A 52500-nucleotide genomic window follows, 5' to 3' on the forward strand; every position below is an offset into this window, starting at 1 on the left:
GGTCCTGTTCAGCTGGAGCCTAATGTTCCCCTGGTCATTATCTCTGGGTCCTGTTCAGTGGGAGCCTAATGTTCCCTGGTCATCATCTCCTGTTCAGTGGGAGCCTAAATGTTCCCTGGTCATTATCTCTGGGTCCTGTTCAGTGGGAGCCCTAATGTTCCCTGGTCATCATCTCTGGGTCCTGTTCAGTGGGAGCCTAATGTTCCCTGGTCATCATCTCCTGTTCAGTGGGAGGCTAATGTTCCCTGGTCATTATCTCTGGGTCCTGTTCAGTGGGAGCCTAATGTTCCCTGGTCATTATCTCTGGGTCCTGTTCGGTGAGAGCCTAATGTTCCCTGGTCATCATCTCCTGTTCAGTGGGAGGCTAATGTTCCCTGGTCATTATCTCTGGGTCGTGTTCAGTGGGAGCCTAATGTTCCCTGGTCATTATCTCTGGGTCCTGTTCAGTGGAAGCCTAATGTTCCCTGGTCATGTCTCTAGGTCCTGTTCAGCGGGAGCCTAATGTTCCCTGGTCATCATCTCTGGGTCCTGTTCAGCGGGAGCCTAATGTTCCCTGGTTATCATCTCTGGGTCCTGTTCAGCGGGAGCCTAATGTTCCCCTGGTTATCATCTCTGGGTCCTGTTCAGTGGGAGCCTAATGTTTTCTGGTCATCATCTCTGGGTCCTGTTCAGTGGGAGCCTAATGTTCCCTGGTCATCATCTCTGGGTCCTGTTCAGTGGGAGCCTAATGTTCGCTGGTCATCATCTCTGGGTCCTGTTCAGCGGGAGCCTAATGTTCCCTGGTCATCATCTCCTGTTCAGTGGAGGCCTAATGTTCCCTGGTCATCATCTCTGGGTCCTGTTCAGTGGGAGCCTAATGTTCCCTGGTCATCATCTCTGGGTCCTGTTCAGTGGGAGCCTAATGTTCCTGGTCATCATCTCTGGGTCCTGTTCAGTGGGAGCCTAATGTTCCCTGGTCATGATTTGCTGTTCAGTGGGAGCCTAATGTTCCCTGGTCATCATCTCCTGTTCAGTGGGAGCCTAATGTTCCCTGGTCATTGTCTCCTGTTCAGTGGGAGCCTAATGTTCCCTGGTCATCATCTCTGGGTCCTGTTCAGTGGGAGCCTACTGTTCCCTGGTCATTATCTCCTGTTCAGTGGGAGCCTAATGTTCCCTGGTCATCATCTCTGGGTCCTGTTCAGCTGGAGCCTAATGTTCCCTGGTCATCATCTCCTGTTCAGTGGGAGCCTAATGTTCCCTGGTCATCATCTCTGGGTCCTGTTCAGTGGGAGCCTACTGTTCCCTGGTCATTATCTCTCCTGTTCAGTGGGAGCCTAATGTTCCCTGGTCATCATCTCTGGTCCTGTTCAGTGGGAGCCACTGTTCTCTGGTCATTATCTCCCGTTCAGTGGGAGCCTAATGTTCCCTGGTCATCATCTCTGGGTCCTGTTCAGTGGGAGCCTAATGTTCCCTGGTCATTATCTCTGGGTCCTGTTCAGTGGGAGCCTAATGTTCCCTGGTCATCATCTCTGGGTCCTGTTCAGTGGGAGCCTAATGTTCCCTGGTCATCATCTCCTGTTCAGTGGGAGCCTAATGTTCCCTGGTCATAATCTCCTGTTCAGTGGAGCCTAATGTTCCCTGGTCATCATCTCCCTGTTCAGTGGGAGGCTAATGTTCCCTGGTCATCATCTCCTGTTCAGTGGGAGCCTAATGTTCCCTGGTCATTATCTCCTCTGTTCAGTGGGAGCCTAATGTTCCCTGGTCATTATCTCTCTGTTCAGTGGGAGCCTAATGTTCCCTGGTCATCATCTCTGGGTCCTGTTCAGTGGGAGCCTAATGTTCCCTGGTCATCATCTCTGGGCCCTGTTCAGTGGGAGCCTAATGTTCCCTGGTCACATCTCTGGGTCCTGTTCAGTGGGAGGCTAATGTTCCCTGGTCATCATCTCTGGGTCCTGTTCAGTGGGAGGCTAATGTTCCCTGGTCATTATCTCCCTGTTCAGTGGGAGCCTAATGTTCCCTGGTCATCATCTCTGGGTCCTGTTCAGTGGGAGCCTAATGTTCCCTGGTCATCATCTCTGGGTCCTGTTCAGTGGGAGCCTAATGTTCCCTGGTCATCATCTCTGGGCCCTGTTCAGTGGGAGCCTAATGTTCCCGGTCATCATCTCTGGGTCCTGTTCAGTGGGAGGCTAATGTTCCCTGGTCATCATCTCTGGGTCCTGTTCAGCTGGAGCCTAATGTTCCCTGGTCATTATCTCTGGGTCCTGTTCAGTGGGAGCCTAATGTTCCCTGGTCATCATCTCTGGGTCCTGTTCAGTGGGAGCCTAATGTTCCCTGGTCATAATCTCTGGGTCCTGTTCAGTGGGAGCCTAATGTTCCCTGGTCATCATCTCTGGGTCCTGTTCAGTGGGAGCCTAATGTTCCCTGGTTATCATCTCTGGGTCCTGTTTAGTGGGAGCCTAATGTTCCCTGGTCATCATCTCCTGTTCACTGGGAGCCTAATGTTCCCTGGTCATCATCTCTGGGTCCTGTTCAGTGGGAGCCTAATGTTCCCTGGTCATCATCTCTGGGTCCTGTTCAGTGGGAGCCTAATGTTCCCTGGTTATCATCTCTGGGTCCTGTTCAGTGGGAGCCTAATGTTCCCTGGTCATCATCTCTGGGTCCTGTTCAGTGGGAGCCTAATGTTCCCTGGTTATCATCTCTGGGTCCTGTTTAGTGGGAGCCTAATGTTCCCTGGTCATCATCTCCTGTTCACTGGGAGCCTAATGTTCCCTGGTCATCATCTCTGGGTCCTGTTCACTGGGAGCCTAATGTTCCCTGGTCATCATCTCTGGGTCCTTTTCAGCAGGAGCCTAATGTTCCCTGGTCATTATCTCTGGGTCCTGTTCAGTGGGAGCCTAATGTTCCCTGGTCATCATCTCTGGGTCTTGTTCACTGGGAGCCTAATGTTCCCTGGTCATTATCTCTGGGTCCTGTTCAGTGGGAGCCTAATGTTCCCTGGTCATCATCTCTGGGTCTTGTTCACTGGGAGCCTAATGTTCCCTGGTCATTATCTCTGGGTCCTGTTCAGTGGGAGCCTAAATGTTCCCTGGTCATCATCTCTGGGTCCTTTTCAGTGGGAGCCTCAAATGTTCCCTGGTCATAATCTTTGGGTCCTTTCAGTGGGAGCCTAATGTTCCCTGGTCATCATCTCTGGGTCCTGTTCAGTGGGAGCCTAATGTTCCCTGGTCATCATCTCTGGGTCCTGTTCAGTGGGAGCCTAATGTTCCCTGGTCATCATCTCTGGGTCCTTTTCAGTGGGAGCCTAAATGTTCCCTGGTCTTAATCTTTGGGTCCTTTTCAGTGGGAGCCTAATGTTCCCTGGTCATCATCTCTGGGTCCTGTTCAGTGGGAGCCTAATGTTCCCTGGTCATCATCTCTGGGTCCTTTTCAGTGGGAGCCTAAATGTTCCCTGGTCATAATCTTTGGGTCCTTTTCAGTGGGAGCCTAATGTTCCCTGGTCATAATGACTGAAACAGGGAAGGTACTTCCTGGATTTGTCTCAGTAATCATTTTATGTTTTAAAAAAGTTTTCCATTGTATAACCTAATGAACAGAACCCTGGTAAGAATCCTTCCTGAGCTGTTGATACTTACCCACAATACCTTTGACGGGATTGACAGAGCTCAGCATGGCTTTAAAGACATCCACCATAGCCTTGTCTCTCAGGATGGTCTTCTGGAACACCGACAGGAAGTTCTAATGGAACCAAAACAAAAACCCTTGTCGTGTTACGGAACCTTGAAGGGGAAGCAACTAACAAACTGCACCACGTGAATGATTCTAAATTACAAATCAAATGTATTTATAAAGCTGATATCTCAAAGTGCTGTACAGAAACCCAGCCTAAAACCCCCAAACAGCAAGCAATGCAGGTGTAGAAGCACGGTGGCTAGGAAAAACTCCCTAGAAAGGCCAGAACCTAGGAAGAAACCTAGAGAGGAACCAGGCAGGCTATGAGGGGTGGAGATTATAAACCTAGAGAGGAACCAGGCTATGAGGGGTGGAGATTATAAACCTAGAGAGGAACCAGGCTATGAGGGGTGGAGATTATAAACCTAGAGAGGAACCAGGCTATGAGGGGTGGAGATTATAAACCTAGAGAGGACCCAGGCTATGAGGGGTGGAGATTATAAACCTAGAGAGGAACCAGGCTATGAGGGGTGGAGATTATAAACCTAGAGAGGAAGCAGGCTATGAGGGGTGGAGATTATAAACCTAGAGAGGAACCAGGCTATGAGGGGTGGAGATTATAAACCTAGAGAGGAACAAGGCTATGAGGGGTGGAGATTATAAACCTAGAGAGGACCCAGGCTATGAGGGGTGGAGATTATAAACCTAGAGAGGAAGCAGGCTATGAGGGGTGGAGATTATAAACCTAGAGAGGAAGCAGGCTATGAGGGGTGGAGATTATAAACCTAGAGAGGAACCAGGCTATGAGGGGTGGAGATTAGAAACCTAGAGAGGAACCAGGCTATGAAGGGTGGAGATTATAAACCTAGAGAGGAAGCAGGCTATGAGGGGTGGAGATTATAAACCTAGAGAGGAAGCAGGCTATGAGGGGTGGAGATTATAAACCTAGAGAGGAACCAGGCTATGAGGGGTGGAGATTATAAACCTAGAGAGGAACCAGGCTATGAGGGGTGGAGATTATAAACCTAGAGAGGAACCAGGCTATGAGGGGTGGAGATTATAAACCTAGAGAGGAACCAGGCTATGAGGGGTGGAGATTATAAACCTAGAGAGGAACCAGGCTATGAGGGGTGGAGATTATAAACCTAGAGAGGAACCAGGCTATGAGGGGTGGAGATTATAAACCTAGAGAGGAACCAGGCTATGAGGGGTGGAGATTATAAACCTAGAGAGGAACCAGGCTATGAGGGGTGGAGATTATAAACCTAGAGAGGAACCAGGCTATGAGGGGTGGAGATTATAAACCTAGAGAGGAACCAGGCTATGAGGGGTGGAGATTATAAACCTAGAGAGGAACCAGGCTATGAGGGGTGGAGATTATAAACCTAGAGAGGAACCAGGCTATGAGGGGTGGAGATTATAAACCTAGAGAGGAACCAGGCTATGAGGGGTGGAGATTATAAACCTAGAGAGGAACCAGGCTATGAGGGGTGGAGATTATAAACCTAGAGAGGAACCAGGCTATGAGGGGTGGAGATTATAAACCTAGAGGAGGAACCAGGCTATGAGGGGTGGAGATTATAAACCTAGAGGAGGAACCAGGCTATGAGGGGTGGAGATTATAAACCTAGAGAGGAACCAGGCTATGAGGGGTGGAGATTATAAACCTAGAGAGGAACCAGGCTATGAGGGGTGGAGATTATAAACCTAGAGAGGAACCAGGCTGAGGGTGAGATTATAACCAGAGGACCAGGCTAGAGGGTGGAGATTATAAACCTAGAGAGGAACAAGGCTATGAGGGGTGGAGATTATAAACCTAGAGAGGAACCAGGCTATGACGGGTGGAGATTATAAACCTAGAGGAGGAACCAGGCTATGAGGGGTGGAGATTATAAACCTAGAGGAGGAACCAGGCTCTGAGGGGTGGAGATTATAAACCTAGAGGAGGAACCAGGCTCTGAGGGGTGGAGATTATAAACCTAGAGGAGGAACCAGGCTATGAGGGGTGGAGATTATAAACCTAGAGAGGAACCAGGCTATGAGGGGTGGAGATTATAAACCTAGAGAGGAACCAGGCTATGAGGGGTGGAGATTATAAACCTAGAGGAGGAACCAGGCTATGAGGGGTGGAGATTATAAACCTAGAGAGGAACCAGGCTATGAGGGGTGGAGATTATAAACCTAGAGAGGAACCAGGCTATGAGGGGTGGAGATTATAAACCTAGAGAGGAACCAGGCTATGAGGGGTGGAGATTATAAACCTAGAGAGGAACCAGGCTATGACGGGTGGAGATTATAAACCTAGAGGAGGAACCAGGCTATGACGGGTGGAGATTATAAACCTAGAGAGGAACCAGGCTATGAGGGGTGGATATTATAAACCTAGAGAGGAACCAGGCTATGAGGGTGGAGATTATAAACCTAGAGGAGGAACCAGGCTATGAGGGTGGAGATTATAAACCTAGAGAGGAACCAGGCTATGAGGGGTGGAGATTATAAACCTAGAGAGGAACCAGGCTATGAGGGTGGAGATTATAAACCTAGAGAGGAACCAGGCTATGAGGGTGGAGATTATAAACCTAGAGAGGAACCAGGCTATGAGGGGTGGAGATTATAAACCTAGAGGAGGAACCAGGCTATGAGGGGTGGAGATTATAAACCTAGAGAGGAACCAGGCTATGAGGGGTGGAGATTATAAACCTAGAGAGGAAGCAGGCTATGAGGGGTGGAGATTATAAACCGAGAGGAGGAACCAGGCTATGAGGGGTGGAGATTATAAACCTAGAGGAGGAACCAGGCTATGAGGGGTGGAGATTATAAACCTAGAGAGGAACCAGGCTATGAGGGGTGGAGATTATAAACCTAGAGGAGGAACCAGGCTATGAGGGGTGGAGATTATAAACCTAGAGAGGAACCAGGCTATGAGGGGTGGAGATTATAAACCTAGAGAGGAACCAGGCTCTGAGGGGTGGAGATTATAAACCTAGAGAGGAACCAGGCTATGAGGGGTGGAGATTATAAACCTAGAGGAGGAACCAGGCTATGAGGGGTGGAGATTATAAACCTAGAGAGGACCCAGGCTATGAGGGGTGGAGATTATAAACCTAGAGAGGAACCAGGCTATGAGGGGTGGAGATTATAAACCTAGAGAGGAACCAGGCTATGAGGGGTGGAGATCATAAACCTAGAGAGGACCCAGGCTATGAGGGGTGGAGATTATAAACCTAGAGAGGAACCAGGCTATGAGGGGTGGAGATTATAAACCTAGAGAGGAACCAGGCTATGAGGGGTGGAGATTATAAACCTAGAGGAGGAACCAGGCTATGAAGGGTGGAGATTATAAACATAGAGAGGAACCAGTGCACTGTGTGTTTGTTGAATGATAAGGACCGGCGTTGTCTCGAACAGAAAAGTGAAGCTACGAACGACAGTATCTGTATTAAAATATAACAGCCCACTGATATTGACCTCAATATCATGATTGTTTTAAGTCAAAATGGGACAACCTGGTTAAATGAAAAGGTTAACCTGGTTAGATTAAACAGGTTAACCTGGTTAATTGAAAAAGTTAACCTGGTTAAACTACAAAGGTTAAATTAAAAGGTTAACCTGGTTAAATTAAAAGGTTAACCTGGTTAAATTAAAAGGTTAACCTGGTTAAATTAAAAGGTTAACCTGGTTAAATTAAAAGGTTAAATTAAAAGGTTAACCTGGTTAAATGAAAAAGGTTAACCTGGTTAAATGAAAAAGGTTAACCTGGTTAAATGAAAAAGGTTAAATAGTTGTTAGGACTGCGGAAGTACATTCCATAGCATCCTAACAGAGTAGTGTTGATAGGCTGGCAGGCTGGGTTTCACAACATAATATCACGTGACCTGCAGTTCCTTGACCATCATGAAGCAGAGCAGCCTGTCCAGCCCGTTGAGGCCGAAGGTCCCCAGGGTGTCCTGTATCTCAGAGAACAGACGGTTGTTGGTCACCTCCTGGTGGGTCTTCAGGTCGTACCAGGTGTTCAACTGGTCCATGTAACACGTCGCCCTGGGAAACACAGGTAACAGGTGAAGGCTTTGCATGAAGACATATTAAAAGCACTGAGAAGAGAGTATACCCCCCAAAAAACAGACTTCCTCTACCATGTTTACGCCATTAAAGAACACCAACGCTACCTTCCATAATTAAATCTTCAAATAGCCACCCTTTGTCTTGATGACTGTTGGGAAAAGCATTCCAGGTGAAGCTGGTTGAGAGAATGCCAAGAGTGTTTGAAGCTGTCATCAAGGCAAAAGGTGGCTATTACATTTTTTTTTGTCAGGTTAGTATATGATTCCATGTGTTATTTCATAGTGTTGATGTCTTCACTATTATTCTACAATGTAGAAAATAGTTTTTTTTTTAAATAAATAAATACCCTTGAATGAGTAGGTAGTGTAGATACAAGCTAACAGACTGATGCCACCAAGGTGACATGGAGAGAGATACCTACTTGGGGTCTGTGATGCGGAGGATCTCTCTACAGAGTCGTCCGATGAAGGTGGCTGACTCATCGACCGCGGGGAACTTGGGTATGGGGATATGGGTCGACTGGTAGACACTCTGCCAATCCTGAATCTAAGAAACACAAAGAGGTGAACATTAGCCGTTTAAATAGTACGTATATTATTGAAACCAGAGCTCTCCCAACCCTGTCTCTGGAGAGCTACTCTCCTGTAGGTTTTCAATCCAACCCCCAGATATAACTAACCTGATTCAACCAGCTAATATATGCTGTATATAGCCTCTCTGCTGTATATAGCCTCTCTACTGTATATAGCCCCACTACTGTATATAGCCTCTCTGCTGTATATAGCCTCTCTGCTGTATATAGCCTCTCTGCTGTATATAGCCTCTCTGCTGTATATAGCCTCTCTGCTGTATATAGCCTCTCTGCTGTATATAGCCTCTCTGCTGTATATAGCCTCTCTGCTGTATATAGCCTCTCTGCTGTATATAGCCTCTCTGCTGTATATAGCCTCTCTGCTGTATATAGCCTCTCTACTGTATATAGCCTCTCTACTGTATATAGCCTCTACTGTATAGAGCCCCTCTACCGCGTATAGAGCCCCTCTACCGCGTATAGAGCCCCTCTACCGCGTATAGAGCCCCTCTACCGCGTATAGAGCCCCTCTATCACGCGTATAGAGCCTCTCTACCGCGCCCTCTACTATAGAGCCTCCTCTACCGCGTATAGAGCCCCCTCTACCGCGTATAGAGCCCCTCTACCGCGTATAGAGCCCCTCTACCGCGTATAGAGCCTCCTCTACCGCGTATAGAGCCCCTCTACCGCGTATAGAGCCCCTCTACCGCGTATAGAGCCCCTCTACCGCGTATAGAGCCCCTCTACCGCGTATAGAGCCCCCTCTACCGCGTATAGAGCCCCCTCTACCGCGTATAGAGCCCCTCTACCGCGTATAGAGCCCCTCTACCGCGTATAGAGCCCCCTCTACCGCGTATAGAGCCCCTCTACGCGTATAGAGCCCCTCTACTGTATAGAGCCCCTCTACTGTATAGAGCCCCTCTACCAGTATAGAGCCCCTCTACCGCGTATAGAGCCCCTCTACCGCGTATAGAGCCCTCTCTACCGCGTATAGAGCCCTCTCTACCGCGTATAGAGCTCCTCTACCGCGTATAGAGCCCCTCTACCGCGTATAGAGCCCCCTCTACCGCGTATAGAGCCCCCTCTACCGCGTATAGAGCCCCTCTACCGCGTATAGAGCCCCTCTACCGCGTATAGAGCCCTCTCTACCGCGTATAGAGCCCCCTCTACGCGTATAGAGCCCCTCTACTGCGTATAGAGCCCCTCTACTGTATAGAGCCCCTCTACCGTATAGAGCCCCTCTACCGTATAGAGCCCCTCTACTGTATAGAGCCCTCTACTGTATATAGCCTCTTACTCATTTTCCACCATCATTTGCAAATAAATTCATAAAAAATCCTACAATGTGATTTTCTGGATTTTTCTTCTCATTGTGTCTGTCATAGTTGAAGTCATGTGACTATATATATAGAAAGGGACACAAGGAATCAACCAGACCCAGTGAGAAAGAGGTCATGTGACTATATAGAAAAAGGGGACACAAGGAATCAACCAGACCCAGTGAGAAAGAGGTCATGTGACTATATATATATAGAAAAAGGAGATACAAGGAATCAACCAGACCCAGTGAGAAAGAGGTCATGTGACTATATATAGAAAGGGGATACAAGGAATCAACCAGACCCACTGAGAAAGAGGTCATGTGACTATATATATAGAAAGGGGATACAAGGAATCAACCAGACCCACTGAGAAAGAGGTCATGTGACCATATAAAAAGGAAACCTTGGATGCGTAGGAATACAACCTGCCCACTGAGAAAGAGGTCATGTGACCAGATCTTCAGGCCGTATAAAGGGGATACAAGGAATCAACCAGACCCACTGAGAAATCCATGGGGCCGCCATCTCCTTGTGACTATCACTGGTCTGTACCAGGTGATGAGAAATGAATCATATTCTGTAACACCACTTCAGCTTCAAAGAGGTCTGTGACTAGGTGATGAGAAATGACATTAATATTCTGTAACACTCCTTCAGCTCGAGAAAGAGGTCATGTGTACCAGGTGATGAGAAATGACATACAAGGAATCAAGAAGAAGTAGTGAGAAAGAGCGTCATGTGACTATATATATAGAAAGGAGATACGAGGAATCAACCAGACCTTGTGTAGAAAGAGGTCATGTGACCAACTCCTTCCTGAAAGGAGATACTTGGGATCCACCTGAAGACCCAGTAAGAAAGAGGTAAGACATGTGACATTTTATCAAATATAAACATATATTTTTATTTTAGGAATCTTTATTTAACCAGACCCACTAAGAAAAGGTCATGTGACTATATATAAAGAAAGGCCTATACGAGGAATCAACAGACCCAGTGAGAAAGACTGATCTTTTTACCTGGTGAGCTCATATTTGATCTAGCAATATACTGGCCCAAGGAATCAACCAGACCCACTGAGAAAGAGGTCATGTGACTATATATAAAAAGGGGTCAAAACCTTCTTCCCCAGTGAGAAAGAGTTCACTCCTGACTATAGAAAAGAGATTTGCAATCAACAGACCCAGTGAAAAGAGATTCTGCCAGAACATCAGGCCGTGGAGGGAAATGAACCAGATCCTGGTAATGTGACCAATAGAAAGGGGTACGAGGAATATGATCCACTGGAGGTTGTCATCTGACATTCTCATATGATGAAAGGACATAAAATCAACTGGTCTGTACCAGTGTGAAGAGTCATTGACATCAGAGTTATCAAGGAATCACCCCCAGTTGTTCAACTAAATGTGACTATGAACCAGGAGATGAGAAATGACCCACTGAGAAAGAGAGATTGTGGGTTTTCATAAGAACTCAAGGAATCAACCAGACCCACTGAGAAGGGAAGTCATGTGACTAAAACCTAGAAACGCCCTCCTTCGAGATATCATTCAACTCACTGGTCTGTACCAGGTAATGAGGAAATGGACATTAATGGTTCTGTTACACTCCTGCTCCAGAACGTTGCCAACTCTCCTGCCAGTCTTCAGGCCAGGTGATGAGAACTTTAATCTTATTACTGAAGACCGGTAGTGAATCCATCCATGGTGAGCCGCCATAGCTTCAGCAGCTCAAACTGTACCAGGTTATGAGAAAGACATTAGTATTCTGTAACACTCCTTCAGCTTCATCTCACTGGTCTGTACCAGGTGATGAGAAATGACATTAATATTCTGTAACACTCCTTCAGCTACATGCAACTCACTGGTCTTTACCAGGTGATGGAAATGGTAATATTCTGAAGAATAAGTACTTTGTGTAGAGAGCACAGGCTACTATCTCACCTTAGCCTTGGGGTTATAGATAAGTCCTTTTTGTGTAGAGCGAGGCTACTCTTCTCACCAACTCCTTCCTGATACCATCTTCCCAGGAGCTGCTTGGGATCCACCTGAAGACACAACATTTAAAAAGGTAAGAAATGCATTTAAACACACATTTTCTCAAATATAAACCATATTTTTATTTTATTTTAATCATTACAATTTAACTAGGCTGAAGTCAGTTAAGAAAAAATATTGACTGCTATTTTACAATATTACTAGGTCTATAAGAGTTTAACAGTGGGATAACAGCTCTTAAATTTATTTTGTGGTGCCCCGAATGACAGTTAATTACATGTCAGCTCAGTCCAGGTTATATTAATTACGGAGAAAATTATTTTATAGAATAGCATGTCATATCACAACGCATCTAACCACTAGGCCACACTGCCGTCAATATATCTAAAAACAACAGTTGCAAAAAACAGTTTTAGCTTTAAAAACGACCTTGATGATTCCAACCAGCGTCGCCTTCATCATCAGAATCCCTTCAGTAAAGATGGAGATGGCGTGGGTGAGTTTGGTAACCTGTGAGAAAATCAGGAACAAAATAAAAAGTCCTGGACACCAGCTGTAGAAAACCTACTACTCTCTCACAGAACGCGCTCACAGGACGGTTTCTCACAGGACGCTGCCTTCACAGGACGCTGCCTTCACAGGACGCTGTTTCTCACAGAACGCGTTTTCACAGGACGCTGCCTCTCACAGAACGCTGCTCTCACAGAACGCTGCCTCACAGGACCTCACAGTGACGCTCAGACGCTGCTCACAGGACGCTCACAGGACGCTCTCACAGAACGCGCTCTCACAGAACACTGCCTTCTCACAGAACACTGCCTCTCGCAGAACACTGCTGCAGAACACTGCCTTCACAGAACACTGTTCCTTGAGCCAGAGAGGAACGGTTGGGGGAGACAGTGAGCATCTGCTCCCTCTGCTCAGTTAGGGGCCAGGAACCAGGGAAACTTCTGGCTCCTAAGTTATAGTCACTACTATCGGTCCTAGTTATAGTCACTACTATAGTCCTAGTTATAGTCACTACTATAGGTCCTAGTTATAGTCACTACTATAGGTCCTAGTTATAGTCACTACCATAGGTCCTAGTTATAGTCACTACTATAGGTCCTAGTTATAGTCACTACTATAGGTCCTAGTTATAGTCACTACTATAGGTCCAGAACTATAGGTCCTAGTTATAGTCACTACTATAGGTCCTAGTTATAGTCACTACTATAGGTCCTAGTTATAGTCACTACTATAGGTCCTAGTTATAGTCACTACGTCCTAGTTATAGTCACTACTATAGGTCCTAGTTATAGTCACTACTATAGGTCCGCTATAGTCACTACTATAGGTCCACAGTTACTACTATAGGTCCTAGTTATAGTCACTACTATAGGTCCTGAGTCCTAGAGTCACTACTATAGGTCCTAGTTATACGGTCCTAGTTATAGTCACTACTATAGGTCATAGTTATATTACTACTATAGGTCCTAGTTATAGTCACTTCTATAGGTCCTAGTTATAGTCACTACTATAGGTCCTAGTTATACTATAGGTCCTAGTTATAGTTAGGTCCTAGTTATACTATAGGTCCTATGCTATAGTCACTACTATAGGGTTATAAACTATAGGTCCTGGTTATACTATAGGTCCTAGTTATAGTCACTACTATAGGTCCTAGTTATAGTCACTACCATAAGTCCTAGTTATAGTCACTACTAGTCCTAGTTATACTATAGGTCCTAGTTATAGTCACTACTACTATAGTCACTACTATAGTCCTAGTTATACTATAGGTCCTAGTTATAGTCACTACTATAGGTCCTAGTTATAGTCACTACTATAGGTCCTAGTTATAAGTCACTACTATAGGTCCTAGTTATAGTCACTACTATAGGTCCTAGTTAGTCACTACTATAGGTCCTAGTTATAGTCACTACTATAGGTCCTAGTTATTATACTATAGGTCCTAGTTATAGTCACTACTATAGGTCCTAGTTATAGTCACTAATTATAGGTCCTAGTTATAGTCACTACTATAGGTCCTAGTTATAGTCACTACTATAGGTCCTAGTCACTACTATAGTCACTACTATAGGTCCTAGTTATACTATAGGTCCTAGTTATAGTCACTACTATAGGTCCTAGTTATTCACTACTATAGGTCCTAGTTATAGTCACTACTATAGGTCCTAGTTATAGTCACTACTATAGGTCCTAGTTATAGTCACTACTATAGGTCCTAATATCACTACTATAGGTCCTAGTTATAGTCACTACAATAGGTCCTAGTTATAGTCACTACTATAGTTATACTATAGGTCCTAGTTATATATCACTACTATAGGTCCTAGTTATACTATAGGTCCTAGTTATAGTCACTACTATAGGTCCTAGTTATAGTCACTACTATAGGTCCTAGTTATAGTCACTACTATAGGTCCTAGTTATAGTCACTACTATAGGTCCTAGTTATTCACTACTATAGGTCCTAGTTATAGTCACTACTATAGGTCCTAGTTATATACTATAGGTCCTAGTTATAGTCACTACTATAGGTCCTAGTTATTATACTATAGGTCCTAGTTATAGTCACTACTATAGGTCCTAGTTATACTATAGGTCCTAGTTATAGTCACTACTATAGGTCCTAGTTATACTATAGGTCCTAGTTATAGTCACTACTATAGGTCCTAGTTATACTATAGGTCCTAGTTATAGTCACTACTATAGGTCCTAGTTATAGTCACTACTATAGGGTCCTAGTTATAGTCACTACTATAGGTCCTAGTTATAGTATAGGTCCTAGTTATAGTCACTACTATAGGTCCTAGTTATACTACTATAGGTCCTAGTTATAGTCACTACTATAGGTCCTAGTTATACTATAGTTATAGTCCTAGTTATAGTCACTACTATAGGTCCTAGTTATACTATAGGTCCTAGTTATAGTCACTACTATAGGTCCTATACTTATATAGTCACTACTATAGGTCCTAGTTATAGTCACTACTATAGTTATAGTCCTAGTTATAGTCACTACTATAGGTCCTAGTTTATACTATAGGTCCTAGGTCCTAGTTATAGTCACTACTATAGGTCCTAGTTATAGTACTACTATAGGTCCTAGTTATAGTCACTACTATAGGTCCTAGTTATACTATAGGTCCTAGTTACTTATAGTCTAGTTATAGTCACTACTATAGGTCCTAGTTATACTATAGGTCCTAGTTATAGTACTATAGGTCCTAGTTATAGTCACTACTATAGGTCCTAGTTATAGTCACTACTATAGGTCCTAGTTATAGTCACTACTATAGGTCCTAGTTATAGTCACTACTATAGGTCCTAGTTATAGTCACTACTATAGGTCCTAGTTATAGTCACTACTATAGGTCCTAGTTATAGTCACTACTATAGGTCCTAGTTATAGTCACTACTATAGGTCCTAGTTATAGTCACTACTATAGGTCCTAGTTATAGTCACTACTATAGGTCCTAGTTATACTATAGGTCCTAGTTATACTATAGGTCCTAGTTATAGTCACTACTATCGGTCCTAGTTATAGTCACTACTATAGGTCCTAGTTATACTATAGGTCCTAGTTATAGTCACTACTATAGGTCCTAGTTATACTATAGGTCCTAGTTATAGTCACTACATCTGCCATTTAGCAGATACTTTTATACAAAGACCCTAACAGTCATGTGTGCATACATTTTTCTATTGGGAGGCCCCAGCGGGAATCAAACCCGCAACCTTGTCGCCATGGCGCCATGCTCTTCCGACACACAGAGACCATAAGCCGTCTCTAAAACGACCTCTGACCTCGTAGCGAGCCCCCAGCTGGGCGTAGTCCTTCAGCTTGTCCTTGTCCAGTCTGGTGGGAACCTCCACGATGGCATGGATCTGCAGCTGGATGATCTTAGCCAAGGAGGTGAACATGCTCTCGGGGATGATCTGTAACACCTAGTGGAGAGTAGAGGAGACAACATGCTCTCAGGGATGATCTGTAACACCTAGTGAAGAGTAGAGGAGACAACATGCTCGGGATGATCTGTAACACCTAGTGGAGAGTAGGAGACAACGTGCTCTCAGGGATGATCTGTAACACCTAGTGGAGAGTAGAGGAGACAACGTGCTCTCAGGGATGATCTGTAACACCTAGTGGAGAGTAGAGAGACAAATGCTCTCAGGGATGCTGGTGGAGAGTAGAGGAGACAACATGCCTCAGGGATGATCTGTAACACCTAGTGGAGAGTAGAGGAGACAACGTGCTCTCGGGGATGATCTGTAACACCTAGTGGAGAGTAGAGGAGACAACGTGCTCTCGGGGATGATCTGTAACACCTAGTGGAGAGTAGAGGAGACAACGTGCTCTCGGGGATGATCTGTAACACCTAGTGGAGAGTAGAGGAGACAACGTGCTCTCGGGGATGATCTGTAACACCTAGTGGAGAGTAGAGGAGACAACGTGCTCTCAGGGATGATCTGTAACACCTAGTTAGAGGAGACAAGCTCTCAGGGATGATCTGTAACACCTAGTGGAGAGTAGAGGAGACAACATGCTCTCTGGGATGATCTGTAACACCTAGTGGAGAGTAGAGGAAACAACATGCTCTCTGGGATGATCTGTAACACCTAGTGGAGAGTAGAGGAGACAACGTAGAGGAGACAAACTCTCAGGGATGATCTGTAACACCTAGTGGAGAGTAGAGAGACAACGTGCTCTCAGGGATGATCTGTAACACCTAGTGGAGAGTAGAGGAGACAACGTGCTCTCAGGGATGATCTGTAACACCTAGTGGAGAGTAGAGGAGACAACGTGCTCTCAGGGATGATCTGTAACACCTAGTGGAGAGTAGAGGAGACAACGTGCTCTCAGGGATGATCTGTAACACCTAGTGGAGAGTAGAGGAGACAACGTGATCTCAGGGATGATCTGTAACACCTAGTGGAGAGTAGAGGAGACAACGTGCTCTCAGGGATGATCTGTAACACCTAGTGGAGAGTAGAGGAGACAACATGCTCTCAGGGATGATCTGTAACACCTAGTGGAGAGTAGAGGAGACAACATGATCTCAGGGATGATCTGTAGTGGAGAGTAGGAAACAACGGGGACTGGGGGTAGAGAGTAGAGACTAGGGGATCTGGGGGTGGAGAGTAGAGACTAGGGATCTGCTGGGGTAGAGACTAGGGATGATCTGTAACACCTAGTGGGGTAGAGAGGCTCAGGGATGGGGGGGTAGAGGAGAGACTAGGGATCTGACTAGTGGGGTAGAGAGCAAGAGACTAGGATGATCTGCTGGGAGAGAGAGGAGACTAGGGATGATCTGCTGGGGTAGAGAGCTCTCAGGGGAGACTAGGTGCTGGGGCAGAGAGAGTAGAGACTAGGGGACTAGTGGGGTAGAGAGTAGAGACTAGGGGCAGAGAGTAGAGACTAGATCTGGCTAGTGGGGCAGAGAGAGTAGAGACTAGGGGCTGGGGGTAGAGAGTAGAGACTAGGGGGCAGAGGAGACAACTAGGATCTGCTGGGGTAGAGAGAGCTCTCAGGGAGAGACTAGTGGAGGTAGAGAGCAGAGACTAGGGATGATGATCTGTAGAGGGAGAGTAGAGACTAGCAGGGACTGGGGGTAGAGTAGAGACTAGAGGTGGCTGGGGGTAGAGAGTAGAGACTAGGGGACTGGGGGTAGAGAGTAGAGACTAGGGGGCTGGGGGTAGAGAGTAGAGACTAGAGGGCAGAGAGACTAGAGACTAGAGGGGGCTGGGGGGTAGAGAGTAGAGACTAGGGGCTGGGGGTAGAGAGTAGAGACTAGGGTGCAGAGAGTAGAGACTAGGGGCTGGGGTATAGAGTAGAGAGTAGAGACTAGGGGCTGGGGGTATAGAGTAGAGAGTAGAGACTAGGGGGCTGGGGGTATAGAGTAGAGAGTAGAGACTAGGGGCTGGGGGTAGAGAGTAGAGACTGGGGCAGAGAGTAGAGACTAGGGGGCTGGGGGGTATAGAGTAGAGACTAGGGGGCTGGGGTTATAGAGTAGGGGCAGAGAGTAGAGACTAGAGGCTGGGGGTAGAGAGTAGAGACTAGGGGCTGGGGGTAGAGACTAGGGGCTGGGGGTATAGGGGCTGGGGGGTAGAGAGTAGAGACTAGGGGACTGGGGGTATAGAGCTAGAGAGAAAGTAGAGACTAGGGGCTGGGGGTAGAGAGTAGAGACTAGGGGCTGGGGGTAGAGGTAGAGACTAGGGAGAGTAGAGACTAGGGGGCTGGGGGTATAGAGTAGGGGGCAGAGAGTAGAGACTAGGGGCTGGGGGTAGAGAGTAGAGACTAGGGGCTGGGAGTAGAGAGTAGAGACTAGGTGGCTGGGAGGTAGAGAGTAGAGACTAGGGGGCTGGGGTAGAGAGTAGAGACTAGGGGGGGAGTAGAGAGTAGAGACTAGGGGGCTGGGGGTAGAGAGTAGAGACTAGGGGGCTGGGGGCAGAGAGTAGAGACTAGGGGCTGGGGTAGAGAGTAGAGACTAGGGGGCTGGGGGTAGAGAGTAGAGACTAGGGGCTGGGGGTAGAGAGTAGAGACTAGGGGCTGGGGGTAGAGAGTAGAGACTAGGGGGCTGGGGGTAGAGAGTAGAGAGACTAGGGGGCTGGGGGTAGAGAGTAGAGACTAGGGGCTGGGGGTAGAGAGTAGAGACTAGGGGGCTGGGGGTAGAGTAGAGACTAGGGGAGGGGCTAGAGGGTAGAGAGGGGGCTGGGGGCAGAGACTAGGGGAATGGGGGTAGAGAGTAGAGACTAGGGGCTGGGGGTAGAGAGTAGAGACTAGGGGCTGGGGGTAGAGAGTAGAGACTAGGGGGTAGAGAGTAGAGACTAGGGGGCCAGGGGTAGAGAGTAGAGACTAGGGGCTGGGGGTAGAGAGTAGAGACTAGGGGCTGGGGTAGAAAGTAGAGACTAGGGGGCTGGGGGTAGAGAGTAGAGACTAGGGGCTGGGGGGTAGAGAGTAGAGACTAGGGGCTGGGGGTAGAGAGTAGAGACTATGGGAGCTGGGGGTAGAAAGTAGAGACTAGGGGCTGGGGGTAGAGGTAGAGACTAGGGGAATGGGGGTAGAGTAGACTAGGGGGCTGGGGTAGAAGTAGAGACTAGGGGACTGGGGGTAGAAAGTAGAGACTATGGGGCTGGGGGTAGAGAGTAGAGACTAGGGGCTAGGTAGAGACTAGGGGGCTGGGGTAGAGAGTAGAGACTATGGGGCTGGGGGTAGAGATTAGAGACTAGGGGGCTGGGGGTAGAGAGTAGAGACTAGGGGGCTGGGGGTAGAGAGTAGAGACTATGGGGCTGGGGGTAGAGAGTAGAGACTAGGGGCTGGGGGTAGAGAGTAGAGACTAGGACTGGGGTAGAGGTAGAGACTATGGGGCTGGGGTAGAGAGACTAGGGGGCTGTAGAGAGTAGAGACTAGGGGGCTGGGGTAGAGACAAGGGGGGCTGGGAGCGTAGAGACTCCGGGATCATACCTTTCTGACGTAGGTCACAGTTCCTGGGGAGTAGAACTGAGAGACACTGAGCAGATCTGGACTGTTGGCCTGGTTGATACGCAGCAGAGGCAGGTCCAACGCAGACGCCAACTGGAAACACGGATCAATAACAACACGCGTTACAGACCGCATGTTTTCAAAAACAGGAAATACCCTTTTTCCCTTGTTTTACGGGATGAACCTGTGTGCTGAATATTACTGTTTGTGTACGAGTAGTGAATGGTTGACTGGAAGGTTGCTGGGAGCAGAGAGTGAACTAGGGGCTGGGGATAGAGAGTAGGGACTAGGGGGCTGGGGGGTAGAGAGAGTAGTCACCATGGATGGGTTCACTCTGATACTCTCCTGGGGGTATGATAGGACCAGGAAGCTGGGGAAAACAACCAGAGAAAACATTCCAAATGGAACATTTATATATTTCGTAGGGGGGCTTTGACCAGGTAGCGTCTCCCTGGGTTAGTCTCCCTGGGGTAGAGAGTAGAGACTAGGGGCTGGGTTCTATCTGGGGACCAGGTTAGAGTCTCCCTGGGTTCAGATTTCATGGTGATCAGGGCCATTCATAACACATACATAGGTCACCATTTATAACCTACCTGATGAGACCTGAGCAGATCTGACTGGCCTGGTTGATACGCAGCAGAGGCAGGTGCAACTGGAAACATGGTGATCAGGACCATTCATAACCCATTTATAACCCCTACCTGTCTATGATCTTGCCATGCATAGGACAGGTCTCCTACTGTCTGCATGGTGATCAGGACCATACATAACCCATTTATAACCCCTACCTGTCTATGATCTGCCATGGATGGGACAGGTCTCCTACATGATCTGCATGGTGATCAGAAAAACATTCAAATAACCCATTTATAACCCATTTATAACCCATCTATAACCCTACCTGTCTATGATCTGCCATGCCATTCATAACACACATACATAGGACAGGTCTCCTACTGTCTGCATGGTGATCAGGACCATTCATAACCCATTTATACCCCTACCTGTCTATGATCTGCCATGCGTAGGACAGGTCTGCCTACTATCTGCATGGTGATCAGGACCACTGTCTACATAACCCATTTTATAACCCCTACCTGTCCATATGATCTGCCATGCATAGGACCATTCAGGTCTCCTATATCTGCATGGTGATGCATGGACCATACATAACCCATTTATAACCCCTACCTGTCATATGATCTGCCTATCTGCATGGTGATCAGGACAGGTCTCCTACTGTCTGCATGGTGATCAGGACACCATTCATAACCCATTTATAACCACTACCTGTCTATGATCTGCCATGCGTAGGACAGGTCTCCTACTATCTGCATGGTGATCAGGACCATTCATAACCCATTTATAACCCACAAATAACCCATTTATAACCCCTACCTGTCTATGATCTGCCATGCGCAGGACAGGTCTCCTACCGTCTGCATGGTGATCAGGACCATTCATAACCCATTTATAACCCCTACCTGTCTATGATCTGCCATGCATAGGACAGGTCTCCTACTGTCTGCATGGTGATCAGGACCATTCATAACCCATTTACCCATTTATAACCGTCTGCCCCTACCTGTCTATGATCTGCCATGCATAGGACAGGTCTCCTACTGTCTGCATGATGATCAGGACCATTCATAACCCATTTATAACCCTACCTGTCTATGATCTGCCATGCATAGGACAGGTCTCCAACTATCTGCATGGTGATCAGGACCATTCATAACCCATTTATAACCCATTTATAACCCCTACCTGTCTATGATCTGCCATGCGTAGGACAGGTCTCCTACTATCTGCATGGTGATCAGGACCATAACCCATTTATAACCCCTACCTGTCTATGATCTGCCATGCGTAGGACAGGTCTCCTACTATCTGCATGGTGATCAGGACCATTCAGGACCATTCATAACCACTACCTGTCTATGATCTGCCATGCGTAGGACAGGTCTCCCTACTATCTGCATGGTGATCAGGACCATTCAGGACCATTCATAACCACTACCTGTCTATGATCTGCCATGCGTAGGACAGGTCTCCTACTATCTGCATGGTGATCAGGACCCATTCATAACCCCATTCATAACCCCTACCTGTCTATGATCTGCCATCGTAGGACAGGTCTCCAACTATCTGCATGGTGATCAGGACCATTTATAACCCATTTATAACCACTACCTGTCTATGATCTGCCATGCGTAGGACAGGTCTCCTACTGTCTGCATGGTGATCAGGACCATTCATAACCCATTCATAACCCCTACCTGTCTATGATCTGCCATGCGTAGGACAGGTCTCCTACTATCTGCATGGTGATTCATAACCCATTTATAACCATACATAACCCCATTTATAACCCATTTATAACCCCTACCTGTCTATGATCTGCCATGCGTAGGACAGGTCTCCTACTATCTGCATGGTGATCAGGACCATTCATAACCCATTCATAACCCATTCATAACCCCTACCTGTCTATGATCTGCCATGCGTAGGACAGAAGTCTCCTACTATCTCAGGGCATGGTGATCAGAACCTCCTAAGGAGAGGACAGGAAATCCATAGGTTGATGTTGATGGTCCTGGATCATCTAGGTGAAGGAACTTCCTGGTGTCAGCCAGGAACTGACAGGAACACCTAAGGAGAGGACAGGAAGTCATAGGTTGGAGGTCCAACTGGTGGAACTCTTGAACCTGAGCACAGGTAAAAAAAGAGGACAAGAAGTCAGTGTTTATTGGTATAGGAGAGGAAGTCAGGGTTTTATTGGTAAGGAGAGGACAGGAAGTCAGGTTCATAGGTTATTGGTAAGGAGAGGACAGGAAGTCAGGCTATATAGGTAAGCTTAGAGGACAGGAAATCATGGTTCATAGGTAAGGAGAGGGAAGTCAGGGTTTATAGGTATAGGGGAGAGGACAGGAAGTCAGGGTATCCAGGAAATGGTCATAGGGGAGAACAGGAACAGGCTTAAGTCAGGGTTCATAGGTAAGTCAGGTTTAGGAGAGGACAGGAAATCATGGTTCATAGGTAAGGAGAGGACAGGAAATCAGGGTTTATAGGTAAGAGGAGGACAGGAAAAGGGTTTATAAAGAGGACAGGAAATCAGGGTTTATAGGTAAGGGAGAGGAAGGTCAGGGTTTATAGGTAAGGAGAGGACAGAAATCAGGGTATATTGGTAAAGGAGAGGACAGGAAGTCAGTGTTTATAGGTAAGGAGAGGACAGGAAGTCAGTGTTTACAGGTAAAAGTCAGGTTCATAGTAAGGACAGGAAGTCAGGGTTTATAGGTAAGGAGAGGACAGGAAGTCAGGGTTTATAGGTAAGAGAGGACAGGGAAAGGTTCATAGGTAAGGAGAGGACAGGAAGTCAGGGTTTATAGGTAAGGAGAGGACAGGAAGTCAGGGTTTATATAGTCTCCTGTTTCCACACTTCCAAGTCTCTTATCCACTCGGCTGGTAGAATGAACATGAGAAAAGTTTAGCTTTTCACTGAAAAGTTACAACATATTTTTGGACAAAGCTGCATCATTGTATATCAAATCTAAGGGATACAAATGTCTAAGAGTGTTACCATGTAATCACTATGTAACATAATGACCATGTAACGGTCACTAAGAGTGTTACCATGTAACGGTCACTAAGAGTGTTACCATGTAACGGTCACTAAGAGTGTTACCATGTAACGGTCACTAAGAGTGTTACCATGTAATGGTCACCCAAAGAGTGTTACCATGTAACGGTCACTAAGAGTGTTACCATGTAACGGTCACTAAGAGTGTTACCATGTAATATAATGATCTGAGGTGATGTAATGGTCACTAAGAGTGTTGCCATGTAACGGTCACTAAGAGTGTTACCATGTAATCACTGTGAAGTATTGACCATGTAACGGTCACTGAGAGTGTTACCATGTAACGGTCACTGAGAGTGTTACCATGTAACGGTCACTAAGAGTGTTACCATGTAACGGTCACTAAGAGTGTTACCATGTAACGGTCACTAAGAGTGTTACCATGTAACGGTCACTAAGAGTGTTACCATGTAACGGTCACTAAGAGTGTTACCATGTAACGGTCACTAAGAGTGTTACCATGTAACGGTCACTAAGAGTGTTACCATGTAACGGTCACTGAGAGTGTTACCATGTAAAGGTCACTGAGAGTGTTGCCATGTAACGGTCACTAAGAGTGTTACCATGTAATACTAAGAGTGTTACCATGTAACGGTCACTAAGAGTGTTACCATGTAACGGTCACTAAGAGTGTTACCATAACGGTCACTGAGAGTGTTACCATGTAACGGTCACTAAGAGTGTTACCATGTAACGGTCACTAAGAGTGTTACCATGTAACGGTCACTAAGAGTGTTACCATGTAATATAATGATCATGTAATGGTCACTAAGAGTGTTACCATGTAACGGTCACTAAGAGTGTTACCATGTAACGGTCACTAAGAGTTACCATGTTACCATGTAACGGTCACTAAGAGTGTTACCATGTAACGGTCACCAAGAGTGTTACCATGTAACGGTCACTAAGAGTGTTACCATGTAATATAAATATAATGATCATGTAATGGTCACTAAGAGTGTTACCATGTAATATAATGATCATGTAACGGTCACTAATAGTGTTACCGTGTAACGGTCACTAAGAGTGTAACCCAGAGATAACATAACTGTAGTCTTGTTCCCGTTCTAGTCGTTGTTGTTTGCGGTGAATTTCCCAGCCTCACCTCTACGAGGGCCTGTATCAGCTGAACGGTCTTCCTGCCTGGCCGCGGTGGAGTCCTCGTAGTTCAGAGACTCGATCTAACGAGATCTCCCTGAACCATGCCTGCAGGTTCTCTGTCCAACACAACAACAACGCGTCAACAACACACATCAACATCTAGCGCGTTTAGAATGGAAGTATGGCATAGGGAGATCAGCTTTCACTATTGCAACAGGAATAAGTATGGTACAGTGAGCCATCAACAGGAATAAGTACGGAACAGTGAACCTGCAACAGGAATAAGTATGGTAGTGAGCCTGCATCAGGAATAAGTACGGTACAGTGAGCCATCAACAGGAATAAGTACGGTACAGTGAGCCTGCAACAGGAATAAGTACGGTACAGTGAGCCTGCAACAGGAATAAGTATGGTACAGTGAGCCTGCAACAGGAATAAGTATGGTACAGTGAGCCTGCAACAGGAATAAGTATGGTACAGTGAGCCTGCAACAGGAATAAGTATGGTACAGTGAGCCTGCAACAGGAATAAGTATGGTACAGTGAGCCTGCAACAGGAATAAGTATGGTACAGTGAGCCTGCAACAGGAATAAGTATGGTACAGTGAGCCATCAACAGGAATAAGTACTGTACAGTGAGTCATCAACAGGAATAAGTATGGTACAGTGAGCCATCAACAGAAAATGGCCATCAACAGGAATAAGTATGGTACAGTGAGCCATCAACAGAAATAAGTATGGTACAGTGAGCCTGCAACAGGAATAAGTATGGTACAGTGAGCCTGCAACAGGAATAAGTATGGTACAGTGAACCTGCAACAGGAATAAGTATGGTACAGTGAGCCTGCAACAGGAATAAGTACGGTACAGTGAGCCTGCAACAGGAATAAGTATGGTAGTGAGCCTGCATCAGGAATAAGTATGGTACAGTGAGCCATCAACAGGAATAAGTACGGTACAGTGAGCCTGCAACAGGAATAAGTACGGTACAGTGAGCCTGCAACAGGAATAAGTACGGTACAGTGAGCCTGCAACAGGAATAAGTATGGTACAGTGAGCCTGCAACAGGAATAAGCATGGTACAGTGAGCCTGCAACAGGAATAAGCATGGTACAGTGAGCCTGCAACAGGAATAAGCATGGTACAGTGAGCCTGCAACAGGAATAAGCATGGTACAGTGAGCCTGCAACAGGAATAAGTATGGTACAGTGAGCCTGCAACAGGAATAAGTATGGTACAGTGAGCCTGCAACAGGAATAAGTACGGTACAGTGAGCCTGAAACAGGAATAAGTATGGTACAGTGAGCCTGCATCAGGAATAAGTATGGTACAGTGAGCCTGCAACAGGAATAAGTACGGTACAGTGAGCCTGAAACAGGAATAAGTATGGTACAGTGAGCCTGCAACAGGAATAAGTATGGTACAGTGAGCCTGAATCAGGAATAAGTATGGTACAGTGAGCCATCAACAGGAATAAGTATGGTACAGTGAGCCTGCAACAGGAATAAGTATGGTACAGTGAGCCTGCAACAGGAATAAGTATGGTACAGTGAGCCATCAACAGGAATAAGTATGGGACAGTGAGCCTGCAACAGGAATAAGTATGGTACAGTGAGCCTGCAACAGGAATAGCTATGGTACAGTGAGCCACAAGCTTTTAAGAACATGTACACTGACTACACAAAACATTAGGAACACCTTCCTAATATTGAGTTGCACCCCTTTTCCCCCTCAGAACATCAGTATGGTCAGTGAGCCTGGGCCAAGGACTCCACAAGGTGCCGAAGGTGCCGTTTCAAATGGGATGTTGGACCATGTTGACTCCAATGCTTCCCTCCGATTGACCATGTACAGTGACCCAATGCTTCCCACCGATTGGGTGGTGGACCATGTTGACTCCAATGCTTCCCACCCGATTGGGTGGTGGACCATGTTGACTCCAATGCTTCCCACCGATTGGGTGGTGGACCATGTTGACTCCAATGCTTCCCTCCGATTGGGTTGTGGACCATGTTGACTCCAATGCTTCCCACCGATTGGGTGGTGGACCATGTTGACTCCAATGCTTCCCACCGATTGGGTGGTGGACCATGTTGACTCCAATGCTTCCCTCCGATTGGGTGGTGGACCATGTTGACTCCAATGCTTCCCACCGATTGGGTGGTGGACCATGTTGACTCCAATGCTTCCCACCGATTGGGTGGTGGACCATGTTGACTCCAATGCTTCCCACCGATTGGGTGGTGGACCATGTTGACTCCAATGCTTCCCACCGATTGGGTGGTGGACCATGTTGACTCCAATGCTTCTCACCGATTGGGTGGTGGACCATGTTGACTCCAATGCTTCCCTCCGATTGGGTGGTGGACCATGTTGACTCCAATGCTTCCCACCGATTGGGTGGTGGACCATGTTGACTCCAATGCTTCCCACCGATTGGGTGGTGGACCATGTTGACTCCAATGCTTCCACCGATTGGGTGGTGGACCATGTTGACTCCAATGCTTCACCGATTGGGTGGTGGACCATGTTGACTCCAATGCTTCCCACCGATAGGACCATGTCGACTCCAATGCTTCTCACCGATTGGGTGGTGGACCATGTTGACTCCAATGCTTCTCACCGATAGGACCATGTTGACTCCAATGCTTCTCACCGATAGGACCATGTTGACTCCAATGCTTCTCACCGATTGGGTGGTGGACCATGTTGACTCCAATGCTTCCCACCGATGGTGGACCATGTCGACTCCAATGCTTCTCACCGATTGGGTGGTGGACCATGTTGACTCCAATGCTTCTCACCGATTGGGTGGTGGACCATGTTGACTCAATGCTTCTCACCGATAGGACCATGTTGACTCCAATGCTTCTCACCGATTGGGTGGTGGACCATGTTGACTCCAATGCTTCTCACCGATAGGACCATGTTGACTCCAATGCTTCTCACCGATTGGGTGGTGGACCATGTTGACTCCAATGCTTCCCACCGATAGGACCATGTTGACTCCAATGCTTCCCACCGATGGACCATGTTGACTCCAATGCTTCCCACCGATAGGACCATGTTGACTCAATGCTTCTCACCGATTGGATAGGACCATGTTGACTCCAATGCTTCTCACCGATTGGGTGGTGGACCATGTTGACTCCAATGCTTCCCACCGATGGACCATGTCGACTCCAATGCTTCTCACCGATTGGGTGGTGGACCAGTCTTGATACACACGGGAAACTGTTGAGTGTGGAAAAACCCAGCAGCGTTGCAGTTCTTGACACAAACCGGGCGCCCGTCACCTACTACCATACCCCGTTCAAAAGGCATTTAAATCCTTCTTTGTCACCCCCCTTCATTTACCCTCTGCATGGCATTTAACAAGTGACATCAATAAGGGATCATATCTTTCAATTGTCTCAAGTCATGGAAAACAGGTGTTCCTAATGCTTTGTCCAATCAGTGTACAGTTTACACATTCAAGAGTGATTTAACCAGAAGTCATCAATAAGGGATCATATTTTCACCTGGATTCACCTGGTGTGTTTTAATGGAAAGAGCAGGTGTTAATTAATGCTTTGTCCAATCAGTGTACAGTTTAATGTCGTAACTACCACATATCAACTGTTTCAGTGTTTTGATGTCCAACCAGAAGTCACAATTAAGAGTACGGAGTCCATTGTGAACTACCAGCTGTGGTAATTATGGTGTGTTTTAATGTCGAACTAGCAGCTGTGGTAATTATGGTGTGTTTAATCGAACTACCAGCTGTGGTAATTATGGTGTGTTTTAATGTCGAACTACCAGCTGTGGTAATTATGGTGTGGTGTGTTTTAATGTCGAACTACCAGCTGTGGTAATTACGTGTGTTTTAATGTCGAACTAGCAGCTGTGGTAATTATGTGTGTTTCGATGCCGTAGCTAGTTCCGCTATCATCCATCTCACCATTCTTCTCCACTCTGGTTAGAGGCTTGACCCCAGAGAAGACCTCAGCCAGCTCGGTCATCCTCTCAGATCCCTCAGCTCGATAACTCTCCCATTTCAGCTGCTTCTCTGACAGCATCTTCTTGAACATCTGAGAGGGAAAATAAACAGGGGGGACAGATGGTGAATTCACCATTTATATTCAGAGACCCAACATGTGTTTTTATTTTATTGTGTAATTACAACTTGACATGTATGATACGGTTCAGACTCACCTCTTTGAGGGTGAACTCAAACTGGGCGGTGTCTAGGAGAACCTGGAACAGGATCTTGGGGTTGTACTTGGAGTCGTTGATCACCTGGTCTTTGATCTGGCGCAGACGCTTGTTGTTGGGATCATAGGCTGCAAGAAGAAAAGACAACACAGTTTAGGAATATAGTACCGCCTGGTGTGATATAGGAGCGCCTGGCGGGATATAGGAGCGCCTGGCGTGATATAGGAGTGCCTGGCGTGATATAGGAGCGCCTGGCGGGATATAGGAGCGCCTGGCGGGATATAGGAGCGCCTGGCGGGATATAGGAGCGCCTGGCGGGATATAGGAGCGCCTGGCGGGATATAGGAGCGCCTGGCGGGATATAGGAGCGCCTGGCGTGATATAGGAGCGCCTGGCGGATATAGGAGCGCCTGGCGGGATATAGGAGCGCCTGGCGGATATAGGAGCGCCTGGCGTGATATAGGAGCGCCTGGCGGGATATAGGAGCGCCTGGCGTGATATAGGAGCGCCTGGCGGGATATAGGAGCGCCTGGCGGGATATAGGAGCGCCTGGCGGGATATAGGAGCGCCTGGCGTGATATAGGAGCGCCTGGCGTGATATAGGAGCGCCTGGCGTGATATAGAGCGCCTGGCAAAGGATATAGGAGCGCCTGGCGTGGATATAGGAGTGATATAGGAGCGCCTGGCGGATATAGGAGCGCCTGGCGTGATATAGGAGCGCCTGGCGTGATATAGGAGCGCCTGGCGGGGATATAGGGCCTGGCGTTATAGGAGCACCTGGCGGGATATGAGCACCTGGCGTGATATAGAGCACCTGGCGGGATATAGAGCACCTGGCGGGATATAGGAGCGCCTGGCGGGATATAGGAGCACCTGGCGTGACATGGAGCGCCTGGCGTGACACCGCCTGGATGACTATCATGAACCATTACACCGGAGGTTCATGAGCCCGGCATGATTACACCCGAGGTTCAGCCCGGCACGATTACACCAGAGGTTCAGCCCGGCACGATTACACCAGAGGTTCAGCCCTGGCGTGATTACACCAGAGGTTCAGCCCGGCACGATTACACCAGAGGTTCAGCCCGGCACGATTACACCAGAGGTTCAGCCCGGCACGCTTACACCCGTTACATAATGGATGATTCAGAGGTTCAGACCCAGAGGTTCACCCCATGGATGCTTTACACCAGAGGTTCAGCCCGCACGATTACACCAGAGGTTCAGCCCGGCACGATTACACCAGAGGTTCAGCCCGACACGCACCAGAGGTTCAGCCCGACACGATTACACCAGAGGTTCAGCCCGACACGATTACACCCGAGGTTCAGCCCGACACGATTACACCCGAGGTTCAGCCTGACACAATTCTACTGGAGGTTCTGTCTGATACGATGCGACTGGAGGTTCAGCCCTGCATAGTTTTGATACTAGTTCTCATTCCCACTTTAAACAAACTAAATTAAAAGGCTTCATGAACCCTTCATAAGGAATATGGATGCTTCCTGAACCCTTTATGGATGCTTCCTGAACCCTTTATGGATGCTTCATGAACCCTTTATGGATGCTTCATGAACCCTTTATGGATGCTTCATGAACCCTTTATGGATGCTTCATGAACCCTTTATGGATGCTTCATGAACCCTTTATGGATGCTTCCTGAACCCTTTATGGATGCTTCCTGAACCCTTTATGGATGCTTCCTGAACCCTTTATGGATGCTTCCTGAACCCTTTATGGATGCTTCCTGAACCCTTATATGGATGCTTCCAGAACCCTTTATAGATGCTTCCTGAACCCTTTATAGATGCTTCCTGAACCCTTTATAGATGCTTCCTGAACCCTTTATAGATGCTTCCTGAACCCTTCATTGCTTCCTGAACCCTTTATAGATGCTTCCTGAACCCTTTATGGATGCTTCCTGAACCCTTCATGGATGCTTCCTGAACCCTTTATGGACGCTTCCTGAACCCTTTATGGACGCTTCCTGAACCCTTTATGGACGCTTCCTGAACCCTTTATGGACGCTTCCTGAACCCTTTATGGACGCTTCCTGAACCCTTCATGGACGCTTCCATGAACCCTTTATGGACGCTTTGAACCCTTCATAAGGCCTTTATGGATGCTTCCATGAACCCTTTATGGACGCTTCCTGAACCCTTTATGGACGCTTCCTGAACCCTTTATGGACGCTTCCTGAACCCTTTATGGACGCTTCCTGAACCCTTTATGGACGCTTCCTGAACCCTTTATGGAGGCCTTTATGGACGCTTCCTGAACCCTTTATGGACGCTTCCTGAACCCTTTATGGACGTTTCCTGAACCCTTCATGGATGCTTCCTGAACCCTTTATGGACGCTTCATGAACCCTTTATGGATGCTTCCTGAACCCTTTATGGACGCTTCCTGAACCCTTTATGGATGCTTCCTGAACCCTTTATGGATGCTTCCTGAACCCTTTATGGATGCTTCATGAACCCTTTATGGACGCTTCATGAACCTTCATGGATGCTTCCTGAACCCTTCATGGATGCTTCATGAACCCTTCATGGATGCTTCCTGAACCCTTCATGGACGCTTCCTGAACCCTTTATGGATGCTTCCTGAACCCTTTATAGATGCTTCCTGAACCCTTTATAGATGCTTCCTGAACCCTTCATAAGGCCTTTATTAATGCTTCCATAAATCAGTAGTAAGCCCATTTGATGCATGGACCTAGACGTCAACAGGAAGGCCCTACCTGAGTCTGCAGTGTGTAGCATCAGCCAGCGTATGGAAACGTTACAGTCCCGGAGACAGTTGAGCAGCTTGGGGACGTTATCCAGGACGATCTCCTCCCTCAGGAACCCTTCCTTCAGCAGCTGCTGGATCTGTGGCCTCAGGCCCTCCATGCTGACTGAATAACGACTGGCCTAGAGGAGGGTTGGAGTATGGATGGTTATAGGGTGTTATAACAGGTGTTATAACATGGCAGTGGGGGGGTCATAAGCAGGCCCTCCATGCTGACTGAATAACGACTGGCCTAGAGGAGGGTTGACGTACGGTTGGTTATAGGGTGTTATAACAGGTGTTATAACATGGCAGTGGGGGGTCATAAGCAGGCCCTCGAACCTTCCACATTTTCCACAACAACTTGTGAAGGATATGATGGGAGAGTCACGTCTCTAGCAAGGCCTGATGGGAAACCCGAGTGAAAACCATTTCACGTTAGTAGACGTTTTGTCAGTATAGCCCGTTCGCCTCCGTACCTGCTCTCTGATATTGGCTGAGTCCAGGGTGTAGTTGAGGGCGATCTTCGCAGCTTTATACGGTTCCCAGGCCTCCACCAGATTCACAGTGATTCCCATGTAGACACTGATGACCTGCAGAGGGAGAAATTGTCAATACTTGAAACGAGCGTAATGGCTGGAGGCCGAGGGAAATATACCGCATCAAGACAAACAAGTACTAAATGTTTTTCCCAGTATTCAGGGAAGTAGAGATTAGATACAGTCTCTCACCCAGTTATCAGGGAAGTAGAGTTTAGATACAGTCTCTCACCCAGTTATCAGGGAAGTAGAGTTTAGATACAGTCTCTCACCCAGTTAATCAGGGAAGTAGAGTTTAGATACAGTCTCTCACCCAGTTATCAGGGAAGTAGAGTCAGTCTCTCACCCAGTTATCAGGGAAGTAGAGTCAGTCTCTCACCCAGTTATCAGGGAAGTAGAGTCAGTCTCTCACCCAGTTATCAGGGAAGTAGAGATTAGATACAGTCTCTCACCCAGTTATCAGGGACCCAGTAACAGAGAAGTTTAGATACAGTCTCTCACCCAGTAATCAGGGAAGTAGAGTTTAGATACAGTCTCTCACCCAGTTATCCAGTCTCACCCAGTTATCAGGGAAGTAGAGTTTAGATACAGTCTCTCACCCAGTTATCAGGGAAGTAGAGTCAGTCTCTCACCCAGTTAACAGGGAAGTAGAGTTTAGATACAGTCTCTCACCCAGTTATCGGGGAAGTAGAGTCAGTCTCTCACCCAGTTAACAGAGAAGTAGAGTTTAGATACAGTCTCTCACCCAGTAATCAGGGAAGTAGAGTTTAGATCACAGTCTCTCACCCAGTTATCAGGGAAGTAGAGTTTAGATACAGTCTCTCACCCAGTTATCAGGGAAGTAGAGTTTAGATACAGTCTCTCACCCAGTTATCAGGGAAGTAGAGTTTAGATACAGTCTCTCACCCAGTTATCAGGGAAGTAGAGTTTAGATGAGTCTCTCACCCAGTTATCAGGGAAGTAGAGTTTAGATGAGTCTCTCACCCAGTTATCAGGGGAAGTACTTGTCCACTATCTCCCTCATCTTGGCCTGTTGAGTCTGGAAGTATGGAGGGAATGAAGTAGAGACAGACATACAGCATGGCAGCCTGGTTAGCCAACGCTGTGCTGCGATGCTCAGGCAGAGGGTACGCAGACACCTGGGGGAGACACAGGACAGCTTTAGGAGACACAGGACAGCTTTAGGAGACACAGGACAGCTTTAGGAGACACAGGACAGCTTTAGAGACACAGGACAGCTTTTTCAGACAGCAGGACAGCTTTAGGAGACACAGGACAGCTTTAGAGACACAGGACAGCTTTAGAGACACAGGACACAGGACAGCTTTAGAGACAGCTTTAGGACAGCTTTAGGAGACACAGGACAGCTTTAGAGACACAGGACAGCTTTAGGAGACACAGGACACAGGACAGCTTTAGGAGACACAGGACAGCTTTAGAGACACAGGACAGCTTTAGAGACACAGGACAGCTTTAGAGACACAGGACAGCTTTAGGAGACACAGGACAGCTTTAGGAGACACAGGACAGCTTTAGAGACACAGGACAGCTTTAGGAGACACAGGACAGCTTTAGAGACACAGGACAGCTTTAGAGACACAGGACAGCTTTAGAGACACAGGACAGCTTTAGAGACACAGGACAGCTTTAGAGACACAGGACAGCTTTAGAGACACAGGACAGCTTTAGAGACACAGGACAGCTTTAGAGACACAGGACAGCTTTAGAGACACAGGACAGCTTTAGGAGACACAGGACAGCTTTAGAGACACAGGACAGCTTTAGAGACACAGGACAGCTTTAGAGACACAGGACAGCTTTAGAGACACAGGACAGCTTTAGAGACACAGGACAGCTTTAGAGACACAGGACAGCTTTAGGAGACACAGGACAGCTTTAGAGACACAGGACAGCTTTAGAGACACAGGACAGCTTTAGGAGACACAGGACAGCTTTAGGAGACACAGGACAGCTTTAGAGACACAGACAGCTTTAGGAGACACAGGACAGCTTTAGGAGACACAGGACAGCTTTAGGAGACACGCAGGACAGCTTTAGGAGACACAGGACAGCTTTAGAGACACAGGACAGCTTTAGAGACACAGGACAGCTTTAGAGACACAGGACAGCTTTAGAGACACAGGACAGCTTTAGAGACACAGGACAGCTTTAGAGACACAGGACAGCTTTAGAGACAGGACAGCTTTAGGGGACACAGGACAGCTTTAGGAGACACAGGACAGGACAGCTTTAGAGACACAGGACAGCTTTAGAGACACAGGACAGCTTTAGAGACACAGGACAGCTTTAGGAGGACACAGGACAGCTTTAGAGACACAGGACAGCTTTAGAGACACAGGACAGCTTTAGAGACACAGGACAGCTTTAGAGACACAGGACAGCTTTAGAGACACAGGACAGCTTTAGAGACACAGGACAGCTTTAGGGACACAGGACAGCTTTAGAGACACAGGACAGCTTTAGGAGACACAGGACAGCTTTAGAGACACAGGACAGCTTTAGGAGGACACAGGACAGCTTTAGGTAAGACACAGGACAGCTTTAGGAGACACAGGACAGCTTTAGAGACACAGGACAGCTTTAGAGACACAGGACAGCTTTAGAGACACAGGACAGCTTTAGAGACACAGGACAGCTTTAGAGACACAGGACAGCTTTAGAGACACAGGACAGCTTAAAGACACAGGACAGCTTTAGGCACAGGACAGCTTTAGAGACACAGGACAGCTTTAGCTTTAGAGACACAGGACAGCTTTAGAGACACAGGACAGCTTTATATAATAATAATAATAGCTTTAGAGACACAGGACAGCTTTAGAGACACAGGACAGCTTTAGAGACACAGGACAGCTTTAGGAGACACAGGACAATTTTTAGTTCTTAACTAGGAGACACAGGACAGCTTTAGGAGACACAGGACAGCTTTAGAGACATAAAAGGAAACATGGATCTGAGAATCAGAAGATTTTCAAATCGTAACATACAAATAGTTTGAATAAAACATTAAAGACAATGTAATATAATAGCATTAGTGAGTGTGTAAGAAATGTCATTCAGTTCAATAATACTAACCACTAGGCTACCCTGGTTATAATAATAATAACAATGGTAAGAATAATAATATATTAATAATAACAATAACGATAGGTAGCCTAGTGGTTATAGTGTTATAACAAGTAACCAGGTTGCAAGTTCAAATCCCAATAAGCTGACAAGGTACAAATCTGTCGTTCCAATAATAATAACAATAAGGCAGTTAATAATGACTGTTCCTAGGCCGTCATTGAAAATAAGAATTTGTTCTTAACTGACTTGCCTGGTTAAATAAAGGTAAAATAAAGGTAAAATAAAGGTAAAATAAATCAAAATAATAACCAATGGGGTGTTTAATACTAACTAGGAGGACAGTGGGTTAGTATGAAACTCCATATGACAGTGGAGTTAGTATAACACTCCATATGACAGTGGGTTAATAATAACAACACCAATAATAATCCATATGACAGTAATAATAGTTAGTATGACACTCCATATGACAGTGGGGTTAGTATGACACTCCCATATGACAGTGGTTAGTATGACACTCCATATGACAGTGGGTTAGTATGACAGCCTGATCCATATGACAGTGGGTTAGAATGACACTCCATATGACAGTAGTAATTATGATACTCCATATGACAGTGGGTTAGTATGACACTCCATATGACAGTGGGTTAGTATGACACTCCATATGACAGTGGGTTAGTATGACACTCCATATGACAGTGGGTTAGTATGACACTCCATATGACAGTGGGTTAGTATGATACTCCATATGACAGTGGGTTAGTATGACACTCCATATGACAGTGGGTTAGTATGACAGATACTCCATATGACAGTGGGTTAGTATGATACTCCATATGACAGTGGGTTAGTATGACACTCCATATGACAGTGGGTTAGTATGACACTCCATATGACAGTGGGTTAGTATGACACTCCATATGACACATTGTAGGTTAGTATGAGATACTCCATATGACAGTATAGTTAGTATGTACACTCCATATGACAGTGGGTTATATGACACTCCATATGACAGTGGGTTAGTATGACACTCCATATGACAGTGGGTTAGTAGACACTCCATATGACATATGGGTTAGTATTATCACTCCATATGATACTAGTGGGTTAGTATGACACTCCATATGACAGTAGTAGTTATTATGACACTCCATATGATAGTAGTTAGTATAGTATTTTCCCCCATAGTATTACAGATGGGTTATTACTGACACCATTAAAGGGTCCATATGAAAGTGGGTTAGTATGATTGACTCCATATGAAGTGGGTATAAAATAAGAACTCCATATGACAGTGGGTATAGTATACACTCACCTTTTAAAAGGTAAGAAAACAAATGGTTTAATAATAATAACAACAATAATAATAATAACAACATGGTAATAATAACAATATACTAATTATAATAATAACAGCAATAATAATAATACACTAATAATAATAACAATAATAATAACAATAATAATAATCATAATAATAATAATAATAACAATAATAATAATAATAATAACAACAATAATAATAACAATAATAACAACAATAATAATAATAGTAATAACAATAACAATAATAATAATAACAATAACAATAATAATAACAATAACAATAATAACAAATAATAACAATAATAATAATGCAACAATAGATAATAATAATAATAACAATAATAATAAAACAACAATAACAATAATAACAATAATAACACCAATAACCTATAATAGACACTACAGCAATAATAACATACAATAATAGACACTACCAATAACCTATCAGATTCACCTGGTTATAGATGTCAGGACACTGATAGGTAGACATACAGCACATGGATACACTCATACCTTATAGATACTACCTGGTTATAGACTGGTTACCAGGAGACAAACAGCACATGGTAGGACCCCATCACCATGCTCATGAAGGTAGAACACATAGGTACTCTGGAAGTAGCATCAAACAGCACATGATAGACTGGCCGCAGCATGATCAGGACATACAGTAGACCTCACACTGTACTCCAAGGAGACAAACAGTATTACAGATGTCACATACCTTCAGAGTCTTAGAGTATGGACACACAAACAGGACATAGGACCTCACACTCAGATGGTTGTTTTTCTTTCCAATGAGACAAACATACATGGTAGGACTCTACATACCTCAGATCAGGACTCACATACAAACTATTACACTGGTATAGAGTAGACAAACAGCACATGGTAGGACTCTTTACATTCAGTACATACAGGACCTACATATTAGGAGACAAACAGATACTGTAGTACTCTAGATACATATAGTATTATAGATAGTACTACAGTATTATCACACTGGTATATAAGGATTACAATACAGTATTATAGAGTAGTATCTACAGTATTATAGAGTATTACAGTATTATATATATATCACTAGTATTATAGATATTATCAAACAGTATTATAGATATTATTACATAGTACAGGATTATAGATAGTACCTACAGTACACTATTATAGGAGTATTGTAGTATTACAGATAGTATTACTGACACCATTACAGGGTCTCACACTGGTTACCAAGGAGACAAACAGCCTGACATACAACTACACTGGTACCAAGAGACAAACAGCACATGATTCTCATAGTAATAGGATTGTATAAAGGACCTCACACTGGTTACCATTAAGGAGTATTAAATAGCTATCATAGTATTATAGATACTATCAGTATTATAGATACTATCACAGTATTATAGATACTATCATGGTATTATAGATACTATCAGGTATTATAGATACTGGTTACCAAGGATTGTATAAAGGATGTACCAATAGATACAAACAGTATTATAGGACTATATTACAGACGTACAGGTACCTCACACTGGTTTCCAAGGAGACAAACAACACAGATACCTATCATAGTAGAGACAAACCAGCATGTAGGACTCTAACTACCTTCCCCTCCATCTTACCAAGGTCAATAACCAACAGCATGACTCCATATAGATACAGCGCCTCACACTGGTTACCAAGGAGACAAACAGCACATGGTAGGACTCTAACATACTTTCAGGACATCGGTTACCAGGAGACAAACAGCACATGGTAGGACCCTAACATACCTTCAGGACATACAGGACCCCACTGGTCACCAAGGACAAAACAGCACATGGTAGAGATCTAACATACCTTCAGGACAACAGGATAGTGGTTACCAAGGATGTAAAAGCATGGTTTCTTAGAGCGTTATTATAAACTGGTTACCAAGGAGACGAGAACAGGAACATACCTTGACATTCCCCTGATCCAATGTATAAAATTATCTTAGATACAAAGTTCCAGGGAACCCTGGTTACAGCGTTGGACACTCTCCCCTGGTTAGCGTTAACCTAACCCCTGTTTGACAGCGATTAGATAATACTAGTAACAGAAAGCTGTTAAATAAAGATCGAAGACCCGAACTGACAGAGGTAAAAATCTGTCTTTGCCCCTGAACAAGGCAGTTAACCGTCATTGAAAACACTAATTTATTCTTAACTGACTTGAGGAGACAAAATAAAAATTTAAATAAATGTGATTTTTTTACCAGGAGCTGTTTTCCATCCTCATTCAGCAGCACCGTCTCCAGGGTCTGTTGAATGTAAACTCCTTCATACAGATCATCCAGATACCTGGAGAGAAGAACAGCTGATTAGATAAAGCATGGTGAGGAGACAGAGACAGAACAGCTGATTAGATAAAGCATGGTGAGGAGACAGAGACAGCTGATTAGATAAAGCATGGTGAGGAGACAGAGACAGCTGATTAGATAAAGCATGGTGAGGAGACAGAACAGCTGATTAGATAAAGCATGGTGAGGAGACAGAGACAGCTGATTAGATAAAGCATGGTGAGGAGACAGAACAGCTGATTAGATAAAGCATGGTGAGGAGACAGAGACAGCTGATTAGATAAAGCATGGTGAGGAGACAGAACAGCTGATTAGATAAAGACAGACAGACAGAACAGCTGATTAGATAAAGACAGAACAGCTGATTAGATAAAGCATGGTGAGGAGACAGAACAGCTGATTAGATAAAGCATGGTGAGGAGACAGAAGAACAGCTGATTAGATAAAGCATGGTGAGGAGACAGACAGAACAGCTGATTAGATAAAGCATGGTGAGGAGACAGAAGAACAGCTGATTAGATAAAGCATGGTGAGGAGACAGAACAGCTGATTAGATAAAGCATGGTGAGGAGACAGAGACAGCTGATTAGATAAAGCATGGTGAGACAGAGACAGAACAGAACAGCTGATTAGATAAAGCATGGTGAGGAGACAGAGACAGCTGATTAGATAAAGCATGGTGAGGAGACAGAACAGCTGATTAGATAAAGCATGGTGAGGAGACAGAGACAGCTGATTAGATAAAGCATGGTGAGGAGACAGAGACAGCTGATTAGATAAAGCATGGTGAGGAGACAGAGACAGCTGATTAGATAAAGCATGGTGAGGAGACAGAGACAGCTGATTAGATAAAGCATGGTGAGGAGACAGAACAGCTGATTAGATAAAGCATGGTGAGGAGACAGAACAGCTGATTAGATAAAGCATGGTGAGGAGACAGAGACAGCTGATTAGATAAAGCATGGTGAGGAGACAGAACAGCTGATTAGATAAAGCATGGTGAGGAGACAGAACAGCTGATTAGATAAAGCATGGTGAGGAGACAGAGACAGCTGATTAGATAAAGCATGGTGAGGAGACAGAACAGCTGATTAGATAAAGCATGGTGAGGAGACAGACAGAACAGCTGATTAGATAAAGCATGGTGAGGAGACAGAGACAGCTGATTAGATTAGATAAGAGACAGCTGATTAGAGTGAGGAGACAGAGACAGCAGCTAATTAGATAAAGCATTGAGAGAAAGCATGATTAGTGACAGCATAAAGCATGGTGAGAGACAGAGACAGAGACAGCTGATTAGATAAAGCATGGTGAGGAGACAGAACAGCTGATTAGATAAAGCATGGTGAGGAGACAGAACAGCTGATTAGATAAAGCATGGTGAGGAGACAGAACAGCTGATTAGATAACAGCTGATTAGATAAAGGTGGTGAGAGACAGAGACAGCTGATTGAGAGACAGAGACAGCTGATTAGATAAAGCATGGTGAGGAGACAGAGACAGCTGATTAGATAAAGCATGGTGAGGAGACAGAACAGCTGATTAGATAAAGCATGGTGAGGAGACAGAACAGCTGATTAGATAAAGCATGGTGAGGAGACAGAACAGCTGATTAGATAAAGCATGGTGAGGAGACAGAACAGCTGATTAGATAAAGCATGGTGAGGAGACAGAACAGCTGATTAGATAAAGCATGGTGAGGAGACAGAACAGCTGATTAGATAAAGCATGGTGAGAGACAGAACAGCTGATTAGATAAAGCATGGTGAGGAGACAGAACAGCTGATTAGATAAAGCATGGTGAGGAGACAGAACAGCTGATTAGATAAAGCATGGTGAGGAGACAGAGACAGCTGATTAGATAAAGCATGGTGAGGAGACAGAACAGCTGATTAGATAAAGCATGGTGAGGAGACAGAACAGCTGATTAGATAAAGCATGGTGAGGAGACAGAGACAGAACAGCTGATTAGATAAAGCATGGTGAGGAGACAGAACAGCTGATTAGATAAAGCATGGTGAGGAGACAGAACAGCTGATTAGATAAAGCATGGTGAGGAGACAGAACAGCTGATTAGATAAAGCATGGTGAGGAGACAGAACAGCTGATTAGATAAAGCATGGTGAGGAGACAGAACAGCTGATTAGATAAAGCATGGTGAGGAGACAGAACAGCTGATTAGATAAAGCATGGTGAGGAGACAGAACAGCTGATTAGATAAAGCATGGTGAGGAGACAGAACAGCTGATTAGATAAAGCATGGTGAGGAGACAGAACAGCTGATTAGATAAAGCATGGTGAGGAGACAGAACAGCTGATTAGATAAAGCATGGTGAGGAGAGAGACAGAACAGCTGATTAGATAAAGCATGGTGAGGAGACAGAACAGCTGATTAGATAAAGCATGGTGAGGAGACAGAACAGCTGATTAGATAAAGCATGATTAGATAAAGTGAGGAGACAGAACAGCTGATTAGATAAAGCATGGTGAGGAGACAGAACAGCTGATTAGATAAAGCATGGTGAGGAGACAGAACAGCTGATTAGATAAAGCATGGTGAGGAGACAGAACAGCTGATTAGACAGATAAAGCATGGTGAGGAGACAGAGACAGCTGATTAGATAAAGCATGGTGAGAGACAGAACAGCTGATTAGATAAAGCATGGTGAGGAGACAGAGACAGCTGATTAGATAAAGCATGGTGAGGAGACAGAACAGCTGATTAGATAAAGCATGGTGAGGAGACAGAACAGCTGATTAGATAAAGCATGGTGAGGAGACAGAGACAGCTGATTAGATAAAGCATGGTGAGGAGACAGAGACAGCTGATTAGATAAAGCATGGTGAGGAGACAGAACAGCTGATTAGATAAAAAGCATGAGTGAGGAGACAGAGACAGAACAGCTGATTAGATAAAGCATGGTGAGGAGACAGAACAGCTGATTAGATAAATGAGGAACAGAACAGCTGATTAGATAAAGCATGGTGAGGAGACAGAGACAGCTGATTAGATAAAGCATGGTGAGGAGACAGAACAGCTGATTAGATAAAGCATGGTGAGGAGACAGAACAGCTGATTAGATAAAGCATGGTGAGGAGACAGAACAGCTGATTAGATAAAGCATGGTGAGGAGACAGAACAGCTGATTAGATAAAGCATGGTGAGCTGATTAGGAGACAGAACAGCTGATTAGATAAAGCATGGTGAGGAGACAGAGACAGCTGATTAGATAAAGCATGGTGAGGAGACAGAGACAGAACAGCTGATTAGATAAAGCATGGTGAGGAGACAGAACAGCTGATTAGATAAAGCATGGTGAGGAGACAGAACAGCTGATTAGATAAAGCATGGTGAGGAGACAGACAGATAAAGCACAGCTGATTAGATAAAGCATGGTGAGGAGACAGACAGAACAGCTGATTAGATAAAGCATGGTGAGGAGACAGAACAGCTGATTAGATAAAGCATGGTGAGGAGACAGAGACAGCTGATTAGATAAAGCATGGTGAGGAGACAGAGACAGAACAGCTGATTAGATAAAGCATGGTGAGGAGACAGAACAGCTGATTAGATAAAGCATGGTGAGGAGACAGAGACAGCTGATTAGATAAAGCATGGTGAGGAGACAGAACAGCTGATTAGATAAAGCATGGTGAGGAGACAGAGACAGCTGATTAGATAAAGCAGAACAGCTGATTAGATAAAGCATGGTGAGGAGAGAGACAGAACAGCTGATTAGATAAAGCATGGTGAGGAGACAGAGAGAACAGCTGATTAGATAAAGCATGGTGAGGAGACAGAACAGCTGATTAGATAAAGCATGGTGAGGAGACAGAACAGCTGATTAGATAAAGCATGGTGAGGAGACAGAACAGCTGATTAGATAAAGCATGGTGAGGAGACAGAGACAGAACAGCTGATTAGATAAAGCATGGTGAGACAGAGACAGAACAGCTGATTAGATAAAGCATGGTGAGGAGACAGAACAGGATTAGATAAAGAGTGAGGAGACAGAACAGCTGATTAGATAAAGCATGGTGAGGAGACAGAACAGCTGATTAGATAAAGCAGAGACAGAACAGCTGATTAGATAAAGCATGGTGAGGAGACAGAACAGCTGATTAGATAAAGCATGGTGAGGAGACAGAACAGCTGATTAGATAAAGCATGGTGAGGAGACAGAACAGCTGATTAGATAAAGCATGGTGAGGAGACAGAACAGCTGATTAGATAAAGCATGGTGAGGAGACAGAGACAGAACAGCTGATTAGATAAAGCATGGTGAGGAGACAGAGACAGCTGATTAGATAAAGCATGGTGAGGAGACAGAGACAGAACAGCTGATTAGATAAAGCATGGTGAGGAGACAGAGACAGAACAGCTGATTAGATAAAGCATGGTGAGGAGACAGAGACAGAACAGCTGATTAGATAAAGCATGGTGAGGAGACAGAACAGCTGATTAGATAAAGCATGGTGAGGAGACAGAGACAGCTGATTAGATAAAGCATGGTGAGGAGACAGAGACAGCTGATTAGATAAAGCATGGTGAGGAGACAGAGACAGAACAGCTGATTAGATAAAGCATGGTGAGGAGACAGAACAGCTGATTAGATAAAGCATGGTGAGGAGACAGAGACAGAACAGCTGATTAGATAAAGCATGGTGAGGAGACAGAGACAGCTGATTAGATAAAGCATGGTGAGGAGACAGAACAGCTGATTAGATAAAGCATGGTGAGGAGACAGAACAGCTGATTAGATAAAGCATGGTGAGGAGACAGAACAGCTGATTAGATAAAGCATGGTGAGGAGACAGAACAGCTGATTAGATAAAGCATGGTGAGGAGACAGAACAGCTGATTAGATAAAGCATGGTGAGGAGACAGAGACAGAACAGCTGGTTAGATAAAGCATGGTGAGGAGACAGAACAGCTGATTAGATAAAGCATGGTGAGGAGACAGAGACAGCTGATTAGATAAAGCATGGTGAGGAGACAGACATCTGATTAGATAAAGCATGGTGAGGAGACAGAGACAGCTGATTAGATAAAGCATGGTGAGGAGACAGAACAGCTGATTAGATAAAGCATGGTGAGGAGACAGAGACAGAACAGCTGATTAGATAAAGCATGGTGAGGAGACAGAACAGCTGATTAGATAAAGCATGGTGAGGAGACAGAGACAGCTGATTAGATAAAGCATGGTGAGGAGACAGAACAGCTGATTAGATAAAGCATGGTGAGGAGACAGAACAGCTGATTAGATAAAGCATGGTGAGGAGACAGAACAGCTGATTAGATAAAGCATGGTGAGGAGACAGAGACAGCTGATTAGATAAAGCATGGTGAGGAGACAGAACAGCTGATTAGATAAAGCATGGTGAGGAGACAGAACAGCTGATTAGATAAAGCATGGTGAGGAGACAGAGACAGCTGATTAGATAAAGCATGGTGAGGAGACAGAGACAGCTGATTAGATAAAGCATGGTGAGGAGACAGAGACAGCTGATTAGATAAAGCATGGTGAGGAGACAGAACAGCTGATTAGATAAAGCATGGTGAGGAGACAGAACAGCTGATTAGAAAAAGCATGGTGAGGAGACAGAACAGCTGATTAGATAAAGCATGGTGAGGAGACAGAGACAGAACAGCTGATTAGATAAAGCATGGTGAGGAGACAGAGACAGAACAGCTGATTAGATAAAGCATGGTGAGGAGACAGAGACAGAACAGCTGATTAGATAAAGCATGGTGAGGAGACAGAGACAGAACAGCTGATTAGATAAAGCATGGTGAGGAGACAGAGACAGCTGATTAGATAAAGCATGGTGAGGAGACAGAGACAGCTGATTAGATAAAGCATGGTGAGGAGACAGAACAGCTGATTAGATAAAGCATGGTGAGGAGACAGAGACAGAACAGCTGATTAGATAAAGCATGGTGAGGAGACAGAGACAGAACAGCTGATTAGATAAAGCATGGTGAGGAGACAGAGACAGCTGATTAGATAAAGCATGGTGAGGAGACAGAACAGCTGATTAGATAAAGCATGGTGAAGAGACAGAACAGCTGATTAGATAAAGCATGGTGAGGAAACAGAGACAGAACAGCTGATTAGATAAAGCATGGTGAGGAGACAGAACAGCTGATTATATAAAGCATGGTGAGGAGACAGAACAGCTGATTAGATAAAGCATGGTGAGAGACAGAGACAGAACAGCTGATTAGATAAAGCATGGTGAGGAGACAGAACAGCTGGTTAGATAAAGCATGGTGAGGAGACAGAACAGCTGATTAGATAAAGCATGGTGAGGAGACAGAACAGCTGATTAGATAAAGCATGGTGAGGAGACAGAGACAGATGATTAGATAAAGCATGGTGAGGAGACAGAGACAGCTGATTAGATAAAGCATGGTGAGGAGACAGAACAGCTGATTAGATAAAGCATGGTGAGGAGACAGAACAGCTGATTAGATAAAGCATGGTGAGCAGGCAGGCAGACAGACAATTCTGTATGACCTGATTAGATCAACAATGTACTTGTGGACACTTTCAAACGCCAGGTAGAACCGTGAGAGTATCTCCAGGTTGTTCTCCCGGAACTCATCGTCCAGATCCTGCAGATCTGGTTTGGCTTCTAGCTTACTGTCGTAGTACTCTGGACCCTGGAAGGCAACGGGGAGAAAGGGTTACTCATGTTTTATCCCTGTTCTTCTTCATCATCATCATCATGCCATAACACATTCTAAACAATCTAGTTCATAGATGACAGGTAACAATCAGATAACTGGAAAGGCCTAACCATGACACTGGCGGTGTGTGTGTCCATTACCGAAGGAGGTGCACCTCAATGTCCTTTCACTGTGATCTCATATCACACTCATTGAACAAGACAACCCCCCCCTCCCCATCTCACCTTGAAGTAGCTGAAGTCACAGATGATGTCTCCGTATTTCTGCTGGTCGCTTTTGTCTTTGAGTCTGAAGACAGCAGGGATGAACTCCGAGAGGCGGAGGAGCTCGGCGATGATAGCGTTTCCCCGGGACACGATCCTCAGCACCGCCTGACCACACAGGTTGTTTTCCGCCAGGAAATCCACCATGGCGACGGTCTCAGGTCGACAAGGCGCCTCTGCAATTCGGGCTCTGGCCCACTTCTACTCTAGTATTGTGTAAAAAGAGACACAGCTGCCACAGGTTAAACCAGGGACTAAAACTGCATCTCTAAATAGTATTCATGTGTATAATGTTAACGAGTTCAGATAGCTACATTAAATAATTGTATATGTAGTTATCACCAGCAGGCTAGTTTGAAGCGAGTGGCCGGAAAGATATTTTGCAACAAGCGGTGAATTCTACCGAACCGAGCGATGACTAGTTTTCAACTTTCTAAATGTTTTACATGCATCATTTCACAACCGTACTCACCTTAAGGTATATACACCTATAGGATCGTGTCGTTGCTCGCTAAATGTTGACCGTTTCAAGTTTTTACAATTCAATTCCTGTTTATCATCACATGACAAACCACATGATTCATCTTCCCTGCAGAGTGTTTGTGGACCACTAGGTGGCGACGAAGTCAAGACTAAGAGCAGGGGCTTTTCTTCTTCGTGTGAATTTTCTGCCGCTTCTTCTTCTTCGTTGCTATTATGGCGGTCCGCAAACAAATATTATAGGTGCATGTCGCCACCTACTGTATTGGCTGTGTATCAGCCTACTATTCTGTGGTATGAATTCATTACCTTTTGAAAAAATTGGCCTACTAACTAACCCTACACCCATTAAAACCTCACCAATATGCACTATCTAACCCTGTACCTATACACTATCTAACTGTGTACCTATACACTATCTAACCCTCTACCTATACACTATCTAACCCTGCACCTATACACTATCTATTATCTAACCCTGCACCTATACACTATCTATTATCTAACCCTGTACCTGTACACCTCCCACTACTTCGTCCCTCGACATCAGCCTGGGAGGATGTAACCCTCCTCTCTAAACTCCTTGCAGATCTTCTACACTAAAATCTCTGCTGCTGCAACTACCTCATATATCTTCTTTGATTTCTGCTCCATCAGTGCAGTACAGTCGATTACCATGGCTACAAACGCAAGAAATCTAACCTTACTTCTGGCCTACTCAGTGGGGGTGCTTCCAGTTGAATCACTCACCCTTGGGCTATCCGCTACTTTCTTCACTCCCTGCATAGGAAACGTTCTACCCCACGTGAACTCTCTCTCTCTCTCTCTCCCTCTCTCTCTCTCTCTCTCTCTCTCTCTCTCTCTCTCTCTCTCTCTCTCTCTCTCTCTCTCTCTCTCTCTCTCTCTCTCTCTCTCTCTCTCTCTCTCTCTCTCTCTCTCTCTCTGCACTTTGTATCCCCAGCTGCATTGGCAACCCCACAGTGCGTTCTCTATCCCAGCTTTACACTCCTATCCTGCACAGTTCTCACATCTTGGGATCTCCTTCTTCACACTGCTACAACACCTCTGAATCCTTGGCACCTAAAGCACCTTAACGGGTGTTAGCTTGGTGGCTAAGGTTAGATAAGCTAGGGATTAGGGGTTCAGGTTAGATTGTTGTGGCTGCTTCACATGATGTATTGTTGTCTCTACCTTTCCCTTTGTGCTGTTGTCTGAGCCCAATAATGTTTGTACCATGTTTTGTGCTGCTACCATGTTGTGTTGCTACCATGTTGTATTGCTACCATGTTGCTGTCATGTTGTATTGCTACCATGTTGTGTTGTTATGTGTTGCTGCCATGCTATGTTGTTGTCTTAGGTCTCTCTTTATGTGGTGTTGTGTTGCTACCATGTTGTATTGCTACCATGCTATGTTGTTGTCTTAGGTCTCTCTTGTCGTGATGTGTTTTGTCCTATTTTGTTTTTTAAATGTATCCTACGTTCCCGCAGGAGGCCTTTTGGTAAGAATTTGTTCTTAACTGACATGCCTAGTTAAATAAAGATTAAAATTAAAATAAAGGGTTAAGGTTAGGAGTTAGTTTAAAGGTTTACGGTTAGGAGTTCGTTTAAAGAGTTAAGGTTAGGAGTTAGTTTAAAGGGTTAGGAGTTAGTTTAAAGGGTTAAGGTTAGGGGTTAGTTTAAAGGGTTAAGGTTAGGAGTTAGTTTAAAGGGTTAAGGTTAGGAGTTAGTTTAAAGGGTTACGGTTAGGAGTTAGTTTAAAGGGTTAAGGTTAGGGGTTAGTTTAAAGGGTTAAGGTTAGGAGTTAGTTTAAAGGGTTAAGGTTAGGGTTAGTTTATAGGGTTAAGGTTAGAGTTAGTTTAAAGGGTTAAGGTTAGGAGTTAGTTTAAAAGGTTAAGGTTAGGAGTTAGTTTAAAGGGTTAAGGTTAGGAGTTAGTTTAAAGGGTTAGGGTTAGGGATAGATAATAGACATTAAACAGCAACTGGATAGATAATAGACATTAAACAGCAACTGGATAGATAATAGACGTTAAACAGCAACTGGATAGATAATAGACATTAAACAGCAACTGGATAGATAATAGATAGATAATAGACATTAAACAGCAACTGGATAGATAATAGACATTAAACAGCAACTGGATAGATAATAGATAGATAATAGACATTAAACAGCAACTGGATAGATAATAGACATTAAACAGCAACTGGATAGATAATAGACATTAAACAGCAACTGGATAGATAATAGATAGATAATAGACATTAAACAGCAACTGGATAGATAATAGATAGATAATAGACATTAAACAGCAACTGGATAGATAATAGACATTAAACAGCAACTGGATAGATAATAGATAGATAATAGACATTAAACAGCAACTGGATAGATAATAGATAGATAATAGACATTAAACAGCAACTGGATAGATAATAGACATTAAACAGCAACTGGATAGATAATAGACATTAAACAGCAACTGGATAGATAATAGATAGATAATAGACATTAAACAGCAACTGGATAGATAATAGACATTAAACAGCAACTGGATAGATAATAGATAGATAATAGACATTAAACAGCAACTGGATAGATAATAGATAGATAATAGACATTAAACAGCAACTGGATAGATAATAGACATTAAACAGCAACTGGATAGATAATAGACATTAAATAGCAACTGGATAGATAATAGACATTAAACAGCAACTGGACAGATAATAGACATTAAACAGCAACTGGATAGATAATAGACATTAAACAGCAACTGGATAGATAATAGACATTAAACAGCAACTGGATAGATAATAGATAGATAATAGACATTAAACAGCAACTGGATAGATAATAGACATTAAACAGCAACTGGATAGATAATAGATAGATAATAGACATTAAACAGCAACTGGATAGATAATAGACATTAAACAGCAACTGGATAGATAATAGACATTAAACAGCAACTGGATAGATAATAGACATTAAACAGCAACTGGATAGATAATAGACATTAAACAGCAACTGGATAGATAATAGATAGATAATAGACATTAAACAGCAACTGGATAGATAATAGACATTAAACAGCAACTGGATAGATAATAGACATTAAACAGCAACTGGATAGATAATAGACATTAAACAGCAACTGGATAGATAATAGATAGATAATAGACATTAAACAGCAACTGGATAGATAATAGATAGATAATAGACATTAAACAGCAACTGGATAGATAATAGATAGATAATAGACATTAAACAGCAACTGATAGATAATAGATAGATAATAGACATTAAACAGCAACTGGATAGATAATAGACATTAAACAGCAACTGGATAGATAATAGACATTAAACAGCAACTGGATAGATAATAGACATTAAACAGCAACTGGACAGATAATAGACATTAAACAGCAACTGGATAGATAATAGACATTAAACAGCAACTGGATAGATAATAGACATTAAACAGCAACTGGATAGATAATAGACATTAAACAGCAACTGGATAGATAATAGACATTAAACAGCAACTGGATAGATAATAGACATTAAACAGCAACTGGATAGATAATAGATAGATAATAGACATTAAACAGCAACTGGATAGATAATAGACATTAAACAGCAACTGGATAGATAATAGATAGATAATAGACATTAAACAGCAACTGGATAGATAATAGACATTAAACAGCAACTGGATAGATAATAGATAGATAATAGACATTAAACAGCAACTGGATAGATAATAGACATTAAACAGCAACTGGATAGATAATAGATAGATAATAGACATTAAACAGCAACTGGATAGATAATAGACATTAAACAGCAACTGGATAGATAATAGACATTAAACAGCAACTGGATAGATAATAGACATTAAACAGCAACTGGCTAGATAATAGACATTAAACAGCAACTGGACAGATAATAGATAGATAATAGACATTAAACAGCAACTGGATAGATAATAGACATTAAACAGCAACTGGATAGATAGATAATAGATAGATAATAGACATTAAACAGCAACTGGATAGATAATAGATAGATAATAGACATTAAACAGCAACTGGATAGATAATAGACATTAAACAGCAACTGGATAGATAATAGACATTAAACAGCAACTGATAGATAATAGACATTAAACAGCAACTGGATAGATAATAGACATTAAACAGCAACTGGATAGATAATAGACATAGACATTAAACAGCAACTGGATAGATAATAGACATTAAACAGCAACTGGATAGATAATGGATAGATAATAGACATTAAACAGCAACTGGATAGATAATAGACATTAAACAGCAACTGGATAGATAATAGATAGATAATAGACATTAAACAGCAACTGATAGATAATAGACATTAAACAGCAACTGGATAGATAATAGACATTAAACAGCAACTGGATAGATAATAGATAGATAATAGATAATAAACATTAAACAGCAACTGGATAGATAATAGACATTAAACAGCAACTGGATAGATAATAGACATTAAACAGCAACTGGATAGATAATAGACATTAAACAGCAACTGGATAGATAATAGATAGATAATAGACATTAAACAGCAACTGGATAGATAATAGACATTAAACAGCAACTGGATAGATAATAGACATTAAACAGCAACTGGATAGATAGAATTAGATAGATAATAGACATTAAACAGCAACTGGATAGATAATAGATTAAACAGCAAGATAATAGACATTAAACAGCAACTGGATAGAGACATTAACAGCAAGATAGATAATAGACATTAAACAGCAACTGGATAGATAATAGACATTAGATAATAGACATTAAACAGCAACTGATAGATTAAACAGCAACTGGATAGATAGATAATAGACATTAAACAGCAACTGGATAGATAATAGACATTAAACTGGAGAGCTGCAACTGGATAGATAATAGACATTAAACAGCAACTGGATAGATAATAGACATTAAACAGCAACTGGACAGATAATAGACATTAAACAGCAACTGGATAGATAATAGACATTAAACAGCAACTGGATAGATAATATAAGATAATAGACATTAAACAGCAACTGGATAGATAATAGATAGATAATAGACATTAAACAGCAACTGGATAGATAATAGACATTAAACAGCAACTGGATAGATAATAGACATTAAACAGCAACTGGATAGATAATAGACATTAAACAGCAACTGGATAGATAATAGACATTAAACAGCAACTGGATAGATAATAGACATTAAACAGCAACTGGATAGATAATAGATTCATAATAGACATTAAACAGTAACTGGATAGATAATAGACATTAAACAGCAACTGGATAGATAATAGACATTAAACAGCAACTGGATAGATAATAGACATTAAACAGCAACTGATAGATTAGATTAATAGACATTAAACAGCAACTGGATAGATAATAGACATTAAACAACAACTGGATAGATAATAGACATTAAACAGCAACTGATAGATAATAGACATTAAACAGCAACTGGATAGATAATAGACATTAAACAGCAACTGGATAGATAATAGACATTAAACAGCAACTGGATAGATAATAGACATTAAACAGCAACTGGATAGATAATAGACATTAAACAGCAACTGGATAGATAATAGACATTAAACAGCATCTGGATAGATAATAGACATTAAACAGCAACTGTATAGATAATAGACATTAAACAGCAACTTGATAGATAATAGATAGATAATAGACATTAAACAGCAACTGGATAGATATGTGATGAGTCAAAAGAGTTGAGTAAAAAGGGGGGAGGGGTCAATGCAGATAGTCTGGGTTGCTATTGGTTAACTATTTAACAAGCTATTTAACAGTCTTATGGCTTGGATGTGAATGTGTACATACTATGTTCCCCTTCCACAGTATCACCCTTTTGTGTTAAATTATCTCTATTTAATGTCTGTCAAAGAGACAGAGAGCTGTCTCTCATCACCTGGGGTTGGTGATTCAATCTATTTCCCTGGATTCATTACTCTGATTCATTACTGTATTCATTATCTATTTCATGGTGGGAGCTCTCTCACCCTGATCTGTTCAAGCGAGGTGATTACAGACATTCATTGGGGGTTGTCTTTTAGCTTAGCTGTGATCTGTGATTGATTTACCAAGCCCTTTGGTAGGAAGGGTCTCTCTCTCTCTCTCTCTCTCTCTCTCTCTCTCTCTGCCTTGATTTCTTACTCTCGCTTGCACTTTATTTTTCAAGGAACTGTGTCAGCTTGAATTAAGGTCCCTAATTAGACTTCATGTATGAGCTGCATTTGATTGATAATACCGTATGTAATAGCATTGTTTGGTTGTTAGGCCCATGCTGTGTGTACAGATACTGAGACATACATTCACGGCTGTGGCTGTTTCACTGCTGTATTCATTATCCTGTATTCATTACCCTGTATTCATTACCCTCTATTCATTACTCTGTATTCATTACCCTGTATTCATTACCCTGTATTCATTACCCTGTATTCATTACCCTGTATTCATTACCTGTATTCATTACTCTGTATTCATTACCCTGTATTCATTACCCTGTATTCATTTCCCTGTATTCATTACTCTGTATTAGTTACTGTATTAATTACTCTGTATTAATTACCCTGTATTCATTACCCTGTATTCATTACCCTGTATTCATTACTCTGTAATCAGTACCCTGTATTCATTACCCTGTATTCATTACTCTGTATTCATTACCCTGTATTCATTACCCTGTATTAGTTACTGTCTTCATTACCCTGTATTCATTACTCTGTTTTAGTTACTGACTTCATTACCCTGTATTCATTACTCTGTATTCATTACTCTGTATTCATTACTCTGTATTCATTACTCTGTATTCATTACTCTGTATTCATTACTCTGTATTCATTACCCTGTATTCATTACTCTGTATTCATTACCCTGTATTCATTACTCTGTATTCAT

The 52500-nt window shown here is 44.0% G+C and overlaps 1 long non-coding RNA gene and 1 pseudogene across 4 annotated transcripts; both read right to left on the bottom strand.

Moving 5' to 3' along the window:
• Nucleotides 1-3611: 3611 nt before the first annotated feature.
• LOC127922800 (WASH complex subunit 5-like) lies at nucleotides 3612-45617 on the bottom strand (annotated as a pseudogene).
• LOC127922799 (uncharacterized) lies at nucleotides 3961-7451 on the bottom strand. Of its 4 annotated transcripts, none has more exons than XR_008112380.1 (4): nucleotides 6430-7451; nucleotides 5546-5789; nucleotides 4514-5315; nucleotides 3961-4193 (listed from the first exon to the last, which is right to left on the bottom strand). It is a non-coding gene; the product is annotated as an uncharacterized LOC127922799 (long non-coding RNA). The 4 variants fall into 4 exon arrangements; XR_008112378.1 differs by having other exon boundaries at nucleotides 6268-7451; XR_008112379.1 differs by lacking the exon at nucleotides 6430-7451 and having other exon boundaries at nucleotides 5587-5986.
• Nucleotides 45618-52500: the final 6883 nt, after the last annotated feature.

Source organism: Oncorhynchus keta, unplaced genomic scaffold (genome assembly GCF_023373465.1).
Source record: "Oncorhynchus keta strain PuntledgeMale-10-30-2019 unplaced genomic scaffold, Oket_V2 Un_contig_27104_pilon_pilon, whole genome shotgun sequence".
Lineage (NCBI taxonomy): Eukaryota > Metazoa > Chordata > Actinopteri > Salmoniformes > Salmonidae > Oncorhynchus > Oncorhynchus keta.